At 34.3% G+C, this 71598-nt stretch overlaps 9 protein-coding genes and 2 pseudogenes across 9 annotated transcripts; 6 read left to right on the forward strand and 5 right to left on the reverse strand.

Moving 5' to 3' along the window:
* Window positions 1–3815: 3815 nt before the first annotated feature.
* On the forward strand, window positions 3816–5148 carry LOC139882969 (putative pectinesterase 63; annotated as a pseudogene).
* Window positions 5149–5874: 726 nt separating this feature from the next.
* On the reverse strand, window positions 5875–9437 carry LOC139882970 (sucrose synthase-like; annotated as a pseudogene).
* A 4192-nt stretch (window positions 9438–13629) lies between these two features.
* LOC139882971 (protein SMALL AUXIN UP-REGULATED RNA 12-like) lies at window positions 13630–14133 on the reverse strand. The gene has a single exon (XM_071867213.1). It carries the CDS (start codon window positions 14131–14133, stop codon window positions 13630–13632), a length of 504 nt encoding a protein of 167 aa, XP_071723314.1.
* A 7315-nt stretch (window positions 14134–21448) lies between these two features.
* On the forward strand, window positions 21449–23449 carry LOC139882972 (uncharacterized). The gene is made up of 7 exons (XM_071867214.1): window positions 21449–21503; window positions 21723–21790; window positions 22579–22685; window positions 22810–22916; window positions 23018–23067; window positions 23170–23252; window positions 23335–23449. The coding sequence occupies exons 1-7, from the start codon at window positions 21449–21451 to the stop codon at window positions 23447–23449; spliced, it is 585 nt and encodes a 194-aa protein (XP_071723315.1).
* A 1993-nt stretch (window positions 23450–25442) lies between these two features.
* Window positions 25443–27036, forward strand: LOC139882973 (uncharacterized). The gene is made up of 4 exons (XM_071867215.1): window positions 25443–25451; window positions 25547–25644; window positions 25991–26307; window positions 26624–27036. Exons 1-4 carry the CDS (start codon window positions 25443–25445, stop codon window positions 27034–27036), a joined length of 837 nt encoding a protein of 278 aa, XP_071723316.1.
* A 2856-nt stretch (window positions 27037–29892) lies between these two features.
* LOC139882974 (uncharacterized mitochondrial protein AtMg00810-like) lies at window positions 29893–30768 on the reverse strand. Its single transcript, XM_071867216.1, has one exon. The coding sequence runs from the start codon at window positions 30766–30768 to the stop codon at window positions 29893–29895; it is 876 nt and encodes a 291-aa protein (XP_071723317.1).
* A 179-nt stretch (window positions 30769–30947) lies between these two features.
* On the reverse strand, window positions 30948–31748 carry LOC139882975 (uncharacterized). The gene is made up of 2 exons (XM_071867217.1): window positions 31279–31748; window positions 30948–31170 (listed from the first exon to the last, which is right to left on the reverse strand). Exons 1-2 carry the CDS (start codon window positions 31746–31748, stop codon window positions 30948–30950), a joined length of 693 nt encoding a protein of 230 aa, XP_071723318.1.
* Window positions 31749–32269: 521 nt separating this feature from the next.
* LOC139882976 (uncharacterized) lies at window positions 32270–34108 on the reverse strand. The gene is made up of 4 exons (XM_071867218.1): window positions 33488–34108; window positions 33199–33436; window positions 32664–33112; window positions 32270–32347 (listed from the first exon to the last, which is right to left on the reverse strand). Exons 1-4 carry the CDS (start codon window positions 34106–34108, stop codon window positions 32270–32272), a joined length of 1386 nt encoding a protein of 461 aa, XP_071723319.1.
* Window positions 34109–36688: 2580 nt separating this feature from the next.
* On the forward strand, window positions 36689–37600 carry LOC139882977 (uncharacterized). Its single transcript, XM_071867219.1, has 2 exons — window positions 36689–37225; window positions 37310–37600. The coding sequence occupies exons 1-2, from the start codon at window positions 36689–36691 to the stop codon at window positions 37598–37600; spliced, it is 828 nt and encodes a 275-aa protein (XP_071723320.1).
* An 11549-nt stretch (window positions 37601–49149) lies between these two features.
* Window positions 49150–54550, forward strand: LOC139882978 (respiratory burst oxidase homolog protein E-like). Its single transcript, XM_071867220.1, is given in 15 exon segments — window positions 49150–49867; window positions 50320–50479; window positions 50679–50727; window positions 51141–51254; window positions 51797–52040; window positions 52043–52221; window positions 52301–52680; window positions 52766–52865; window positions 52950–53065; window positions 53255–53407; window positions 53498–53665; window positions 53760–53958; window positions 54036–54164; window positions 54256–54334; window positions 54441–54550. Coding segments are annotated over 15 exon segments (2898 nt in total).
* Window positions 54551–56522: 1972 nt separating this feature from the next.
* On the forward strand, window positions 56523–57191 carry LOC139882979 (uncharacterized). Its single transcript, XM_071867221.1, has one exon. It carries the CDS (start codon window positions 56523–56525, stop codon window positions 57189–57191), a length of 669 nt encoding a protein of 222 aa, XP_071723322.1.
* Window positions 57192–71598: the final 14407 nt, after the last annotated feature.

A 71598-nucleotide genomic window follows, 5' to 3' on the forward strand; every position in this document is an offset into this window, starting at 1 on the left:
AGGACAGAATTGCAGATGAGGTAATTTCGGTACAAACAAACTGGTGGTGTCCTATCGACTGATGCTGTAAATGGAAAGAGTGGAATAAAAACTGTTAAATTCATGGGAAAGCCTTTGACATATCACTCACGGTACTAATCGATTCAGGCGGCTCACACAATTTTATCTCCTCTAAAACAGTAGAAGCTCCAAAGCTAATTACTACAGAACAAGAAATCCCTCTCTTGATGAGTGTAGCTGGGTTAGAGAGGACCACAACACAGTAAAGAAAAGGTCAAGAACCTTGTATGGATCACTCAAGGTTACCAAATCAGCATAGATTTTTGAGTTTTTGAAATTGGCACTTTCGACCTAGTCATTGGCGTTGAATTTATGGGAGGTTTAAAGTCTGGTCACTATGAATTTCAAAACTCAAGAGTTTTTCTTTTCCGTGGAAAGGCAACGTGATCACGCTGAAGGGAGATGAAGACAAAGGAAAAATAAAGAAACAAGGAGCTTTATAAATGAATGGCAGCCTAGACATAATGGTGGTTCGATGGTCAATACGGCAGTAACTGTTCCTACTTGGCTGGGAGAGCTTACTAATAGCTATGAGGGAGACTCGATTTGTGAATAGTCATTCCAACTAGGGTATCATTTGGTTAATGTTTTGATGCAGTACAAAAGATCGCTTGTACGTGGGTAATCATACAGATTTACAAGATAGAATTATGCTAGCTATGCATGACTCTCCTACTGGAGGGGGCATTATGGTATTAAGGCGACCTATCAACGTGCTAAAGAGGTCGCCTGTTTTAGTTTATCTAATTGAATCTTACTTAGCTAGAAAATTCATAGTTATTCTACTAGCCAAGATGAAGAAAATAGTTGCATTTTGGATTTCTAAATGCCTCACTTGCCAGAAATGCAAAGGTGAGCATGTTTGTTATCTTGGTCTTTTATAGCAAATCCCTATTCCTAATCATGCATGGGAAGATATTGGTTTAGACTTTATTGATGGGCTGCCTAAGTCTAATGCCAAAATAGTATTTTAGTTGTGGTAGATCGTTTTACCAAATACGCTCATTTTATTGCTCTCAGTCACCCCTTTACTGCCTCACATGTGGCTAAGGCTTTCATGGATGAGATTTTTCAATTACATGGGTTACCAAAGTCTTGGATGGACACTGTTTTCTTGAGCAAATTTGGCAGGAATTGTTTAATCAATTTTAGACCAAGCTAAACATGTCTACAGCTACCACCCCCAATCGGATGGCCAAAGCGAGAGGGTTAATCAATGTTTGGAGGCTTATCTTAGAGCATTCTGTCATGAGCAGTCAAACCAGTGGCTGAAATGGTAATATCTCGCAGAACGGTGGTACAATTCTAGCTACCACACTGCCCTGCTGATGACTTCGTTCGAAGCTTTATACGGTTATAACCGAGGGACTTTCCGACGAAATATGGTCCTACTTGGCCGTGGACACACTAAACACCTATTTTCATGGTAAGGAAGAATTGCTAGTGCAACTGAAGCAGAATTTGCACAAAACTAGAAACCATACAACTCAAATGGCGAACCGAAAAAGAACATAAAGGGAATTCAACGAGGGTGATTGGGTCTGGCTAAAACTCCAACCTTACAGATAGATGTTAGTTCAAAAGAGAGGGTCATAGAAGTTGTCTCGGAAGTTTTTTGGGCCATATCAGATCGAGAAAAAGAATAGGCACGGTGGCTTATAAACTCACTCTCTCAACTGGTAGTAAAATACACCATGTTTTTCATGGGTCGCAACTGAAAAAGTATAAGGGTTTATTCCTTCTACAATAGGTTCTACAATGCCCCTTCCTAATTTACTCGATATAAATCAGACTCAATACACCAAACCAGTGGCAATCTTAGACATTAGGTTAGTGAAGAAGAAAAAACTTACCAGTGACTTGAGTGGCTCATCTAATGGGAGAATCAAAGTGAAAATGAGACTTTGTGGGAGGAAGCAAGCTATATCTCATCGAATTGGTCGTCGCTACAGTTGGCAGAGACATTGTCGAAAAATAAAGCTTCGACTTTTGGGCCGTCGGAAGGTGATTCGATCGGAAAGTCTCACTCTTTATTAGTTGTGCACACTCATGATATCGAATAGGGCGTAGAGAATAATATCCCCAATGTGATAGTGAAATTCCTAATTTTGGTGTTAAAGCTTGAGGACAAGCATCGTTTTGAAGAGGAGCAATGTCACCAATTCTACTATTAGTTTGTAAGCCCATTTAGGGTTAGTATTGTCAAGGCTTTAGGCCCATTAGCTATCTATCATTCCTATTATAAATAGATACTTATGTTGTAATCGAGAAAGTTAAGAAAATTATGAATACAATCTCTATTTCTCCCTCAAGTTATCTCTTTCTCCTCTAATCTTCTCTTCATATTTCTTCTTTCATTTCTGGCATAATCTACCTTCGATTGTGTCAATGTGATTTGGTTTGTTTCCTGTAATTGTTCTTATCTCGTTTTGTAGTTTCTTCATTACTCCAAGTAGCCTTAAGAGTTCTATCATCACTCATTCCATAACTGTGTATGTTGTATCAGAGCCCGAAACGAACATATCTTAGGATTAAACATTTATTATATTACAGCTGATCAATAATTGATAGAAACATTTTACACTATATTTTATTTAAGTTGAATAAAATTAAATTTTTTGGCAACGAATATGTTCCACCTTCAACTATCCTATGATCAATCCAATTTTACTTGACATTAACAGCTCAAGCTCGAAGTTTTCTCTAACCACTTCAAATATTTATGCGCTACGATTCAACACTAATTTACATTCAATGAGCCGAGGACTAAATATGAGTGTTAGCAGGCCAATACACTGATATCTAGTAGTTCCCCCTTATGCAATAATAAAATCCCTTTCTATACTGCATTCTGCAATACATAAGACATTTAAAAAGTGTTTAGGATTGTACGAGCGAAAGGCTTTATACTTGTAACGAGATAGTCAAAGAAATGATCGAAACTCTTTATTTATAATCAAAATCTCATCATTTATTTTTTCCTTATTTCTATTCTTTAATTAAAACAATCACATATCTATAAATACATCATCTATTATAATTTAAATATATACTTAAAATTATTAATTAAATTATATAATTACATTTCGTCCAGCGGACAGACTATAGTATGACAAAATGGAAGAGAAAAATTACAAATGGCAACGCATATGGTGTTACACCATGTGTATCGAAAAATATCTTTGAATTCTTTATTTTCAAATATTTTCAAATATTTTCCAAATAAATTATATATTTTTCAATTATTCAATGTCTATCCTAGCTAAAAGTTCCTATATCCTCGCCAAAATTTAACTAAGCAGAAAGAAAAGTAAATTAACAAACATTGTGAATGCATTTGGACATAGACAACCTTAATTTCTTAAGAGTTTGTTTTCTAACACAAACAACCAACAACTTGACAAATACATTCTGCTCCATCCTCTATTTTCAGTCATAATTGATTTTAGCATTTATCCAAAGGAAACTGGACATTCATCTCTTTGCATAGAATAGAAATTATGATCGTTTGAAGGTTGAGATCCTCAGAGAGGCAAAAAGAAAAATGGCCTCGAAAATGAGGCATTTTTTTCTGTTGATTGCTGTACCCAATTATTTTAGCAACGACAACAATCTTAGTCATCGGAATCGACAATAATAACACCGCAATAAGCCCAAGTTCTCCCAAAAACACGACATCAAGTCCAAACTCTCCAAAAAACAATACAAATATCACACCAAGGTCAACAAAACTCGACTCATGGATAACACAAAACATGAAAGAGTACAACGACAGGAAAGGTACATTGGCTAAAGGCTTTAAGCGCTCCATCTTGGACCATGCCCTAGTAAAGGCCGAGGAAGGTGGCATCAAGTTGATAACGGTCCAGCAACTTGGTCGCAGAGATTTTAGCAAAATCAATGACGCCATCAAAAGTATTCCGGATGGGAATAAGAAAAGAACGGTGATTTGGATTGGTGGTGGTGAGTATAGGGAAAAATTGACTGTTCCTAAGAAATAAAAGTTTCGTTACTTTCTTTGGTGATCCTAAGGACATTCCAAGGATTGTGTATGATGGCACCGTAGCACAATTCGGGAGGCTCAAGAGCGCCACCGTGACCATTGAGAGTGATTATTTCGTTGCTGTCAATATTTCATTCGTGGTAAGGGTAATTTTTTTCTTTTTCTTTTTTTTTGTGAAAGACTCGAAGATAAATGTAATTATATGTCATAACATTATCTAATAAATTTTTTATTCATAACTATATTAATCTCTCTAGCTATTTGATTTTTGTAGAATTCGGCTCCGGAACCAGATAGTAAAAGAATGGGTACACTAGGAGCGGCATTGAGAATATCAGGAGACAAAGCTGCATTCCACCATTGCAAATTCATAGGCTATCAAGGACACATTATGTGATGATAGGGGCAAACATTTTTTCAAGGACTGTTACATTCAAGGCACTCTTAATTTCATCTTTGGAGAAGGAAAATCCCTCTACTTGGTAATAAATCACTTGCAATATTTTAGCACCCCTCCAGTTTGATGTATTTGAAAACTGGATTTTACTCCATAATGAATTCCTCGCCTATATAGAAATTTTGTATAAAATCTTTAATAATTGCAGAACACTACCGTAGAAACAGTGATTAGAGATGGAAAAGGAGTAATCACAACACATTCTAGGAAAAATGCATCGGAGGACAGCGGATTTGTGTTTTCTCATTCAGGAATAATTGGTGCTGGCAAAGGAAACACTTACATCAGCCACTCATGGAAACAAAACCCTAGAGTGGTCTTCGCGTACACCTTCATGGGGACGATTATAGGTGATAAATGGTGGTTACATGGCCATGACAGGTACACTATTACTTATAATCATACATTTTTCTTCAATTATTGTTAGAGTTGGTTTCAATTTTATGTTGTTATTTTGTAGGAATGTGTATTATGGAGAGTACAAGTGCAATGGGACCCGGGGCTAGCCCTTCAAGTCGGGTCAAACATGCGAGAGGTTTATCCGAGGAAGAAGTCAAACCGTTCTTGTCTACAAGTTTATATTCATGGAGGCACGTGGCTACTTCCACCACCCGATCTCAAATTATAAACAAAAAGATAAAATTAAGAAAATTATGTAATTTAATGATAGATTAGTAATTACTAATAAGATCTTGTGTTTCCTCCCCTCATATTGTAACCAAGTACTAGTCATTTTGTTGTTGGATCCTATTCTTATTGTATCTGACCAAGACCGATTCAAGAGTTTGTTGAATATTTCCATAGCCTGCTGAGAACCAAATACCTGAAAAGTACTATTCCCATTGATTTTTATTCCATTCTAAAATCCAGGTTTTGAAAAAAGCTTGGTGAATTGATTCAGACCGATATGAGGAAGCTTGATGCACAATTAATGGCATAAATGAATCGGAAATTTTGGTTAAGATAACACATGAGCATTTGATTTCGCTCATTCAAATGTAGCAAAGATTAAAAATTGGCAGAATCATGCATCTATAATAACGAAGCATATGCCAACCAGAGTGTGGCTCAATGGTTACATTTCCTCCTGCAGAAGGTCATGGGTTCGACTATTTGGGAGATGACTTTGGATGGGTAGATTTGTATTACGTTTATAAAAAAAAATATAATATAATTGGAAATTCAAAAACTTCATTGAAAATGAATCAACAGCCAAGCCGGTCAATATCTTGTGACATCAATTACAATGAAAAGACAGAAAAGGACATAGAAAAAACTCCAAAGCCTTCAACATTCTTCCAGATTAATTATTTCCACTCAAAAGTAAAAATTGCTGATGCTTTCAAAGCTCTGTTTACTCAATAGCCAGAGGACAGGTTTGAACCTGAAAAATATCATACATATCAATATTAAGATAGATTGAAGCAGTTTGAGATGCAAAAATGAACAAAAAAATGTTTATAGAGGTTTTACCTGCTTACGGTACATGAGAGCATAGAACATTTTCAAGGTAACGCTGCCTCTCACGGCTTTCAGCTTCAGAAACCTTCTTCCAGAATCCATAAACTCCGGTGAGGGTCAATAGCTTCTCAGAGTAGATTTTCCAGGTATACCTAAGATATAAGGATATATATTATCAAAATTTGTACCAATTTATAAAAATAAAAAAAAAATTGCTGTGAGAAGAATGATGAAATCTTTAATTTATTTCTAGGAATGTGACTTCTTACTTCTCTTGGATACGCTGGAGGCCTCCTTGGGAGATCTTGTCCCAATGAGTAGGGTCCACCTTGCATTTCTCAAAGAAGTTGACCAGTAAGTCAGTAGCTTCATCTCCCTTGTAAGGATCAATATGGTAACCAGATTTTCCATGACGATGATCTCAGCAGGGCCACCATTGCAAGTGGCAAATGTCGGCAATCCACAGGTCATCGACTCGACTACTGTCAATCCGAAAGCCTCATAAACAGCTGGCTGCACGAATGCTCCCTTTGTGTCACAAATGTACCTATAAAAAGAAATTTATAACTTTTCAGTATTTAGAATTTTAAACATTCCTAAATATAATAGAAATAACTGAAGGAGCAAAAATGTGTGTGTATACCTGTAAAGTTCACCATTCCTGATTCTGTTCATCTGAGAAGAAATCCATCTGAACTGACCGTTCAGATCGTATTTCTCTATCAGCTCATACATTTTCTTCATTTCAGCTTGCTCTTCTAAGTCCTTGGACTCCTTTCTCCTATCTCCTCCAACCACGACGAGGTTTACCAGTTCACGCAACTTGTTGTTCTTTCCGAACCATTCGACAAGGCCAGTCAGATTCTTGACTCGGTCCAACCTAGCCATTGTGAATAGAATTGGCTTGTTTTTGTCCTTCAACACACATCTGTTTGAAAAAGTAAATATTGGTGTTTAGATATAGTCCTCAATTTTTTTTCTAAAGAGATTTGAAGTAAGATATTTTTTAAGCTTACAGGTGTTCTGCATTTTCAACAGGGCTGTAAAGGAGTTCCTCAATATCAGGATGGAATTTGGTCAACCTACGAATTTTTCGGTATAAGGGAAGTAAATACCCATGTCAGCACCAGGGGATACAATGTTGAATTTGGGGTCAAATGAATTGATCCCATGAACAACTCGGTAAAGTCCAGGAAGGGTGAAAGCGGTGTGACTTTCATATTGTCCAACGGTGTTCTTGCTGGAGACATAGAAGAAGGAAACAAAAGTTACAAAAAAAATAGATATTATAACAAAACTCAAACTATGAGAGAAGATAAAATGTGTATTACCTTCCAGCAATCTCTTGGGAAAGTGCTGGTGATAATGAAATCTGTTTGATTCATAGCCAAAAGATCAGCTGTGAATTGGCAGGAAAAGTGATATTTGTCATCCAGTTTTTTCCAATAAGCATCTGAGTCGGGATATTTTGTTTTCTCTAGAGCATGAGCAATGGTGCACTGTGAAAGAAGAGAAAAAAATTGTATAAATTAGTTTTATGCTGAATGGAACTTATGCAGAAACCAGTTTCTAAATATTGTATCCATGTCCCAAACCTGAGTGACTCCGAATTTTTTTGCTAGCAGAGTTGCAACAATATTCCCATCACTGTAATTTCCAATGATGAGATCAGGCTTGCCACCTTGAAGCTCTTTTGAAAGTTCGGCTGCAACGTCATCGAGTAAGTTTCTAGGTATGGCCATACTTCAAATCTGGAGATCCACTTACGAACAATTCCTTCCTCTGTTCTAAAGGGAACTCTAAGAATATCTGAATATTCTGATTCATAAACTCTCTCAAGTGGCTGACCACAGGTTGTTCCAACTGCATCAGGGAGGAGTCGAGTCACCTGGACGAAGCAACATATAGTATTTTAGCATCTCGGACGAAAAAGTTGTGAAATGGGAAAAACTAGCCCATCACTTGGCGACAAACTTACAATAAGAATGCGAGGTTTGATATCCAATCCTTGTCGCTTGATCCGATAAAGCATCTCTTCTTCCAATGCACGGACTTGATCCAAAATGTAAACAACCTGAAAGAAAAATAAATTGTATCAATGTGTGTCTTAATTTCTTCAAAATTCAGTTAAAAATGTAGAAAGGATAAAATTGTACCTGGCCTCCAGTATCAGGATAACCCAAAACATTGTCTTGAGCAAAGTATCCATGAGGAGACATGATGACAACATTAAAGACCAACGGTATCATCCCGATAAATTTCTCAAGATTGCTTGGCTCGGGTGCCTCTAGCAGATCTGAAAGAAGATGAACCATTTCAAATACATGCTCTGCGTTATCACCCCATCCTCTCTCAAAACCAGATTCCAGGAACTTGTTCTCGAATTCTGAATAAGGCGTTTCCGGTGCAAGTGCAGACAAGTACTCCTCTGCTTTCCTCAGAGCATATTTCAGATCACATAGGTTCTGGATTTTTACTATTCAGCATCAATTTCTACAAACAAATGAAGACCATTCAAACCACTAGTGTATTAGTTTCTCGTTTACCTCAAATGCAAACTATTTTCATTATATGGAAAGTAAAAGGTAAATCTGGAAAGTGTCCGGTAACTTACTTTGCCTTGGCGGGTGTGAGATTGGAGGAACTGAAAAAGAGGCAGCATGCCGTCTTTGTCGTTAAAGAGTTTTGCCGAAAGCTGGCGGTTGAGGAACTCCATTCCATTACCAATGGACTTAGGATGAGTTGGCAGAGAAGAGATCCAGTAGATGGCTTGAAGTCCAAACTCAAGCACAAAGTCACCATTGCTGCATTCACAGGAGGAAATTATCAACTACATCCTAAGTCCATATTATCCACTCAATACTATCCAGTAGTTCTTTAAAAAATAAAAATACTAATGAAAATTGTAGGATATTTGATTACCTTCCATCAACCAGTTCTTCTTTGAGGCGTAGGTAATCGGGGACACTCATATCCTCAATGTCAAGTGAAGTAATGTTCAAACGAAGGTATTCCCAAACGCCAGGGCTTGGACGAACAGCAAGAGCTACCCAAGGAGGTGAAACTAATGCTTCCTGAAAAGGGGGAAAAAAAAAAACAAACAAACAAAATATATCAGCACAAAATTATTTTATCAAGACTTAAACAGAGAAAAGAAAACTTGTTTTACCTGAGAGGCACTGAGGACGAGCCAAGTACCTGGCTGGATTGTTCATATCCAGTCCCTAGCACAGATTGAAGATTCTTGGCATTGTAGATTCCTTTTCCTAAATTCGCAATCCTACAAAGATCGAAAAAATCGATTATCTATTCTGGACGAATTCGGATGATTGAGATCATAGACACAATAAAACAAATACCTTGAGAGCAGATCAGAGGATGCCTCTGATAACTCGAAACGTGTTCGGTCAGAAGTACTTGGAGGCTTGGATTGAGAGTTGCAGCAGATGCGGCCATTGCCTTCTTAGCCTAGAGTGGTTCGTTCAGGAAATAATCAGCATTTTGGATGACTTTATAAAATCATAATAAAAACTCATAAACTAAACTAGAGAGAGTTGCAAGATTTATTTTTTATGTCTAAAATTTCTAGTTAGTATGATCAAGAATTCCCTTTAATCAGTGTAACTAAACTCTATTAGAGTGATTAATCCACTCTTAAAATGCATAAAACTCAGTCACTACTACTAAAAAACTTGACTTTCAAGTAATCAAAATGCAAACAACATGAAGATTAAAAGACTTACCTTAGAAAACTTAATAGGGTTTTTGAAACAGAGGAGAACAAAATGAGATGAAGAAAAACAGACGAGTTGCAGAGAATTTATAGCCGGAAATAATTCTAACCTACTACTAGAATTTCCACTTGCATGAGTAAAATACCAAAAAGGTAAAAACTTTAATTAAAGAAAAAAAATAAAAAGATTACTTTTAGAACAAGAAAAAATAAAAAATATATATCCATTGATTGAGATATTGCGTAGCAATGTCGCTGCAATAATTGCAAGAGACCACACAAACAGCTTGATTTTATTTTATTATTGTTCTGAACGCAAAGGAAGAAAAATATATTATTCAGTCAATAAATGAAAGAACTAGTACTATGTTATAATCGTACAATGTTAATGGATATTGGATAAGAACAAACTTTAATTTTCTACGTTAGGTATACAAACCAATTTTTATTTTATTTTTTTCCCTTTTAGTTAGTGGTATATCGGTGAAACATCGTTTGAAAAAATATTACGATTTTTATTGTGACGAGTAGTGGGTGACGCACATTTCATAGAATATTCTTTTGTGAAATTTAAAATATTACTCCGTATAGTTTCCGTGGAGTAAAACTTTCTCAAACATAGGTTTGACAAAATCAGTTTTGTAATAATTAGGTGATAAGGTACTTTTATTTTTTCGTTTATAAACCCTGATCACAAGATAAACTCGAACCGAATTTGACATATAAAAAGATCAAAATTGATTCGACCAAAACATAGCTAATTCTACTTATATAAAAAAAAAAGATCGAAAGGAACAGTTTTGCTCGAAGAGAAGATAAAATTTTAGAATTTAAAGTGAAGATAATTGTTAAAATAAAACGAAATATGTTGATCCCTCTCCTCTGGTAGGGAAGGAGGAGTTAAACGGCCGATGGGTGAGGTAGGGCCGTAGGGCTTAGGGTGGAATAAATAATGGGCCCCTAATTATACTTATCCACCGACACTTCCTATCAAGTTCATTTCTTTTTTCTTTTCTTTTTTTCCTTTGAGATATACGAGAACGAGGGTGTATGTGCATTACAACACTTGAATTCTTCACTTTTGAAATTAAGTTGTTTAACCCGGAGCTGTTAGCAAAAAAAATATAGTGATTATCGAGTGGACTTTCATCCTCAAATATCGAGAGATCGACTTTTCGTGGACGCAATTCTTAAAATTGTATGGGTCGGGAAGAACTATCCATTTTGTGTTATCCAAATTGATTGTGGCTTAAATCGTACTTAAGAGAATGGGTTAATGCCATGTCTTAATGATTTGAAAATTTAAGAAACCAATAGCTCAAGAAAAAAGCCAAATATTTTGCTAGTTAAAGTTTATACTACAGCATTTCTTTTCTTGAAACATATATCATATCAATGTCTATATGTATGTTGAACACTCAAAAAATATGTCTATATGTTGATAAAATTAATTACCACGTAATTACATTTGCTAATTAGGATGACTTTTCAATCTTCCAAGGGTTGGGTTCCCCATCACTTTTTATTTTTATAATTTGAATCACTTTTTTATATACGATGGTTGAATGATGAATTGATGATGAACTTTTGGTGATTGGGGAGGAAAAACTTAATTTGTAGTTGACACTCTAATATGTCAGTTGCCATTGGCTTGATTTCATTTTCAAGGCCAATAAATAAAGACCTAGCTCAATGAACTTTAGGCCAAAGTAAAATCCAATTAATGAGTCATCTATAAGTATGTTTAGTTAAGTATAAGATCTAGTTGAACCCAGCCAGGGTGTAAGGTGATCGAAGATATATATATATACACTACATTACTACTGGATGCATTTATTTCATCCGGAATTAATTAATTCAGAGCTGCTGCAACGCAAGGAAGGATGATGTTGACAGAGCAGAACGATCTTGAAGCCATGTACCCAAGGGCGGAGCCGGGGGAAGGCTCGACCGGGCCACGGCACCGATGGAGATCGGAAAAAATTTTCCGGTAGTGTCAAAATTTGTAGAAGCGTACATATAATATAAATAAATTGTTTTGATCCAATGATAGCTAAATATACAGCAGAGTGGTTATTGCTTTTGACTCAATTCATGATTCCTGTGGGTTCGAATCCCAGCTTATCCTTTATACATTTTGTTACTCTCTCTGTAACAAACTTACAATGCCTTTTTTCTTTTCCTAAACCTTCTCAATTTAACTTTCATATTTAATCCTCGTCCTTAATTGTCGTTTTTATACGTTCAACCTTTCAATAACATAATTTTTTATTTCAAATTCTTATAAATAGTTCATTTCTACTATAAAGGTCAAACATAGAATGAATGGAGCCTTAGAATAATTAGTGGAATAATTTACTTGGTATGGCAATTTGGATGTGCATAGTAGCCAACATTGGCCAGATTGGTTGTTTAGAAAACAGATCTTTTTGCTATTTACATCTAATCGGTGGTCCTAATCAGTGGTGGATGTAGAAAAACAGAAGCTCTCACGTGTTTTTAAAGGAAACTCGTCAGTTTCATACTTGTGCTTGTTTGTGGTCGCTCTATTCTATCTATCTATGTCTCCATTTCATTCTATCAATTAGTAGCTACTCTACCATTGTTACTTACTGTCTCTTACTGGGAGAGTGTTGAAAATGAATTACAACCTATTTCAAATGGAGTATATACATACAAACAGTGACATTTATGTTATCTACTTTATTAATATTATATATCATTACAAATTATCAAAACAATTCAATATGATCATGTAGTGTATAGTGAGTCTACATCAGCATATGTATTAGTTTGTTTGGTAGACATAATTATAAATTTCAGCATATCCTCATTATTGAATGAGGCGTACAAGTGTCAAGTTACCTTAGAAATAATTTTCATGATTATTGATCGATATCCCCCATCTAATTCGGTTTTTAGATCAGATTATCTTAGTAGTGTACAAAATACATAATTTAGTATGCTACTAAAAAATGCTTTGTAATGTGTGGTTAGAGGATATTCTAAAAAAAATAAAAAATGTTTGGTTAGAAGAAAGATGGGTCCACAAGTGAATAGTGTCTCACTTTATTTGTTATCTTTAAAAAATCAAGTTTAGCTTTTTTTTTTTCTTTTCTTTTGGAATCATGGTAAGCTATGATTTCTTGTTCCACCAAAGATTGATGGCTACACACACCCCACAAATAGATTTTTCTTTTTCATTTTACTCCACTACCAAACTTTCAATTTTTGGAACAGAGAAATGTTGTCAACACACACTCACATGTATATATGAGATGAACCATATGAAGAAATGTTACTCCATTGAACAAGAACCTCACTTCATATATTCATTTAATAAGTCATTTTCTTGTCACAAGACATTCACTTGTGTTGTAACATACAATATCTGAATGGATTAGCGTAATACTGAGGTTAATTAGGAGTCACATTCAAAGTGAAAAATAGGAATTAAACAACACACTTAACAACATCAACTTGCATAAAAAATTCTGCAGTGACATAATAACTGAATCTTTTTTCTAACTAGAGTTTCCCTATTCCTTGTCCTGTTAGACAAAAAGAAAAGAAAATGAGAAAATATTTCTGCAAACAAGAACCCCTTGCTTTACAACACAAATATATATCAAATCAACCCTGTATTACCAGAGAAGCTCACAACCTTCAAACGCTCAGGATTCACGAATCTTCACCTGTAAGAATCACCACAAAATTTATTACTACTACGATCTGTAGAGCTCACGTTTCGATCGATTTAAGTCAATTTCTAATGATTTCTCTTAAAAGATATTGGCCAATCGATTTTACCATTTCTAAATTACCGAGACTAATTCAGTTAATATTTTCTGGACCCGAAACCGATCATCAAACCATTTCATTCGATACAGTCTAGTCGGTTTGGGCCCAATGAGACTACAACACATTACTTGCAACGCAAGAAAGAACAGAAATCTTACCCTCGCTTTCAAGGGGTTGATCCTTGGGCTGGTTCTCGATGCATTTGAGTAGATACTTAAAAGTCTCGATCTCGCAAGGGATGGTAAGGGCCCCACCTTGTTCGAAACCGTACTCTTCCTCAGTCTTTTCTAGCAAAACCTTGAACACTGAGTGTCCAAGATAAGTGGTAGGAATTATAAACCTCCGAAGTTCTGGTCCCACGTAAACCGCCAAATACCCCTTAGGAACATCCGGCGGTGGTTCCGGGCTGTGACAGCTGCTGTCCTCATCCGAATCACAGCTGCTCTTGATATCGGCGATCCTCCTGTTTGTTGCCGGCGGAATGCCACCTGGAACTTCGCCGGATCGAGGAGTGATTAGTTTGGGGCCCGGTGTGACGTTCTGCCATTTGTTTAACAGTTCTTTCAGTTTGACGACTTGCCAGATTCCGCTAAATTTGGCACCACTATTGTCTTCCATTGCTGCTGATGTCGTCTAGCATCTTACAATAGTGAAAATATGACTGGGATTGGATTCAGTGTGTTGTTTTACATCAGATTTTCTACCTCTGAACATATATAAAGGAAATGAATTAAGAAAAGTAGTCCCTAGAGATATAACAGAATCAAATCCAAAACCATCATCAGAAAAAACGAAATGCGATCTATATGCCATGTGCAAGATAATTAGTCCAGATTTTCATGTTGGAAATATATATTACTAGTAAAAAAAGATACTCCTAAATATAGTGGACGCATATCATTTCGATTTTTGACTAAGCATATGCAGGGATAAACAAGATCTCTGACAAAATACATTGACAGCCTGCTAGCTGCTTCTATATATTAAATTAAGATTAATTTTATTTTTCACGGTAAATTTCAAACCTACACAGGAAATTGTTAACCCTCTTCATAAATTTCACCTCTTTTAACTAACCCATGTCGCGTAATCATTCGTCATCGACATCCCAAAAATCCAATTACTCGGACCTCGTGGAGAAAAAAAGGATCAAATTATTACACCCCAAAAATATTTATTAATTGGACGAAAAATTTTAACGTGTTAGCACACATACATTCATTGTATCATATAGTAAGACGCATGATTAGAAATAAAAGAATTTTTATGACATATTATAATTTTATATTAGAAATTAAATAGATGTAAGGAATAAATTGATATTTTGTTGAACCCGAAAGTATGTGAGATTAATTTGAAAAGTATGAGGATATAATTGTAATTTTTAAAATCTTAAGATTCTAAAAGCTTCCACCACTTTCGGTGGAAGCCGTAAAATATTTTTTTTAAAAAAATAACAGAAGAAGAACGAGAGAGAAAGAGAGAGAAAGAGAGAGAAGAAGGAAAAAACGTTCTAGTGTGCATAGTTATCGTAGAACGAACGAACGGAATATCAATCAAAGTCTGATCGTCCAGATTTTTGATATAGTGTTCTCAACACGTCTTTGTTTATTCTGGCCAAAGGAATTTCGATTCTAGTGAATGGTTTATTAGATATCTAGTTCAAAATGTACTGTTGTTGCAAGATGTTTTGATGCTGTAAATTCGGTAGTTCGAGTTGGAAAATGCGAGTAAGCGATCGAGTATTAGTGTGCGAGCGGGGTATTTTTCGACATAGGAGTTGCGTCGCGGAGAAGGTAAGTACCCAATACACTATATGCTAATATAACGGTTTTCTAATAAACCATATGTCTGTGGTTTGTATATATTTATATGTATATATATTATATATAAACATGCTTGGAAAGTATGTTTGAGGAATTTGGTTGTGAAAATTAATTATTGCATATCGATTTGAGAATCGAAACGATATTTCCTAGTTGGTTGGGTGAAATATAATTATTGAATCGAGGCTTCAAGTTTTCACTAATTGATTGACTTTAAAGCCATTTTTATCCACGAATTTCATCATAATTAATGAAAACTGAGTTCTAAATAATTTGAGAAATGCTTGAGAAATAATTCGTGGAAATAAATTCGATTTTATTGGTGTAAGCGACTTTAATATAAACTTTTGAAAACCAATTTTTGATTCTGATTTTTGAGATTGTATTCGGGATGATTTATCCAAGGGAAGTATAAATATTCCTATTGGTACACGTGTAGGTTATGGCCATAGACCGATTATATGAGATTATCTATTATTGAGTCTCGTCACTGTCTATCATTAAGGGTAAAGTGACATTGGTAATGAACGGGCCCACGGTGAGGCCAAGGTATGCTTTCTACTAACCTAAACCAAAAGACGTGGTATGGCGTATCGTTACTGTACCTAGACAGGATCTTGATACCACGGGCCAACCGACCGATTTGGTTAAGTTTTGGAGCTTTATTGAATTAATAAACCATTTCGATTTTACTCAATTCTGACTTGATAAAAATCACTTTAACTAGTTTGGATTTTAAATCGATAAATTATGTGTTTTAAAGCGGATTTGGATTTGTGAAGTATGAACTATGATGAGATTTGATAAAAATATAAATATATTCACTCCGTATTCGAGATAAATAAAGTTTTCAAAATCTTTTAATTGGTTTTGAAACTTCTTATGGATGTACTGAATATTGATCTATCTTTATATTATTATATTTTGTATTTGGTACTTACTGAGTGCGTTGTCACTCATCCAAATATTATACTATTATTCTTACATGTCATAGAGTAAACATTTCAGGGAAAGCGTATGAGGATTTCGAGATCATCTTCCTTGAAGGATGTATATTCTTTTATTCATTTTTTTTTTTAGTAGAATATGCTCTTTGTGGGTACAATCAGATATAAATATAAATTAATTGTAATAACATAAATAAATTATTACTTGTTAATTGAGAAATTATATTAGACTGGTCTTAATCTTTTGTCGAGAAGGTTAAGACGCCGGTCACGGCTAGGAAATGATGCACATGATGGAATTGTGACGAGATGATGCCAATGGACTGAATTTCTTATAAAAAGTCTTGGGCCCAAGCAAATTATTTTTCCGGAGATCAACCCGTGAGTCGATTTGGAATCCCAAAAATCATTTCATAATTTTTTTTTTTTTAAAAAAATGGTTTGATAATGTGACTTTTGTTTTCAAACTATGGGTTGAAGTAGTTTCATTGGTCGGTACTCGAAGTCTCAATTTGACTTATATGGTGGTTAAGGATTATGGAGAAGAATATGACGCGACTTCTTTTTCATCGATTGAAGAGCTGAAAGTCTTCGTCGCTTGTTTTTCAACATCTATCGAGTAGTAATTAGAATTTAAACTTCCATTAAAAGGTTAAAATGAAACGAAATCGTCTTATCTCTAGGTTTTTAATTAAATCACTAGGAGGTAACAACTTTACTTCTAATCCTATTATAAAACTTGAATTAACCATACACTCATTATTGAGATTTATTTCCTGAATTAAAAGTTAAATTAAATTTAGTTTGGAATGAAGTTGTCTCACGGTAATATTTTCTAAGGAGTTGAAACTAATAATTTATTTGTTAATGTTCTCGATTATTTTTATTAAGATTGAATTCAAGTACTTTGTATTTCTGGTAGTGTTATTGTCAAAAAGAGACCAATTGCTTTGTATCTTTTATTTGGAAATTTGAGATGGAAGAGATTGCATAATTAAGATTATGTGCTCGACTTTGTTAATTGATCGTTCTATAATTTCATTGGAAATTGAATTGCGTTTTGTTGATAATCTTGTTAAGAATTAGGTGTCTAGCTATAATGTCGGGCTTATATTGTATTGGTAATCAGTTTAAAAATTTCTATATGCAGTTTGAGATTAGTGGACAGTTGATAAAAACTGTATAAAGTATAACGTTTAGCATTATTGTATTTTTTCCAACTTTTGAAATGGAAAATAATGGATCTAATGCTAAAATGAAAATTATATGAATTGTGTTTTTGATTTAATAGCTCAATTAAAATAAAAAATAAAAAATTGAGTTCTCGCTCCATATTTCAAGTAAGGACATAAATAATTTTTAATAGAGGTAATTAAATGTCAATTTAACTGACTTCAGAGGTGTGTGGCGGTCTGTGCAAATTTTGCGTTGTGGATTCATATGCTAGTGTCTTATATGAATGATTGCAACTTCTATATTTAATATAGTGGTCAATTAGATAGTCACTTTGTTATAACTTAAATATATTGACCTAACTAATCAATCGGAGAACTGTAGCTTTATTTTGTACAAGTTAACCGATGCATGGTGTGAAAAATGGATCGGAATATAAAAGTTTCCTTAGAATGTTTGTGTTAAGAAAGCTTGAAAGTATCAAGTGGTGTTGAACTAGAAAAATTTACTAGCTAAATTATGTGCTTAAATTGAATTTATGAGGTACAAAATATTTAGTATGTTAAAGTGAATATATCAAATTAGAACTTGGGTTCTAAATATTAGTTGTCTTGAAAGAAGATGATAATGTGAATGTCTATAGTTTGTGCTATTTTATAGATTGAATTTTGTATTGAAGATCATTTAATTGAAATCATAACTGAATTGTTGTGTGTCTGTTGTTAAGTACACTAATTAAGACAGTGATAGCTGATTGTGCAAGTGTTTAGCTTAATGACGTCATAATAATTTTTAAAAATTTCTTTTAATGTTAAAGATGAGGGTAAAATGATGAAAATTGCTAAATTTACAATTTGAATGTTGGGATTAAGGGTAATAAAGATAATTACTATAGGGAGTAAATGAAAAGGACATGAAAAAGTTCATAAATTTCAAATCTTTGCATAAATTGCAAAACATATTAGTAAATTTGAAGTGTGGTCTGAATTAATGATTATTTATAATTCTTGGAAGAATTAAATGAGGCACCTATAATATTTTCTTTTATAGAGAATTGTTGGAATTTTTTATTTTTTTTAATTTTGAACTGAAATAGATGAATTGAGTTAGATGAATTTTGATAAGAAAATTGAGATGGTATAAATTCATATTGTATTTTAATGTGTCATGACCTTAAGTGTCATAATGAGTCTAAATATTGTGCATCGCATGAATCATACTTTGTGAATAAATGACATTGTTTTAATGTAAATTGATTATTTGAATTGTTCTGTGTTTGTGGGTTTCGATTATTTAATTAATGAGATTTGATTCAAATGAAGATGATTTCAAATTTAAGTTAACAAATTTCGATAAGTGAGATTTAATTGTTGTGTGACAATACATTTAAATTGGTCTATTTATATTTAAATACTTTCAAACAGAACTTTGCAATTAAGATGCTATTCAATAAGTAAATTGTATAGTCGATTTTGAATTCGACGGAACCATGGTTAGAGATTGGAATTGTTCAACATTATTGATTGGACTGTCAGAAAGAAAAATAAAATTGAATGGCTTGATTCTTTAAATAATTATTAATTTTGATGTTATTACATGTGAAACGTTGGTTAGTAAGAGGAAATGACTTTTGTTTGAGAAACGTAATTCCTGAAATTGCTCCCAAGCTTGTATAACTTGATGATATCTCCTTTTCTTTTAGATTGAAAAAGATTCAAGACCTTTTGAATTTATTATCTTCGAAACACTATCAAGTGGAGTAGTTATCAGATTTGGTGTTCTAATGACATTTTTACTAGGTCTTATTATTGATGAGAAAGTAGACAAAAACTTGATTTTCAATTGAAAATGATCATAATTTGGACTTAGATGTTATAAACTAGTAGAGTTAAGTATGTTGAAAAAGTATGAGTGCATTTGAGTTCACTTGTTCAGCAAGTTTATGAGTATATATCTGTTAATAAAGGTCATGTTCATACTTTTTTTTGTTTGTTGGTAAAGTTATTATGGGTTATGCTCTTCAGATTGGTTAAAGTTTTGTCTCAAATGAATTCATGTAATGTATAAATGTGGGATGATTAACTCTATGTGGTGTCATATCAAATAGTAACTAAAACTTGTATCTAATTATTATGACGATAGCATAAGTTGATAAGATGTGTGGAAACATAATTTCATACTTGGTTTGAAATTATTTGCTTAAGAAATTTCATTAGAATGTTTGCTAGATTAGAATGTAGGATGCAAAGAAACTTGTCAAGTTCAAGTTCATGTTGCGTCTCGTTCAATTTTGAGGACAAAATTTCTTTTAGGAGGGAAGAATTATTACACCCCAAATATTTATTAATTGAACGTAGAATCTTAACGTGGTAGCACACATGCATTCATCGTATCATATAGTAAGACCCATGATTAGAAATAAAATAATTTTTATGACATGTTATAACGTTATATTAGAAGTTAAATAGATATAAGGAGTAAATTGATATTTTGTTGAACCCGAAAATATGTAGGATTAATTGTGGAAAGTGTGAGGATGTAATTGTAATTTATAAAATCTTAAGATTCTAAAAACTTCCACAAAAAATGGTGGAAGCCATAAAATGTTTTTTAAAAAAAAGAACAGAAGAAGAAGAACGGGAGAGAAAGAAAAGAAAGAGAGAGAAGAGGGGAAAAAACGTTCTGGTGTACACAGTTATCGTAGAGCGGACGAACGGAGTAGCAATCAAAGTCCGATCATTCTGATTTTTGGATATAGTGTTCCCAACACGTCCTTGTTTATTCTGGCCAAAGGAATCTCGATTTCAATGAATGGTCTATGAGATATCTAGTTCAAAATTTACTGTTATTGCAAGATGTTTTGATGATGTACATTCGGTATTTTGGCTTCTCAGGTGATGTAGTTCGAGTTGGAAAATACGAGTAAACGATCGAGTAGTAGCGTGCGAGTAGGGTGTTTTTCGACATAAGAATTGCGTCGCGGAGAAGGTAAGTACCCAATACACTATATGCTAATATAACGGTTTTCTAATAAACCATGTATGTGGTTGTATATATTTATATGTATATATATTATATATAAACGTGTTTGGAAAGTATGTTTGAGAAATTTGGTTGTGAAAATTAATTATTGCGTATCGATTTGAGAATCGAAACGATATTTCCTAGTTGGTTTGGTGAAATATAATTATTGAATCGAGACTTCAAGATTTCACTAATTGATTGACTTTAAAGCCATTTTTATCCATGAATTTCATAAAAATTAATGAAAACTGAATTCTAAATGATTTGAGAAATGCTTGAGAAATAATTCGTGGAAATAAATTCGAGTTTATTGGTGTAAGCGACTTCTATATAAACTTCCGAAAACCAATTTTTGATTTTGGTTTTTGAAATTGGATTCGGGATGATTTATCGAAAGGAAGTATAAATACTTTCTATTGGCACACGTGTAGGTTACGGCCATAAACCGAATTTTATTAAAATTATTATATTTTTATTGTTTTTTAATTTTTCAATTAAAATAAAAAAATTATAATATTATTAATTTAAAATTATAATTTGATTTTTAATTAAATTTAAAAATTTTATATATGTGTATTAAATTATTATTTGTTAATAAAATATTATATTTCGTTTTTTTCTGACACAGATTTTTCTGTTGGTGTTCTTTCTTTAGAAGGTCAACGGATGGGGAAATAATCGACACGTTACAAAAGTCAAAACACTTTAACGTAAGCGGCGGGATCACTCCAATGTTGACACGTGTCTCTATCAGCCCACAGCCCATGTCTAAGTTACAATTTTACTAGCCCAAACCAAACTAGGCCTAATAAACGATTCGATTTAATGTTTATGAACCGAAACGAACCGCGTCAGTCGATGTAACTAATGAGCCCTGGTTATCGTCGTTGCGGGCATTGTTGTGTATAAACCTTTGGCCGAAAGGACAGCATAAAATTTGCAGGAATCAAACGGGTTGAAGCAATGTCTAGAATTTCAAGAGCTGGATTTCGGTTCCTCAAACAGCTATCTACAAGAGGTATCTATCTATCTATAGCTAAAACCCCCCACTAAATACTAATTACTGGATTTTTTTTTTTTTTTTGGAATTAAATCAGCAGAAGCTCCTTTAATGTAGTAGTTATGTTTGAATAATCTGCTGTATTTGGGTTTCAAGAAACTATCTATGCCTATGTTGATTGATTTTTACGGTATTTTCAGCTATAATTTGATCGTAATATTTGGTTCTTTCTATCAGGAGAGAGTGTATGCATCTCTAGACACCTACTATGTAGGTCTTCCAATCAATTTCATCATCAACCTCTGGTTAGTTCGGTCTTCACTTCGCTCGACCTAAAACAATCTTATTCTTCTTTTCTTTTGGCATCTTTTCTCGATTTTGTTTTTGCATGTTGATTGGCAATGAAAAGTTTTGTATCTGAACCAATCTACTGCTTGGAAGTGTTATTAATTCGCACATCTAGAATTGGGCAACTAAGCTTCAATAACTCAGTGTTAAAGTGTCGGTTTTTTATCTCGAGCTCTGTAGTTTGATCATGGACGTATAAATTTCTTTTGCAAACTATATCTATTGTGGGATTGAGGCTTGGTAGTTGGCTAGTTGTCCGTTTGATTGTTTTTCTAAGATGTGAATGCATTTGCAAAGTACAAGGATTGTCTAACTCGGATAAAACTACATCTTACATCCCTAACACTGTTAGTAGTGTTCTGTTCTTATTGCCTGTTAGCATCTTTGCTGTCTAAAATTATGTTTTTATCGTCCAAGAGGCACTTTCGTATGATCAGTCCTCAAGGAGATGAGCTGCTTGCTTATAAGCAGAGGTAGAGAGTTGGACCTTCTCGAATAATGATAATGTCTTGACACAATGGCAAAAGTGTTTAGCTTAAATGAAATATAAACACCAGTGAGGGAGAGTTGGTCAAATAATTCAGGAAAGAATGACAGTCTTTGTCACGTGATAAATACATCTGGTCAAGAATACATTTTTAGCCCATGCTTTTGGAAGGCCTGCTTTTGTTGCCATTCATTCCACGCTCTACACTTGTATTTACCATGTCCTTAGTGTCTATTTGTTTCTCTTTATCTTTTGCAGTTTCAAGCACATACAGAAATGGAGGTTTTGCATGGTGGCATGTTTCAGAAACATCATCGTTTTTGTACAGCAGCAACAAGTGAGGAAGCTGGTGAACAGAAACAAATGTAAGTTCCTTTTGTTTTGCAGTTATGGCTAGCCATTTATTTACTAGTTAGTTTTGACCAGAAAGCGTAACTTAATCTCGGGATTCTCTGAATGCCAAAAACTGAGATGTTTGATTGCTTGCAGGATATCAGTGACATTTGTCGAAAAAGATGGAGAAGAACAGCAGATTAAGGTTCCGATTGGAATGTCAATCTTAGAAGCTGCCCACTATAATGATATAGAACTTGAAGGCAAGAATCATACTTTATGATCTTCTTGTTATGTTTGTTTTGTGATCTTATACTTGATTTGGATTGAAAAACCTGATATTCTGGTTTTGATATTATTTCAGGAGCTTGTGAAGCCTCACTTGCATGCTCTACTTGCCATGTCATAGTGATGGTATGATATTGGCACTAGGTTTCCCAAATAAACATGCTTTTCAAAATTTTTTTGTGAGAAGGAGTTAAATTATCGATCTTTAATTATAAAATATTATTGCAGGATACAGAATACTACAACAAATTAGATGACCCGACTGATGAGGAGAATGATATGTTGGATCTGGCATTTGGGCTTACAGAAACGTGAGTTATATTTCTATGTGTACCTGAAATATCTCTTTCTTTCTCATGTCCAGTGTAGGGTTTAATGTGGTAACGATTTCAGGTCTCGTCTTGGTTGTCAAGTTATTGCCTCGCCTGAACTAGATGGAATTCGCTTAGCACTTCCTGGTGCTACTCGAAACTTCGCTGTGGATGGCTTTATTCCAAAACCACATTAGACTAGGAGATGTCATATGGTGAAATCCAAAGGACAAGAACTTTTTTTTTTGAAGATAAAGGACAAGAACTTGCCAGTTTTGTTCTCTCTGTATCGTATCTGAAACAGAATTTGTTATTTACATCCATCATTGGTTGTTGGATAATGTCGGAATAGAAAAATTTTCGCCTCGGCCATTTATTGTATTCAATTTAAATTCAACTTATTTCAATAAATTCATAAATATATTATTATAATCAAAGTTGAGCTTCATATCTGGTTAAACTATTTTTGTCTAGCCTTTATGAAGCTCGAACCAAACTAAGAAAAAGAATAAGCAAAAGGACTTGGGATCGAGCCGGTCCCATCGTCTACTATGTACCCAGTCCAGTTGGCCGGTCATAAATCGTTAAAGGTCCTCTCGAGATAATCTTTGAACAGTCAAAATCGATTGATCTGAAAGGGGATGGTGGCGGAAAGAATTTATTCAAATTTACCCGAAGAGCTCCAAGGCAACACTGACTTCCAATCAAAGCTGTTGCTGTTTGCATGCGAGTGAACATGCTTTGGCTCTCCCTCTCTCATAAAAACCCCATCTTTCAACTCCGTTCCCTCACACGCCACCAACAACAACAATCCTTCCTTGATCTTGTCGAGAAATCTCTATCAGCTCTAACACCGTATTGACAATGAAAGTTTCGATCTCTATTAGCGTTTCAAACTCGCTGTCCGACTCAGCCAGCTCAACGTATCATATCCATATGATCGATTCCAATGCCAATGCGGCAGTGCCAATGCCGAGAGAATCACCAAGCTGTGCGCCAGTGATGATACCGAACTCTTTTGTATATCTACTTACTTCGTGCACAATCCTGAGCTTCATATCTTCTCCATGAAGTTTTTGCTATTTGTAGTCTTCTGAAATTAATTAAGACATTCTTTTTCTAGTTGTTCTTTTGGAATTAAGATTATCGTACTTTTATTTTGATCGGTAACTTATCATAGATAATCTGCTGCTTTCGAGAGATTCAGTTGTCCCTTAGAAAAGCAAAAGTATGGATTATGAAAGAGTAGTGTATTTTCGAGTCGTGGACCAAGATATGGGAACCTGATAAAGCGTGTACCATTTTTTGTTACGGGCTACCGTAGATGTAATGGGGATTGAACATGATGATGTACAACTGTTATGGAAAGTGAAATATGACCATTCTCGTCGTCAAACGTACTAGGCGACTAATCTGGAGACTGGACAAGAGTGTAGGAACTTGAAGGCCCTGGCTTTATCTTTATGAGTAGGATTTATCGTCATGAGAGAGTGAAAGAGAGTCCTCTGAGTCTGACTTTGGCATTACTAGACAATGCAAATGCGTAGACCGAATGTGACGATGTTTGTAAAACCCTACAATGGAAATTTTTCTTTGTGCATGCGGAATATTCATCATAAATAAATAGAGTAAGTAGGTATTATTATAAAAATAAAAAAACTAGGTATGAAAATTTTGGTGTGGTATATTTTTCAATACTAGAACTTTCTTGTTCGTTCAATAGTCAAAGGTCAATCATACTCGAAACAGTAACGACGTGTCACATAATGGTTGGTTGATGCTAGTATTTTGAAGTCCAAAAGTTTTATTTTTCTAGAAACTTCTTGTTGCGTCCTCGATGAATCTTGACCCCACCGGACCGCAACCGCGTATTAAGCACAATTAAATTCTCCCGCAACCTGTTCACAAAAAAAGTACTAACTCAGACTTCTTCTTCTTCACAGGTGCGATTGACTCTGTTTTTCCTTTTGATCTGAATGTATGTTTATTGTTATTATCTACTTACTTTTCAAGATCTGTTTTATATTCTGAGGTTAGAGTTCAAATTTCAAGTTTAATTGTCATCTATTCGGTTCAATTAGCGATGCGTAATCGCTGATTTTGGATTCTGATTGCTTATAATGTTTCTTATATTTTTAGGCAATCTGATCTGTTCTATTAGAGGGAGTTTTTGTATTCTACTGCGTGGTTATGGCTGAGGTAAGAGTTTTTTGTTCCTCCTTGCTTGTGTATTTGTAGCTGCTAGTTGTTGACATACGGATTTTCTGATGGTAGATATGTTGATTTGTTGTCAGGAGGCTTCTAAGGTCACGTTGAATGTGTACGATCTAAGTAATGGACTTGCTCGGCAGCTCTCTACGACCTTCTTGGGGAAGGCTATCGAGGGAATATGGTTAGTTCTATCCTTTTTTTATATTCCTTTTCCATCCTAGCATGATAAAAAAAAAAAAAAACAGACTTTGCAAGTATTAGTATCATGTAGAAGAGTAATGCGGTGGGGATGAAAGACTAAATCTGCAAAGGAATGGATATATGTGTTCGGAGAAGCTTGGATTTCGCTACATTTGTTAGTTGATAATGTAGTTTCGCTGCTCTATTGTGATAACTCTGGATTCTTTCTATTTGATATTTTGATGTCAAACTGAAATCTTTCTGGCTTAATTTCTCATGTCGAAGTTTTGCATTCTGTATGTAGTCCATAAATTTTGTGTTAACTTTGCTAATGTATTCAATCATAGGCACACAGGAGTTGTGGTTTATGGTAATGAATACTTTTTTAGTGGGGGAATACAACACACGCCAGCTGGCAGGACACCATATGGAACACCAATTAAAGCTGTGGACTTGGGCTTTACCTATGTACCCAAGGATGTATTTGAGATGTTCCTGCAAGAGATTAGCCCACGTTATACAGCTGAATCTTATAGTCTGCTCACTCATAATTGCAACAACTTCAGCAATGAGGTTGCCAATTTTTTGGTCAGCAAAGGAATTCCAGAATACATTCTACAGCTCCCAACTGAAGTTATGAGCAGTCCAATGGGTGCTGTTATATGTAAGTCACCATACATTGCATGCTTTTTTTTCTTCGGCTTCTCTGTGTCAGCTATTGTGTTCTAGTTATTTCTTCTCATGAGGGTGGAAAATCTTACCCTTGGAACATGGTTGATAAAACAAGTTTTGGCTGGGGATATAAAAACTGAAACTGGCTATTCCAGTTGATTAAAACCGGTTTGGTCGGGTTAATTGCTGGGTTTTTTGGCTGATCGATTCGTTTTGGAAGCAAAAAAGAACTAGTTATGCGAATAGTAGAGAAAATCAAACTGAACCAAAACGTTTGTTTGTTTACGATTTTTTATGCTTGTGTGCAGTGCCGATGTTACAGAATCTCGAGACAACATTGAAGGCAGGAGCCGTCCCTCAAGCTCCACAATTTATCCCTACCTCGGCAAGTCGGCCTTCACAGCCCCTCAGTTCAGCCAGTCGTTCTATCCCTTCTCTAGCACAAGCAAAAGAAAAGGAAACCAAGTCTGAGGAAGCTAAGAAATCCGATCTACTGCCAGCTGCCAAACTGGTGGAAGCGGGTAGGGAACCTAGTTCCAATGGTACTAGTGTGGTGGACCCACTTGGAGATGCGAGGAACAAGGTCCAGGAAGAGATTGGCAGAGAGTTTGCTGCAATCATGGCTTCTGGAACACTACGTGCGAGTGAAGCTGCGGCACTCGCTACCAGGAAAGTAATGCAAAGATACGGGCGTTTGGAAGGAGCAGCACCTCAAAGCTAATATCCTTTGTTGAGGAAAGGAGCTCTCCAAATGAAGAGATGTATGTTCCATTTTAGGATTTAACTTTATCAATTTCCATTCTTAATCAACTGTTCAACAAGTGCAACGAATTGTCAAATTTGTGGAACACGAATAGTACAAACTACAATGATGTTCATACTGGTATTCGTGAACTCAAATGATTGTTTGATGGATTGAGCGTTTGTATTTCTTATATAATTCAAACTGGCCTTTTTGTTTATAATTAACATTTAGACGTTGAACTTTTAGAAAATCTCTGCGACAGAATTCCGATTGAGATACATCTATCTACCAATGTATCATTTACATATGGGTTCGGAGGGAGTCCAAAAACGATAAGTTTTGTAAATTTTAGGAATTATTTTCCACGAACTTGTACTGAACGTAGAAAACCTCAACCTTAACTCGAATCCTTTGAGAACCCATATCTTGATCTCGTCAGTTACTGTTTTCTTGATGTTGGGATTCTATGATATGAAGCATCGAAAGTACATTTTGTTTTCCGCAAAGCAAGCCATTGCAAACGGCAATCTGAGACTGAGAAAGGACGTCTACGTCAATTAGCCAAGAAGGGCTTATTATTTGTTGGCCACGACATGTGATTTATGGACCATGATCAGTGTGATGATCAGGGGATGGAAACATGAAGCCTAACATAAAATGATTTCTGTTTCTAATACTAATAGTACTCCATCAAGGTCGTACAAAGAATGATAATATTACCCAATTAACACATCCATGCAGTATCCACCATATATAGAACCCAACTTGACCAATTCACTATGGGGTTTAACTAACTTTTCTAGAACTGGGTCCGGGTTTATGAAGCGGCCCAATCTATGGTCAAGCCGACTTATGTGATCCTTTTCAAGAAACATCTTACGGTCATAAAACAATAACGATATTATTACACATCGAAAAAGGATATTCACCACTCAGGTTAGTGAAAAACACATAGTACCAAATTTAGTTGTTACTTTAATTATACTTAATATAGAATTCTGCAATGTAAGTTTGTCCATGCAACATATAGTATATTGCAGCAACTTCTAAAAGCATTACAAGGTCGCTGCCATCGTAGCTTGCTTCTGGAAATTAAATAGAGTTGTATATCATTTTGAGATTGAAACATAAAGCGCAGAAAAGTTTTATATCACGCGATTACTAATTGGCAACAATTTTGCTTGCTTATTAAGGTTTAACTTACTGCGACATGCATGTTTTTGGTCAATGTGTCTGATAATCTATGTTTGATTGGTTTGTAAGTTATAAGTTGGTATACTTAGAAACAAAATCAAAATCAAATGTTTGACATTAAGAATTGTTTGTTGTTTATACTATGAATATTGAATAATTTGTAGGCTAGGCAGACCTATATTCGCATATCAGTTGAATGAATCACACGTTTTTCTTAGTGTTAATTTGCCCTTTATCGGATGTACCCTAATTTGCCCTCTATATGTATAGTAACCGAGTTCATCATAACTATTAAATTTGTTATATATATGCATGGCCGCTTACTTGATTTCTTGTTTACAATATAACCAGCTAGATCAAATGATAGATTTGATCGATCCAGTTTCAATTATATACTATGTAACTATACAGAAATAAATCTCATTTATAGCATAGTTATTAATTACATACCAAATTGAAGTGATCAGTTAGTTGAGTTTAACCATCAATTAATTTGACTTGATAAACAAAATGACAATTGTCCGCCGGCTGTGCTTTTCGAAAACAACATGTTGGAATTTATAAGAGGAAGTTGGTATATACGTATGCTTAATTACAAACTAAATATACCAAACTCCCACTTAATTAATTATTTCATGCATGTTTTAATACTTTATATCATATGACCAGTCAAATCTCAACTCAATCACGGAACTAAATTAACAAGTTACATTGAAAGATATCAAACATAAAAATAAAAACTAATCATGGATATCCCTCATTTTAATTACTTGAATGTTCGATTCACGAAAAGAGCATATAAAATAATAATAAGTAATCATGCATGGTATGTTTACTTCTATAAAGATATATAAAAAAATGTCAAATCAATATGCCAAATACTTAACACACATTACCTTCAAAACAAAGAAATACTTAACACACATTCTTGAGGAGTGAGTACTTTTATAAACAGAATATGACAATATTACTGCTGTCATAATTCATAAGATATTGAAATATCAACATCAAATTACATGACAGAAAATCAAAACCATGAGTTATATTACACCCAAAGAATAAATGAATCGATAATTATAATCAACTTTAATTAACCAACCGGCCAAAGAAAAACAAATTGAGAGAATCGCATTTGAGAAACGTCTCATGACTAGTTTATTATAAAATACAGTAAATAATTATATGAACGTAACATGAGTTGTTAGAATTCATATTTCAAGAGGAAAGAAATGTATTTTTCATTAACTCTATCTGAAATTACACAGTGAGTACTATATATGTACATTGCTTGATTCGGTTACACAGTTAGAAAGCTTAACAACAGCTTTTCCCGCCTAAATTTACTACCTAACTAACTGAAGTAACGGGCCTGGCTCAGCTAACAGACTCTCTGCCGTCTTGGACTTCGTTTTGGCCCATTATGCAAAACGGTGAGTTTTGCATCTCCTCTTTCCTCTCGATTTCGACCGTTGGAGGCAGTTTTGAATTGCCTTCCTCAACACCCCTCCTCAATTCAATGCTTCCGAAAATGTTTTTCATCCCCAACTTATCTTTCAGGTAATGATGTTGTACTGTTCCCAAAGCCTTGGTGAACATATCTGCTGGCTGTTTTGTTATCGACAGATGTATTGCTTGAATCTACTTGTTTTGCAATTGCTCTCGAACCAGGTGACAATCTATCTCAATATGCTTCGTTCGCTCGTGATAAATTGGATTTGCTGCAATGTGAAGTGCCGCCTCATTGTCACGAAACAACTTCATTGGCTGATCAATTTTCACTCCTAATTTAACGAGAAGTCCTTTCAACCACATCAATTCAGCTATTGTATCAGCCATTACCCTGTACTCTGATTCAGAAGATGAGCGAGACACTATCTTCTGTTTTCGTGATCTCCATGAAATCAATGATTTTCCCAGCTTCACACAATATCCAGTCACTGATCTTCGATTGATGATGCAAGACGCCCAATCCGAATCACAGTAAGCTTTCATCTCTAATTCATTGTTTCGTATCATGAATAACCCTTCTCCAGGATTAGATTTTATGTATCTCACTATTCTGATAGCAGCTTGATAGTGAGATTTCTTAGGTTGCTTCATGAATTGACTCACATGATTGATTGCAAAACATATGTCTGGTCTAGTAATTGTCAAATACAGCAATCTCCCCACCAGTCTCTTGTATTTTGTTGGATCCTTCATCAATGGATCTTTCACTGTATCGACCCCTCCTGATTGCTTTGCTATAAAATCATCATACTCTTTTGTTGTGAACTTGAGATTCTGTTCAAATAGAGTAATGACTGGTCTGGCTCCACTCAAGCTCATGTCATTTATCAGCTCCAATGCATACTTTCTTTGATTTATCACTATCCCATCATCTTCTCTACTCACCTCCATTCCTAGAAAATACTTCATAACACCCAAATCTTTGAGTTTGAAATGTCTGTGCAGTGTCTGCTTCAGTTGATCAATCATGAATGCATCATTTCCTGTTATCAACAGGTCATCCATATAAATGAGCATTATTACTATCTTCCCACCATCTCGCTTAGTGAACAAAGAGTAATCATATTTACTCTGTGAGTATCCAGCTTGTGTGAGAGCATTTGTTATCTTGTGATTCCACTGCCTTGATGCCCGTTTTAAGCCATATAATGACTTGTGCAATTTTCAGATCATGTTGTCCCCTCCTAAATTGCAAGTCCTTCAGAAATAGTCATAAAAACTTCTTCCTCCAAATCCCCTTGTAGAAAAATATTGTAGACATCCATTTGATAGAGTGGCCAATTGAATGTAGCAGCCAATGTAACAACACTCCTGACTGTCACCATCTTGACAACAGGTGAAAAGATTTCCTTATAATCAACACCAGCTTTTTGCTTGAAGCCTTTGGCTACCAGTCTAACCTTATACCTGTCCACCTCACCATTAGCATGGTATTTCATCCTAAATACCCATTTATAGTCAATTGGCTTTTTAGAAGTAGGCAGTGATACTATATCCCATGTATGATTGTTCTACAATGCTAGCAACTCTGATTTCATTACATCAACCCATCTAGAATTATTTGCAGCTTCTGTATAGAAAACAGGCTCAGGAATACCGTCTATCTTAGCAATATAAGACTGATATGCTGTCATGAGCTTAGAATACTGAATAGAATCTTGAATAGGATAAGCACAAATAGTTGAATAATCCTTCATCCAAATTGGTGGTTTAACACTTTTGGCTGGCCTAACCCATACAGGAACTAAAACAGGTAAAGCAGTAGGCATTTGGACTGACTCATGCAACTCATGTGTGACAGGGATCTCCACAGAATGTGGATTTAAGGAAAGATCAAGAGATAGTGATGGATATGTAGCAGAATCATGATCAATGAGTGAAGAAATATGATAATGAGTGATTGTTTTAGAAGATGCAATAGCAAAAGGAAATACAGACGCATGAAAGGTAACATCCCTATTGATAAAAAAAACCTCTCTAGCCATGTTATACAGAATATAACCTATCTGCCTTATAGGATATCCCATAAACACACATAAATCTGATCTAGAAGCAAACTTATCAGTATCAATGGTGGTCTAGCATAGACTAAGCAACCAAAAATCCTAAAGTGTGTTAAGTCTGGCTGCTTATTATAGAGTCTGTAGTATGGTGTATGATTTTTAATGGGCTGTAAGGGAGTCCTATTAATGAGATAGACAGCAGTCAAAATACACTCACCTCAAAACCTAATAGGTATAGAAGACTGAAATCTGAGTGCTCTAGCAACCTCTAGAATATGCCTATGTTTTCTTTCAACAACACCATTCGGCTGGGGATTGTAAGGACATGATTTCTAATGCATGATGCCATTAGTAGTAAACAAATCATGGCATTGATGATTCACAAATTCAGTACTATTATCTGTTCTGACTATCTTGACTGTTTTGTGAAACTATGTTTTAACAAACTATATGAATTGTTTTATGAACCTAAAAGTGTCAATTTTAGATTGCATAGGAAACAGTCAAGTAAACCTAGAATAGTCATCTACCACTGTCGGAAAGTATCTGTGACCTTGATGAGTTGGAACTTTATAGGGACCCTAAATATCCATATGTATAATATCAAATACAAACACATATGTAGTATTATTATTTTTGAATGGTAATTTCTGTTGCGTAGCCTTCGCACAAACAAGATATTGAGAAAGATCACTTTTATTTATAGACAACTGCTGCGAAAATAAGTAGAGTAGACAAGGAATTATTATTGATATGGCCTAATCTATGATGTCACAACTGTAAATTACTATCTAGAGATATAGAACTATGATTGACAACATGAGATGATGCAATATGCTGAGTGATCTTTGATGGTAGATAGTATAAATCTTGTTTCATTTTACCAATCCCTTATACCATCCCAGTTGAGATGTCTTGCATGAGATAAAATTCGAGATAAAATGAAACAAAGCAATTTGAATTTTTTTCTAGCTTATGAACACTTAATAGATTACGTTTGAAACTAGGAACAAGCAAAATATTTTTCAGAGATAGATTTGGTGAGATACTGAGATTCTCTGTATGAGTTATTGATGCATGATTCCCATTTGGCATATGAACATGATTTGATAATGATGAGATACTATGCAAACCATTAGCACATAATGTGATATGATTTGTGGCACCAATATCAACAATCCAGGTTCTATCAGTAACAGTACCTGAATTGGAAGTGGAAGGACCTGTACTCTGAGATGAGGAACTATCAACATGTGAAGATGCAGCAAAAGGAATGGATACAACATTAGCTATGGCAGTAGAAGAGGATTCACCAGAAATCAACTTTATAAGCTGAGCATATTGTGCTGGAGTAAAAGTTGGCGCAGGAGTAAAAGAAAAAAATCAGCTTCTCTTGAATTCACATATATGTTGTTGTTGTTAGAATTTTGACTATTTTGAACAGCATTATGAGCCTGTGTCTTTGATCTAGTAAACTTGAAGTCCTTTGAAAAACCATGGAGCTTGTAACATTCTGCTTTCTTATGTCCACGTATACCACAATAATCACAATTGTCTTGAAACTTCTTCTTGGGAGTAGAAGAGGAAGAATTGGAAGTATTAGAGTAGATAGCATCAACTGAAACTTGAGGAATGCTGGACTGGGAAGAGTGATCATGCTGAGCTTCTTCCTAAATCAACAGGTTGTAACATTCAGTCAGAGATGGTGGAAGATTCATCACATTGATCTGGCCACGAATTGCAAGGTAAGAATCATTGAGTCCCATTAGGAACTCATAAAACTTGACATCCTCAAAATATGTATGGATAATAGCAAGAGAAGCTGGATCAGGAATTTTGAGATCAATGATGCTGTCAAGCTCAGCCCATAGGGAACGAAGATTGTTGAAATAGGTAGATATGGAATCACTACCCTGATTAGCACGAGAAATCTTGTGACGAAGAGCAAAAATCTGAATACGAGGAGCTCTCTGAAAGCGATATTTCAGATCAGACCAAGCTGCAGAAGCATTAGTGAAGAACCAAATCATTCGAGCCAAATCACGATAAACAGAGCGAAAAATCCAGGAAAGCACAAGAGCGTTAGCACAATCCCACTGATCATGATAATGTGGATGAAAATCCTCCTTCTTGCAGGTGCCATTCAGGAAGCCAATCTTATGTTTTGTGAGAACGAAGTTGAAGACGTTCCGGCTCCAATCACCATAGTTAGCAGCACCGGTGAGAGGCTTGTCAATCTGAATCGAAAGTGAGCTGTCAGTAGGATGAAGATAAAGCTGATGACCAAACATAATCTCAATAACGCCGTCACCAAAACTAGAACCAGAGGAAAAATTCGCCATTGGAGACGAAGCTTTTGAGCAGAGTAAAAATGGCGGAAAAATTTGCAGAAATTGTTTTAGTCTCTAATAACCATGTTAGAATTCATATTTCAAGAGGAAAGAAATGTATTTTTCATTAACTCTATTTGAAATTACACAGTGAGTATTATATATATGTACATTGCTTGATTCGGTTACACAGTTTGAAAGCTTAACAACTTTTCCCGCCAAAACTAACTACCTAACTAACTGAAGTAACGGGCCTGGCTCAGCTAACAGACTCTCTGCCGTCTTAGGCTTCGTTTTGGCCCATTACACAAAATGGTGAGTTTTGCATCTCCTCTTTCCTCTCGATTACGACCGTTGGAGGCAGTTTTGAATTGCCTTCCTCAACATGAGTCAAAAATTCGATCAATCAATAATTATTTCCTCTTTCCAGCACTGCTTCTTTGTGATTGTACTCATGTAAGCTTTTGCAGTTCAGATGTTTAAACGAGCCATTTTTTCAGGGATAATGGTGCTTTTTATTTTTATGGAAAGCTATAGTGTAAATGATTCTCATACGGATAATTTTTTTTAATTGCAAATTCACTACAATTCAATTGTAAATTGAATTGTCAAATCAATATCCGACTCATGGCGTTTTATTAACGAATAGTAATTTGACACATGTATTTAAGAATTTTGAGTTTATTTAGGAATCAAGATATAATTTTAAGTCCATGATATTTTTTTCCTATTCTAATTAGGAAATCAAAACACAATAAAAATATAATGATTTCTAATAAAATTCTACCGATTACTTTTTTCTAATATAATAATTTTACCCTAATCAATTTCCTATCTATTATTTAAAAAATTATTTCTAATGAAATTCATATATTATTTTTTCCTATTCATAATTAAAATGTGCATATCTTCTTGGTTTCTATTCAAATGGGCGTGTAATCAAAAAAAAATTATTCCTAATTAAATTATAATATATATACTTTTAATTTTTTATTAAACTATTATTCCTCATAAAAACCATCATATAATTTTTTTAATTCTTAATTAAAATGAACATATGTTATTTTACAAACAATAGGAACAACAAAATTGATTAGCTGCAATTATAAATTTTATTATGAAATCAAATCTTGATATATAACCTTTACCTTTTATTATGTTTATTATTTTTAAAAATAAAATAAATTTTAAATTTAATAGGATTGTAGAGTTTTTTCCGAGACATAGGATTGTAGATTTTGAAAACAAATCAAAACAATTATAACTTATATAAAGTTAATATAATTCTATTTTGATATAATATTTTACATAAATTTAATAATATTTAATACAAATAATTATTGTATAATTTTTTATATAATATATATTTAAATTATTAATTTTTGAATGTATGGATTTTTCGTCCAACGGACGGGCTCACTGACTTGTTAAAATAAATGGAAAGATTATCATATATATATTATATATAAATCACCAATAGTTGGGAAAATATAACAATATAACATATGTTTAAAACAATCTTGTCTAGATTTTTTTTTTTTAATCAAAAACACTTTCTTAGACAAAGCAATTTGCAAAACCCAAATCTCAAATTCATTCTCACTTCTAAAAGTTTGCAACAGCCAATTACAGTTTATGGTATTTTCAAGTTTTTTTAGATTTTAAAGCCCAACGAAACTTTTTAGTGGTTTTATTAAGTTACATTATTGAAAATTAAGGACTGAAGTAGTTAGTGAGAACTAATAAAATATGAAGATAAAATTTTGATGCATGCGTGAAAATTAATTCAAACTTATTTTCTATTTGATCCTTATTATTTTCTATTTGATCCTTATTGGATTAGTTTGTTATAATTTTATCTCTAACGTTTAAAACATTACTATACAGTTAATATAAATTAACAGTTATTTGTTACTCGGTTCAATATATGTTTTTCAAATATTCAATTTTGTAATGAAATCACTAAGAAAGGAAGATGAAATTGTAAAGGGATATAAAAGAGAAGGGAGAAGGACAAGTAAAAAATTAGTACAAATATTTTTGTATTTTATTATACGGCAAATGTGCATATTTTTATAGTGATAAAAAACATAACATGCCATGTTCATATTCAATGAAGAAATAAATGGCAAAAGAGTAACATTATTGAATGTAATTACAAGATAAATACAACAAATGATCACAAGTTAGAAATGTTATTTCTGAGATGCATTCATATAACTAATAAAGTAATTTATAACACTCTTCTTGAATGTACAATCATCAATAACATGTCTCAGAAAAAACTCTATCAAAGAAAATTCAATAAAAAAACTCTATGAAGGAAAAAATCTTAGTCGGAGGGAACAAAGAGTACTCGCCTCCCATACACATGAGAAGCTGTCTCTTTAAAACCTCACAAAAAAAAACTATTTGTTCCCTCCAAGGAGTACCCGCCTCCCATTTCGAACCATTATAAGTAATTGCTCATGTCTTCTTATGAGGAATTTTATTCTTGGAATCAAATAGCTGTCATGCTTAGACGTGGCATACTTTTAAAGACATTAATTCGAATTAGATTATTTCTACTAGTATGTGGAGAAGGTTGTAGATATGGCATCGTTTTTGAAATTTCAAGCATTCGATGTGAATCATTGGAAAGCAATTGGGTTAATCTCGGTGCATTGGATTAGGGAGAATCTATTTCTATTGAATTTTGGATTTGAGGATGGAAAGCATAATGCGTTGAATGGGGGTTCTCTGACGTTTAACAACAGACCATTGTTGTTGAAAGAATGGAAGTCGAGTATGGATTTTGGTATGGATGTTGTTAAGAAGGTTCCGGTATGGATCAAATTGCCTATATTGCCTTTGGTATTTTGGCAGCCATTGTTCTTTAGCAAGATTGGTAGTGTCTTGGGCAAACCTTTGATTGTGGATCAGGTGACGACTCAACAACAACGATTAGGGTATGCTCGTATCTCTGTAAAAATTGATATCAATGGGCCTTTTCCTCCATCTGTTAAATTAGTTGATGAAAGAAAATATGAGTATGTGCAATGGTTGGAATATGAATGGATATGTGTCAAGTGTTCTAACTTCCAGAAACATGGGCATAATGCTGATAAATGCAGAGTGGGACGCCAACAGGTTAATAAGAAAGGAAAAGCTGTTGTTTGGTAGAAGAAGAAAGAAGTGGTGGTTGTTGCTCGTTCATCAGTAATTGCAGTTCAGGAAGGTGTGAGTCCAAAGGCAGTTGAGGTTGTTCTTAAGAGGGAACAAGTTGTTACACCAGTTTATGTGCCTGTGGTGGAAAGTAATGGTATGATCACTAAAACCTCTCAAGGTGATGATGGTTGTTTTGAATCCAAGGGTGATGGATGGAGCTCTGTCATACTAAGAAGAGGGTTGAAGTCTAAGGGTTCTAAACCATCATTAGCTCCCAGAATTATAATTCCATTGGCTTCATCATGGCCTGTTTCTTTCTCTGAGATGTGTGCCAATGGAAATGAGGGGGGCTGCTAGTTCAGTAAGTGTGCTGGAAAGTAATGAAGGGACTGTTATGGATCAAAGGCTTGGAAACCTCCTGAAAAGAGATGAGAGTTGCATCATGGAATATTAGGGTGTTAAATTCCACTCTCAAGTAGTCAGAAGTCTAAAGTCTGATTGCTCAGAATAAAGTAGTGGCCTGTGGAGTTATTGAGTCAAAGGTACAAGTCCCTAACATTGAGATAGTTTGGAAAGGGATAGGTTTATCAAAATGGAAGTTTATTCATACTACAGAACATCATTATTTAGGAAGGACATGGTTACTTTTTGATGCTGAGACGGTACAACTGCAACAAGTATCCATGGAGCACAATGGATTCATTGTAATAGTATGTGGCACTTCTCGTTTCTGGTGGATTGTAGTGTATGATTCAAATCATTTTGAGGAGAGAAAGTCTTTGTGGGAGAGTCTTAGTGTGTTGGGTAGTTGTATACAAGGCCCTTGGATTGTCCAGGGAGATTTTAATATAATGATGGCTGTATTTGATAAAAAGGAGGGATTCTATTGGTTAGTGAGGATACAATCTATATTTTGAACAATGTTTATGGACTACTAGATTGTATGAAATGATGAGTCAGGGATGTAAATTTACCTGGTCAAACTATTAGGCTGTTGAAGATAGAATGTGATGCAAACTTGATAGAGCGTTAATGAATATGGATGGACAAGAAATGTATCCTGGTATCTATGTTGAGGTATTATGATGTGGATTGTTTGATCATCCTCCTATTGTTGTACAGTTAAAACATTTTGAAAGGGACAAACGTCGAGTTTTTAGATTCTACAATATGTGGCAGAACCATCATTTGTTTCAGTCAATTATTCACAAAGCATGGAGCAAGGTGCATGTTAGAGGATAAAAAATTTATATACTATGGCAAAGGCTTAAGAATGTGCATCAAGATCTCAAGGTTTTAAACCGACAAGAGTTCTCTGAAATTTCAAATCGTGTAGACCAATGTCAACAAGTGGTGAAAACAGTTCAAGCTGCTCTATAGAGGGATCCATTGAATGATGTATTATTAGATGAGGAGAGGACGATTGCATATCACTTAATAGAATTGGTTACACAAGAGAAGGCTTTTTACTGTCAAAAGGCGAAAGTTGATTGGATGGTAATGGGTGATGCTAATACCTCTTTCTTCCACAATTATGTCAAGGTACGAAATACTAGAAATTCCATTATTAGTTTGTTGTTGGCTGATGGGAGTATTTGTACTAATCAAGAGGATATTAGTAAGCACATGGTAGAATTCTATAAAGATTTGTTGAGATCTTCGAGAAGTCGATCTCGTCATGTTGATGCTAATGTTTTCTTATGGGATCTTGTAGTATCGACGGTTGAAGCAGAATGTCTAGTTATTGATGTGGAAAAAGTTGAAATTAAAAAGGCTCTTTAGGATATTGGATCAATGAAAGCCCCTGGTTTAGACGACTTTAATGCGTTATTTCTCAAGAAAAACCGGGGATTGGTAGGAGAAGATTTTACTGCAGCTATACAGTCTTTCTTTGATCAGGGTTTTTTGTCCAAGCAGTTTAGTGGTACATCTCTGACTATTAGTCCCAAATCAACATCTCCACAAGGCTTAAAAGACTACCGCTCAATTTCTTGTTGCACAGTCTTTTATAAAGTTATTTCAAAGATCCTCACATCAAGGTTAGCAAAGATCCTGTCTCATCTTATGAATCCAATACAATCTACTTTTGTAGAGGATAGGTCTATTACTGACAATATATTAATAGCTCATGATTTAATGAGAAGCTATCATGTGATTTAGGATTTTTACAATGTGCTTTGAAGATTGATATCGAAAAAGACGTATGATTCTGTAAACTGGGACACCTTAGAGGAGATTCTTCTTGGCATGAGGTTCCCTACCCAATTCATTAGCTGGATTATGCAACCTGTCATGAGTGTCCAATATTAATTGTTGATTAATGGTTGTGTTGAAGGATATTTTAAAGGAAAGAAAGGGGTTAGACAGGAAGATCCCATATTCCCGTTACTTTTTGTGCTTGTAATGAAATATCTGTCAAGAAGTCTTTCAAATCCTCCTTCATAGTTTGTGTTTGACAAAAGATGTTCAGAGATGAAGCTTACCCATCTGAACTTCGCTAATGATAACTTGGCTTAAAAGCCAATTAATGATGTTCTCTGAGGTCCCAGGTTTATATGTTAATGACGAAAAGAGATGCATATTCCTTAGTGGTGGTGATTATGTATAGAAAGTGGATATTATAGATGTAGTTTCGCAGAAGGGCTATTACCTGTAAAATATCTTGGGCGTACCTCTTATTTCCATTTAGATTGAAGAAGGAGTATTGTTCTGAATTGATGGATAAGCTCTTTGCTCGACTGAATGGATGGGCGGTAAGATTTCTTTCATATGTTGGGAGGTTATAGTTAATTAATTTTGTGTTGAGAAACATGTAGATATATTGGTGCTTAGCGTTCTTGATTCCAAAGTTGTAATTCGAAATATTGATGTTAAATGTCGAATATTTTTATGGGCTTGTAATAGTAATTCTCATAGATGTACAGTTGTGTGGAAAACTGTATGTTTGCCTAAATGTGAAGGAGGCCTAGGTGTTATTGATGTGTTATTGATTTGGAGGTGTGGAACAAGGCAGCTGTAGGAAAACAAATATGGATTTTTGAATTCCAAGTCTTCATTGTGGGTAGTGTGAGTCAACAAGACTAAATTGGATAGATTAAGTTTCTGGCGGGTTAGAAAACCACCTGATCCCTCAGATGCTTGGTCGAATTTACTAAAATTACGGCCATCTTTTAAGCCATTCTACCAGTATATATTAGGGATTAATAAAGAGGTTTCTTTTTGATATGATCCCTAGGTGCATGGAAAAGTTTTGATTGAGTTATTTCTATGTATTGATTGTCGGGAGGCTGAAATCAGGGGAGATGCAAGAATTTTTTATGTTTGGCATGAAGGCAGGTGGTTGTTACCAAATCCAATTAATAGAGAGACTTTTGATGTCTGAAATTTAATTAAAAATGTATAGTTTTTGGCATAGGAAGAGACGAAAATACAATGGATTGCTCATAAATCAAAGCATTATTCCATTGCTTCTGGTTATGCTACACTCAGAAAGAAGAGAAGGAAGGTCCAATGGTTCTTGCTGGTATGGGGAAAATGTATGATTCCAAATTTTATTTTTTGGATGGCAATACTTGATAGATTAACTGTGAAAAAGAAATTATATAGATGGAGAATTTGTAGGGATTCAGATTGTTGTTTATATGGACAGGATGTTGAAACAATTGAGCATCTATTTTTTGAGTGTGCTTTCTCTATGGCTGTCTGAGACAATATTATGCCTCATTGTGGAATCTGTAGATAATCTAGTAGGTGGAATAGAGAAGTAGCCAGCAGTTAGGAAGTCGAAATTGGTAGGTTTGAGAAGATTTGCAATTACATTTGGCTGGAACAGGATGGTATTGCTTTTGCAGGACAGTCTGTCATTTTGAGTAATGTTTGTAGGAAGATTCGAAATGCTATTATTTTAGCTAGTTGTACTAATTGTAATAATGGAGTCAGTTTTGTGCATAACTGGGTTGTGTAGATAGGAGTTGTTTTTGTTACCCATGTTATGTCTAGTTTTGAGTTGTATTAATTGGGTGTTTCCCATTTTGATTTGAAATAAAATTTACTGTTCACAAAAAAGAAGATGATTAAATTTAAATAAATTTTATAAATTACATAATTTATTAAATTATATTAAATTTCTTAAATAAAAATATTTTAATTTTCTTTTTGTAAATTAATAAAAATATACATTTTTATATGACGTGGTAATTTTTCCACGTAAGAGTGACACCAGGTCACTTGTTTATCGGTTAATTTTGACATGTAGGATGAGTGACTGCCACCTATGATGAGTTAACGGTAGAACGGTAAATCCTTTAACGTCTTCAAACAGTAGGGGTAAAAACTCAAATTTCAAAATAGCAATGGTAAATCCCTATCATTATGAAACAATGGGGGTAAAAAATAAAAAGTCAAATTTTCCATTTAAGGAAGAATGAAAGGTTATATAGTAAAAGAAAGAATTTCGAAAGTTTTCACGTGCTTCCTCAAGTCTCTTAATCTATGGTGCAAGAAAAAAATTAAGTATTGTTTGGATGAGTGACACTGCACTTAGTAAGTACCAAATACAAGTTATAATAAAATAAAGATAGACTAATAAACTATACACCCGAAGAAGTTTCGAAAACATTTAAGAATTGCCAAAACGCTCTTTATTCCCAAAACAACGTGAATATATGTATATATATTTTATAAAAAAAACCCAACCACACACTCACGAAACCAAAACTAAAGAAACTCAATGTGAATTCCCAGAACACAAACTATCAAAGTCTAAACAGACCAACACCCTTACAAAATCCACGAAAATTCCAACATTTAGCCCGGTCGGTTGGGCGGAACGTGGTCCCTAGATCAAGTCGTCTGCCCTCAATGAAAACGACGACAAACTCACTCTACCCTCAATGATACGTACAGTGAAGGGACCTAATAATAGATAGTCCCATATACTTGATCTATGGCCATAACCTTCACATGTGCCTGAAAACCAAATCACAAACACATTTCCCAAATCCATTTCACAACCCAATTCCTAAACCAATTTCTACATACCATCTCACAACTCTATATTTCAAACCAATTTATAGATAACCACTAATCAAGTAAATTGACAATAGACATTTCATCAAACCAGTTATCCGAACGCATTATTCCCAAATATATATATGTATTTATATGTACCAGTCAAGGACCTACGGTTTATTAGTAAACCGTTATATTATTATATGTTGTAGTCGATATTTACCTTCTTCACGACGCAACTCCTATGTCAAAGAACACCCCACTCGCATGCTACTACTCGATCATCTACTCGCGCTTTCCAACCCGAAATACGCCACCTTCAACATTAACATTATTATAGCAACTCCGATAATTAATATAGTCCAACAATTCTAAATGAAATGTCGTAAATTCATGAAATGCATTCTAATGTCAATTTCAATGCACGCAAATCAATATATCAATAAAAAGTCATTATAAAACCTTCCCAAATCTTCCCAGAATTAAGTTTTGAATTTCCATTTTCATTGCTTAACTTCCTAGAACCCATTATAACATTTCCAGAATTCCATATCAACCTTTAATAACATCTATCACAACTACAAAATCCAATTTAAACATATACAGACTATCTAAAATTCAATTTAACTCAATACCCGGAAAAACATACCAACCAAACCTATAATCCACAATATTCAAATTATTTAAATAATTGAACATAAATATCATTCTACTATTCATAACATATATTATAGATTCAATTTTCATGAAAAATCAAGTGTAAACCTAACAAATTAAATACTTATCAAAATTAAATATTAATTAAGGTAAAGAAATTTAATCTTACTCTTTTCATATCAACTCTCTTTCCATTTTTCTTTCACTTTTTTATTTATTTTTCTTTTCTCTCATTCTGATCGTTTTTCTTTCTTTTCTTATGTTTCTACACCTCTCTCAAATTCATTTCTTCTCATTTTATTTGTCTAATTAATTAAATTTTAATATTTTTTTATTAAGTGATGGCTTTCATCGTACGGTGGAAACATATTTTATATGTTTTAAAAATTATAAATACATCTTCATATTTTGACTAATTAATTTTATATATTTTCAGGTTTAGTAATATACAATTTAGTCCTTCAATCTATTTAATTTATAATATAAAATTATAACACGTCACCGCATCATTTTAATTCTAATCGTGTGTTTTATTTTATTATGAATGTATGCATGACAAATGACAATAATCTAAATTTTTACGTCTAATTAATTAATAATCGGGTGTAACAATTCTCCCCCCTTAAGAAATTCGTCCTCGAATTTCTCTAAGCTAAATAGTGGCTAGCATCGTCGTAGTCCTCATTACAACTTCGATTCCCACTCCAACATCTCGTTCCTTCTACTATATTTTGACCACGCATCGCGTCTTATACGCACTCTCTCGTTTTCAACTTGTCGAAGTCGAACTCACCAACTATAACCGTTCCGCCAACACCTCGACAAAATTGAGATTCAAGAATTGACTCATGGACTATACCAACCCGCATTTTCAAACCAAAATCCAATCTTTTCTTTTTTTTCCTCTTTCAAAGAATTTAAGAGAAAATTTTTGTTATTAAATCGACTCACGGGTTGATAACTATATAAAAAAAAATTTCTTGCCAAAGACTTTGTTTCATAAAATAAAAACTAGTCCATGGTCAACCTCTCATCACAACTTGGTTCATGCTATCTCACTATTCTTTCATCATCTCAGATAACTTTATCTTGAATAACTGCAGCCTTACTTGAATCTTGATAGCTATCAAACTATCGCCCTCATGATGCCTTTGACTTTCTAACAACCGTAAAATATGAAAAGTAAAGAAATATACAAATCGAGATATGAAGTGAAAGAAATTCAATGAAATATGATTTCAATGAACAATACAAATTCCTATAGTCCGGTTTTCTAAATCTTATAACCCTCAATCACAAGCTTCCTCGAACCTATGTTCTGATACCACCTTTGTCACGACCCGAAAACCACCCTCGTCGTGATCGGCGTCTTAACCTCCTCAAGCGAGATTAAGACAAACCTATTTAATATCTACAATTTCACAAGTATTAAATTATCGAATAATTATTAAATAACTTTAAAAGTCATTCAATTTTTTACAATTAAAAGCTCTACCAACACGGAATAATATCTATTTAAGAAAGAATGAATGTTTATACAGTAAAAGAAAGAATTTCGAAAGTCTTCACGCGCTTCCTCAAGTCGTTTAATCTATGCTGCAAGAAAAATTAAGTAGTATTTGGATGAGTGAAAACACACTCAATAAATATCAAATACAAAATATAATAAGATAAAGATAGATTGATAAACAATACACTCGAAAAAGTTTCGAAAATAATTAAGGATTGCCAAAACACTCTTTCTTCCCAAAACAACGTGAATATATGTATATATATTTTACAAAAACCCAGCCATGCACTCATCAAACCAAAACCAACACCAAAACACAAACCATCAAAGTCTAAACAGACCAACACCCTTACAAAATTCCACGAAAACTGCGACATTTAGTCCAGTCGTTCGGGCGGCACGTGGTCCTTAGATCAAGTATAAGAATAAGTCGTATGCCCTTAATGAAAATGACGACAAATTTACTCTACCCTCAATGAAAGATAGTGACGGGACTCAATAATTGATGGTCCCATATACTCGGTCTATGGTAATAACCCTCTCATGTGCCTGAAAACCAAATCACAAACACATTTCTCCAATCCATCTCACATCCCAATTTCTAAACTAATTTCCACATACCAACTCACAACTCTATAACCAATTTATATATGACCACTAATCAAGCCAATTGACAATAGACATTTTATCAAACCAGTTTTCCGAACGCAGTATTCCCAAAAATATATATACTTATAAGTACCAACCAAAAACCTACGGTTTATTAGTAAATCGTTATATCATTATATGTTGTAGTCGATACTTACCTTATCCACGACGCAACTCCTATGTCAAAGAACACCCCACTCGCATGCTATTACTCGATCGCCTACTCGCTCTTTCCAACTCGAACTACGCTATCTTTAACATTAATATTATTATAACAATTCCGATAATTAATTTTGTCTAACAACTCTATATGAAATGCATCATAATGTCAATTTCAATGCATGCAAATCAATATATCAATAAAAAGTCATAATAAAACCTTTCGATAATTAAGTTTTTGATTTCCAGTTTTATAGTTTAACTTCTAGAACCCATTAGAACCTTTCCAGAATTCCATATTAACCTTTAATAACACCTATCACAGCTACAAAATCTAATTTAAACATATACAAACTACCCAAGACTCAATTTAACTCAATACATGGAGAAACATGTCAATCAAACCCATAATCCACAATATTCAAATTATTTAGATAATTGAACATAAACATCATTGTTCAATTCATAACATATATGAAAGATTCAATTTTCATAAAAAATTAAGTGTACACCCAACAAATTAAGATACTTATCAAGATTAAATATTAATTAAGTTAAAGAAATTTAATCTTACTCTTTTTATATCGACCCTTTTTCAATTTTCCTTTATCTTTTCGCCTTTTCATTTTTCATTTTTATTTCTCCTCACTCTGATCTCTTTTCTTCATTTTCTCATGTTTCTACATCTCTCTCGAACTCATCACTTTTCACTCTATTTGTCTAATTAATTAAGTTTCAATATTTTTTTTATTAAGTGAATGACTTCCACCGCATATCTTATATGTTTCAAAAATTATAATTACACCTCATACTTTCACCAATTAACTCTATATATTTTGAGGTTTAATAAAATAAAATTTAGTCCTCCAATCTATTTAATTTATAATAGAAAGTTATAAAACGTCACGGCATCGTTTTAATTCTAATCGTACGTCTTATTATATGATGAATATATATATGACAATAATCTAAATTCTACGTCTAATTAATTAATAATCGGGGTGTAACTGTAGTGATGAAAACTATGATTCAGGATGGTGGACTCAAATCACATATATTTAAATTGGTGATTGCCTTAAATTGTGTTGCCTTGAGAAGCAAATCAAGCAAATAATCTTCAGGTTCTTTCGCATATTCTGTTGCACTAGTATTTGACTCGGGATGGTCTCACCGGTCATGCCAACTAATAAAGTTGTTATAATTAAATTAAACTTCTAGTTTATTACTACATGTACTTTGGTTGCACATATGTTAGTGGTTATGATAGCATGAGAAATCAGCGTGTGCTTCACTACGTTTACCCAAAATTACAAATGCATGCGATATATATAATAAAATGTTTCAACATACTATTAGTAGATGACCGACATTTTATGTGGCGTATGGCAGGTATGCAGTCAACACCCAACCATATCACTAGAATGCCATGTATTAACATGTTATTCATGTCCACTCACTTGTGTGATATGGAATTTGGGGATAATAATATTTTTGGTACCTCAACATTTTCAAAATTAACAAATTGCTATCTCGCAATTTTTCGCTAACATTTTGGTACGTCTCCGTTAGTCTTCCTAAAAAAACCATACCTTCCGTCAAATATTATCTACGGGTCACACTCTTCCGGTCAATTCGGTCCAATCAGATCCACATAAACATGCCGTCCAACATTGATTTAGTTAATGTTACACGTAAGCATGGGACCAAAAAATATTTTTACTATCCTCATCCAAACCTAAACGACGTCGTTTTACTCCTATATATAAAACGACATCGTTCAAGCTTTCTTCTCCATGAAATTTACAATCAAAATATTGATGAATAAAAATTAAATTTGCCAAACAAAAAGAAGAAAACGATGATTAAAATACTTGAATAACGTTGGGTTTTAGAAAGGCTCTGTCGGTTCAAATAAAAGAGATTCTTGATTTTCAATAGAAAGCTAGTAATAGTGTTTTGTTTGGCCATTTGGGGCAAAGCGAGTAGTAAAGGAAATTGAACTGTATTTGAACTTCCTGAAATTGGATGGTAGAGAGCTTCTAGAATATCTTGCCAGCTTTTCATGCCCATTGATTACTAGTACAAGTTTTCAGCACCTTTTGAACTCTGTACTTCCCGTATTATGTACTTATTGTTTCAGCAATACACATATGATTTTCACTTTTTCAATTGTTATAATATTTCTTCCCGTATACTTCAAATTTCTCACAATAAAAAATAAAAATTTTTAAAAAATAATTAATTATACGAAAAATTATTTATCTGTCTATTATTTATTATTTAAAAATTATTAATATTTATTCAAAATAAAATATTTATTGAAATAAATACAAAAATAAAATTAAAAAATAGCTGAAATATAGATTTCTCAAAACGATAAATAGACCAAAATAAATTTTATTACAAAACATTTAAAGTGGATTGGAGAGAATATAAAGTATGAACAAACATATATTAATATTATTATTATTTCTGAATTAACTATGCTAAAATAAGGATATTAATTCTTTAAAACAAAAATAGTAAATGCTATCAAAATAACTAAACCTTTAACCAATGAAAGTGTATTGCTTTCCGATTGGAATGATCAAGAGCTGGTGTTTATATCTTATTTCGATACATTTCAAGTGTCATATCTTAAAAAAATAATTAATGGCAAAAGAAATTATTTGTCAATCCATTATTTATTATTAAAAATCAAATATTTATTCAAAATAGAATATTTATTGAAATAAATACAAGAATAAGATTGAAAAAAATAATTAAAATATGTATAAATTTCATAAAATTGTATTTGAGGTGTATCAAAATAAATTTTATTACGAGAAATAAATTTTATTACAAGACACTTTAAGTGGGAGCGGAAGGAGTATTATAGTAATTTTTTCCGAGCTCAATTTTTTACTTGTAGCTAGGTAAGTCACACCAAACATTCCACCCCCAGATCAAGTACTAGATGTTTTCAGTTTTTTATCATGAAAAAAAAAAAAAAAAAAAAAAAAAAAAAAAAAAAAAAGGAAGGAAGATGTTTTCAGTTTCAGCCTGCAGTGCACTACTTATATATCATATTGCCCAGCCACCAACAACTATCACCTCACTTTTTTTTTTTCCTTAGAAATTAATCATAAACTAAACGTATATGTAAATTGATTTCATTTTTTTTTTACTAAATTATTTTTATACATCTTCAAGGCAAGGCTAATTTAATTGCTGGATATTGCATAATTAATTGCATAATATCCATTTTTTTTTCCTTTTTGAAGAGGGCATGACATCCATTAAGAGGCATGACATCCATTAAGAGAAATTTTTTCTTAGAAGTTCAATTATTGAAAGGAGTAGGTGTAATGCTGTACAAAACAGTGAATATTAAGCAAATCTTGTACAGTACTGAAAGGGAATTAAATCAATGTACTAGTACTGTGGAGAGTGTTTGCCGTGCATTTCAAGAAAGACGCTAACCCGGCCCATATATAGGTTTGATTAACTCTGATCGAACCGAATCAATTGAGTTGCTCAACAATCCAATAGTAGCTTTGACTATATGTATAGATAGATATAGATAGATAGATATACTTTTCCGTGTGAGAAGAGAATAATAGAAACTATATTTAATGAAGCCTTCCAGGTTTCTAAAAGCTGCCAAATGAAGAATGTCAATAAAGAAATAAGGAACTCTCTTAAATGCTTCTTCAAATTATTAGAAATTCCGAGCTGATGAGTCATACAAGCGTCGAACTTGTGAGCTTGAATCGGTTGAGAGGTGTCTCTCTTGTTGAGCTTTACTAATTTCACTCTCTCATCTCATCTCATCTCATCTCACTCACACATTAAACTCTACTCTTTTCTATATATATATAACCAACATACATTAACATACGTGCCAAATAAACTCTACTCTTATATATTATAAACTCCATTGATGACATCATCATCATCAATGGAGAGAGATGATCAAACCGCCATCGTCGACCCCAAGACAAAGAGGTTAAGAGATTACCTGATCAAGTCGCCGAGGTCATCTGCAACAAGCCGGAATTTCGAAATTCCGATCGACGACCGCGAAGATGATCTAGAGAGTAATCATTCTGCTGATCAGTTTAGTGGAAGCGGCGGCGCAATGTTGCCGATTTTCTTGAATGATTTAAGAATTAATGGTACTTTCGACTCCCAAGGAAGCTCCGACGAGTTAGTTGAGGTGATGTTAGAGCTGGAGAATGACGCCATTGTTTTCTGTAGTGTTAATCGGCCGGAATCGAACGGGAATTACGTTGATCATGATCCGCCGGCGCCGGCGAGGAGTTTGCGGCGGAGTCTGTCGAATAGTTCACGGAGCATTTGCCAGAAATTCGGTTGGTTGAGGTCAACCACGCTGTCACGGAGCAATTCTTCCACCGCGACGAGTGATCACGAGCGGCGGCGGACGGCGATGATGATGACGGCGCGCGAAGAGAGGAGAGTGCGAGCGAAGCTCCAACGGTCGACGTCGAGCGCGCAGAGAGCGCTTAAAGGTCTCCGATTCATCAGCAAGTCGACGACGACGAGCGATGAGTTGGAGCTGTGGAGGATAGTGGAAAACCGATTTGACTCGCTCGCTATGGACGGGTTACTTGCTAAAGAAGATTTTGGTGAATGCATAGGTAAAATTTCTTAACTAGAACTTACTTAACTTGGACTATTATCTTTAATTTCGTAACTAAATATTAATCACTAGCTCATTTATTTTATATTTAATTAACTTTTGGTGCAAGAATGAGCTTCTATATGAAACTGTTTATAAAAAAAAAAATTGCTTATTACTGTAATAACTAATTGTATATTTCTGAAATTTTAAGCTGTTTTTTTCTCTCTCTATAAAATCCATTGATTTGAAATCTGTTAACTGATTTTAAGTTCAAATATTCTCTAATATAGAAATAGACAGTAATACTAATGTTCATAATTATTTTAGTAGAATTAATATTATAAGCCGTAATTATTCTTTCCGATTCTCGATATATATTTTTTAGAGTTTTTATTTTGTCTTAAAAAAAATACATACGTATAATTTAAAATTAAAGATATTGTATTTTCTTTTCTTAATACTGTGTAGGGATGATTGATTCAAAGGAATTTGCGGTGGGAATATTTGATGCATTGGCAAGGAGAAAGAGACAAAACATTACAAAGATAACTAAGGATGAGCTTCAAGATTTTTGGCAACAAATTTCGGACAATAGTTTTGACGCTCGCCTTCAAATTTTCTTTGACATGTATTTGCTTGTCTATCTATCTATTACCTATACTAGTATAGTCGTTGATGTTGTACACGTGTTTGTCCCTAATCAAACGGTGGTTGATGGTGTTCAAATATTGACACGTGGCTTCGTGATTTTCATGCAAAATTGAAAGTTACTATCTGTTAAATTATTAATTACCTCAGTCACTCATACTCAAGTACTATTTTTGCAGGGCAGATAGCAATGAAGATGGCAGGATAACAAGAGAAGAAGTGCAAGAGGTATTTAATTACTTAATTAGCTGCCTCTAATATGAACCAATAACGAAATTGAAGTGATATGTCAAGTTGACTTTTGGGAGTGTGTTTGGTGAAATGTACAATTAATAAATCTATTGAGTTATTAATTAATTGTTCTTGTTATTTTCATGCATGCCATTTGATTCTTAGATTAGTATATAGGTCTCCCATTTACTCTCTAGGAATGGTATAGTATTAGCGTAGTAGCTCAAAGTGTTATTATAATTTAAATCACCATCATCAATTGTTTTTTTTTTTTTTTTTTTTTTTTTTTGGTTTCAGTGGAATTTTTTTTTTTTTTTGACTAACACTGTAACCAATTGTTGCATTTTTGTTCCTAATTTAATTAATATATTTATTTTTTTGCTTATCTTGTATTGCAAATTAATTAACAGCTGATAATGCTAAGTGCGTCTGCAAATAAACTATCGAAGCTAAAAGAACAAGCTGAAGAATATGCTTCATTGATAATGGAAGAATTAGATCCCGAAAATTTCGGTTACATTGAGGTAATATTAAATCCAAACTTTTTTTTTTTTCTTTTTTTTCCAATTGTGAAATATGTTTATGTTTCTGGTAGAAATCTTGGGGTCACATACATACATCGAAGATTATTAGGAGTTGTACTTTTAATATTGTCACACTTTTCATCTACTTCCCATGTGCCCTTCACTATATGTATTATGTTTATCCTCTACTTTTAATATTCGGTGAAATCTTTGTCATGCCGGATTCTCGAATAACATGACAAACGTAAAATTGGACACCAGCTACCTCTTGCTTTTGGATATTCCTGTTCAGGGGAATGTTGAATTACAATCATTGATCTCAAATGATTACATGTTCTCGGAATATGTTTGTGTTTACAATCATTATTATGTCAAAATATGGATATCATTTGTTTTAGTAACGGTGCCTATATTATCAGTAAAACTAACAACCAGAATAGGTGCCTTGAGTAATAAGTTACCTACTTCCCTACTCATAAAGAGTGAAATTTAACTGATGTACGTTCTAACAAAGCCTTATTATCTGTTTTCGCTTCATCCAGTTATGGCAGCTGGAAACACTTCTTCTCCAAAGAGACGCCTACATGAACTATAGCAGGCCACTAAGCACAGCAAGTGTTGGTTGGAGTCAAACCCTAAGAAGCACTTACACTCCAATGAACATATTCAGTACCTTGACCAGGAAGTTTTGCTGTCTGATCCTTGAGAACTGGCAAAGAGGTTGGATTCTTTCGCTATGGTTCACGACAATGGCCTTACTCTTTGCCTGGAAATTCATCCAATACAGAACAGAACAGTATATCTTGTCGCTGGCGATTGTGTAGCCATTGCTAAAGGGGCTGCAGAGACACTAAAGCTCAACATGGCTCTCATTCTCTTGCCAGTTTGTCGAAACATGCTTACATGGATTAGATCTACAAGGGCCAGATCTTTTATTCCCTTTGATGACAATATTAATTTCCATAAGGTAGGAAGAGTTGTTGCCAACCCTAGTTTCAAGTTCTTGATTTTTTCTTTTTATTTGATCTCATTTCTATGTATTGCAGATGATTGCCTCTGCTATAGCAATCGGAGTTGCCATACATGCTGGGAATCACCTGGCATTTGATTTTCCACGCATAGTTAAGGCCTCTCCTGAGAAATTTGCCCTTATCGCCTCTGACTTTGGGTATAAGAGACCCGGATACAAGGATCTAGTAACCAGTATTGAAGGCGTGACAGGGATTGCAATGGTGATTTTGATGTTGATTGCATTCCCACTCGCGACAAGTCACTTTCGAAGAAATGTGGTGAGGCTACCTCCACCTTTCAACAGATTGACAGGATTCAATGCATTCTGGTATTCTCATCACCTGCTCGGTCTGGTCTACCTTTTGCTTCTTGCTCATGGAACATTCCTGTACTTAGCCCACGAGTGGTATGAAAAACGGTATGACAATTTAATTCAATTCAATTCAGAAAAGTTGGATGACATTGACTTTGAACCTGTGCTTAACACTGATGTTAATCTTGCAGACATGGATGTACATCTGCGCTCCATTGATCCTATATATTGTAGAACGAAGTATTCGGACTTGCAGATCAGAATTTTATGCAGTAAAGATATTGAAGGTATTATAATGACTTCCAACATTATTATAATTAAAATCGAAAGGAATGCAGGTGATTATCAATAAAGCAAGGTTTTTTTAGCAGGTTTCAATTTTACCAGGAGATGTATTCAGCTTAATCATGTCCAAGCCGCCAGGATTTAAGTACAAAAGTGGGCAGTACATATTTCTGCAATGCCCAGCGATCTCATCTTTCGAATGGTGAGCACTAAAATCAGTTCGATCAATTTATGACACTCCTAACTCCCAAGTATTACCTCCGTTCCGAAATACTATTTTAGTTTATATGTAAAAATTGACAAGCATTTTGGGACAGAGGTAGTACTAAGATCATGCACATGTATACTATTGAATATTGAAATGACATATATCTATCTAAATTTTTGACAGGCACCCATTTTCTATTACATCTGCACCGGGCGATAACTACCTTAGCGTTCATATCCGGATTGTTGGAGACTGGACGCAAGAATTGAAGCGAGTTTTCACTAACGTTATTGGAGGAGACAGATGTGGAAATCCTGGATATTTAGACTATGCAGAGTAAGTTATTATTCCGAATGCAATCTAATTGCTTTCTTTTCATATTGAGAATATTTTATAAATGTTGTGATTTATACTTTGACGATCCAGGCAGCCTAGACTTCTTGTGGATGGTCCATACGGAGCTCCAGCACAGGACTACAGGAGTTATGATGTTCTGCTCCTTGTAGGATTAGGAATTGGTGCATCCCCTTTTATAAGCATTATCAGAGATCTAATAAACAATACACGAGCAGAGGAACAACAAACGGTAGTTAAATGTCTATACTATATATAATAACACCATTTCTAAGTTAATTTTTTATAAACCTTTGACGGATAATGTGGTATTGGTATGTAGGATTCAAAAAACCGAGACGAATAATGGATCAGATGATAGCACACATAGATTTACATATTCAAATGTGACGCCAGCTTCATGTTCAACCGGAAGCGCTAGAAAAAGACCTCATAGGACAACAAATGCTCATTTTTGTTGGGTTACAAGGGAGCCTGGATCTTTTGAATGGTTTAAAGGTGTAATGGATGAAGTTGCAGAAATTGATCACAAGGTAATGAATGTTAAAATGCTTTTATTCTATGATTCACTAAAGTTTTCAGTTAACTCACTTTATTTCCATGGTAACAGGGTCAGATTGAGCTGCACAATTACCTTACAAGTGTTTATGAAGAGGGAGATGCAAGATCAACCTTGATTACCATGGTCCAAGCTCTCAATCATGCCAAACATGGTGTCGATATCGTTTCTGGAACCAGAGTATGATCTTAATTTATATAAAGCCATCATAATTTTGTTGAGTTTCAAGAATGTAGTTTCTTTCTGCTAATACATTCATTCAATTTTCCAGGTACAGACACACTTCGCAAGGCCTAATTGGAATGACGTGTTCAGGAAAATTGCTTCAAAGCATCCAGGTGCCACAGTAGGTAAAAGCAGAAAAAAGCTAACAATACATTAAAGTTTGAAATGCAGCAAACTTGGAGATCAAGGCAGTATGCATACATTAATTAACATTTTTGTTGCGTGTCGCAGGAGTTTTCTATTGTGGGATGCCAGTGTTAGCCAAGAAGCTGAAGAAGTTATCACTAGAACTTAGTCACAAGACAACAACTCGATTTGAGTTCCACAAGGAATATTTCTGAAACAGAGTAGAATATGCTTTGGTGGATGGAGGGTTATTCTTTTTGTAAGTACTTGACTGATTCAAAGGAGGAAAAAGAAATGTATCTACATTATATATATTACTACGTAGAAGTAATAATTTTGTCAGTGTAGTCAGTGTAATCTTACCATTCATATTGTAAACATGAATACATGATCACCACAGCATAGAAAAGTACCAGTCCATGTTCTGGGCTGTCTAGAAAGATATTTTCCTTTGTGATGTATATTTATCATGACTTAAACTGAGGTTGCAATAAGAAATGTATAGTTTAAAGCTGCAGCTGTTTGTTTTTTATTGTCAAGAGAAAATATAGAAGCAATTAAGGGATATATATATGGCCTTCGTGGAAAGTCACATTTTCTATACATTTTATATAAAAAAATATGGCAGTTAAATGTATAAAAAAATATGACAGTTAATTAGGGATGGAGGGAGTTGGGAGTATATGCTGGAGAAGGTTTATCAAAAATCCCTAAATCTCTTGAGAAGTTTGTAGACACAACGCCTGACACGCTGCTTAAGCGTGTAACCCACGATTAGTCCAGCAGCGAAGCAAATTCCCCAGAGTTTCGAACAAGTCCATAGTGATACCATTTGTCTGGAATATCATGAATTAGAAAGAACAAATTAAAAGTTATATTAAGTATCCACTCTCCAATAAGGATTTCCATAATAATGGACATTTGTTCCGAATAGAAAAGGTTGAATAGGAAATTTAAATTCATATTGTGTGTGTGTACACATATTCATATTGTGAGATCAAGTCTTTCAAACATATATACCCTAGACAACTAAAATCAATTACCAATTAAATCATACAAAATCACATCTACAAAATATCCATTCCTAGACTTATTAAGTACCTGGAAGACCTCGTGACCAATGTCCCATGCTCACTGAAATGGGTGTGATTACCAATGGTGGAAGAAGAGTATGATCGTTGCCCGTTTAAAACTTTACGGACGACACTTTGCAATCCTTCCATTTCTTCTATTTTTTTAGATTATGATGTTTGGATTAGGTGTAAATCAAAGATCCAGGGTGGATGGTAAGATTGGTGGTTAAGATCGATGACAATGGTGGTCTGAAATTGAAGCTGCCGTTCAGGGGGATTTCTAATTTCCTTATGGTTGTCAGGAAATTAATTTGGGCCTTGAAAATTGTAGGGACTGGTAATGGTTCATTCTATTGAACCGCTCTTTTTGATCGGTTTCAAAAATTTCAAAAGATCGACGTCGGTCGTGTTTAGAGTCTGTTCGATCGAATTGCTTGGTCGACTTTGTGTTTTTTAGAGAGAATGGCTACTAATTAATGATCAATCCCAACATACCGTATTGTGTTTTTTTCCCTGATACATCAATGACGATATTGTTATTATTATAAATAGGAATATGAACCCATGTTTGTTTAGCATGAAGATTCGGATTATACATACTACATACACATCTCTAACATAATTCGTGAGGCCATAAAATTTCGAAAGCTGGAGAAGACGACTCGTATAATAATTAATGTCCTCTAACAAAACTCCTCCTGATGTAAACAATATGAATACGAAAGCTCCAAGTCGAAGACGACTCGTATAAAAATCTCGACCCCAATATTTTATTTTATTGGTGGTCATCATGCTCATGCATAGACATAGAGAAGAAAGATACTGTCCAGAGTTAGTCAGCCACATAGAAAATTACACGTGTCAGTTAAATTTCCATAAGATAAATAAAAAAATCCCAATGGCATATAATTTTGGATCTACCTTTGGGTATTAGCATCTACGTGATCGATTCTAAGCATCTTTGATCAAGATCCTAGTATACCCACTCTCTCTTAATCCAACGGCTAACATTCTTTACAACTTCCCCATAAATGACCTTCCCCACTCACTCCAACACAAAATTAAAACAGCTAACCAACCTCAAAGAAACAGAGCAGCCGTCTTTTGGTAAAAAATGAATGTGATGGATTCTTCTCCATTTCAAGCTTTAGCTTTAGATTACCCCAATTTCGGGATGTTCACGGTCGTCAATAATCTATGGGCCTGGGTCGCCGTCATAACGGCAGCCGTTAGCTTCTGGCGGATCAAAACAATCTCCGGCGCCACCGTCACATTTCCTGTCAAAGCTGAGCCGGAACAAACGCAGAAAAACCAACGAGCATCTATTGATAATCAGGAATCAACGACGACGTCGACGGAATCAGGGGTCGCCGCCGCCGCCCCGACATTTCCCGCCGATGAAGGTGAGCAGCAGCTGGTTGCATCGGTTTTGGAAAGTCCGTTAAGTTACGCTGTTAAAGAGATGACTAAAGGGATGAAGTTTTCGGTGTATTATGAGGAAGACGTCAGAGAGAATGAGGAAGAGAATGATGAGACGGTGGTCAGAAAATGGGGGTATACTGACGGTGTAGTTGTTAATGGCGGTGGTGAGAGTGATTTGGAGAGAGTGATGAGAATGAGAATGGGAGACTTTGGGTGGTACAGGTGTCAAGAATTAACGGCGATTAACGGCAACGTCGTCAGGTTTTGGGGTGAGAGTGGAAGAAGTAATGGAAGCTCTGTAATGCTGTGTGGCGGTGGTCCGGTAGGAGCGAGCCTTTGGAAGTTCCGTCAAGTTAATTAATTAGTATTCAAATATTTAATTTTAGTTGTTAATAATATTGGTAAATTATCATGAAAGAAATTGTAAATATAGTTGATTAATTTGGTGCGACTTTTGAAACTCAATTGAGCAAGAAAACTAAATCAAATTTTGGTTTACCTGCATTGCATGCAAGTTTTGCATATTCGTCAAGTAATTACTTCATTAAGTCTTTTGATAGCAATTCTTATTTTGAAAAATTTCCTTTCAAGAAGTCTAATACTCATAATGATTGATTATACTAGTAAATAACAAAGTTTAACATTAGCCTTAATACAAAAAATATATATTAAGACAGTAATCGATGTATGAATGAATGCGGCCTTGCTGATTAAAAAAACATGAAAAAAAGAATATGGATGATGTAATATTCTGTAGTTATTCTTGGCTATTCCCGCTCTCAAATAGACGATGGATCATCTTCTAAGTGGAATATATTCGCCTTAAAATGGAACCAAAAAGATTCCTCTAAAAAAAATGGAACCAAATAATGCAGTGCGTTGCTTAACAATATTTTGTTTGAAGTTAAAAAAATTACTATTTTTTTTTCTTTTTAAGTAATTATTCTATATTATTTTGGTACATGTTGCATTACACTATATATATGATAATAATAATATATATATATGAAACATACATATCAACGATTTATTATTATTTATAACCATGATGATCAGCTCCACCAAATCCATAAATTAAACCATATAGTAATTAACAACATACAACAACGTACTGAATGCACTAATTACGTCTCGACCTTAATTCACATGTCTATCCTGGCATTGGAACAATCACAAGTGCAGGAAAGATGCATGTACGTATTTTCTGACTGAGATAATAACAGTTTATAATAATAATATATATTGTCCACATATTAATTTAGATATATGTTGGTCTTCCAGATTTTCTTTTTCTTTGTCATTTGAGTTTCCAATTAACCTTCAATCTAACAACGATCAGGTCCACCTAAATTCTAATCCATGAGACGAGACAGCTCAACCAATATTTATTAACACTAACATTTTTTTTTTTTTAAGTTAATTGTGCTTATTTGAGATACATATTCTATTTTTACTTTGTTCATGGAAATTTCTGTACGAATTTAGTGATATATATTGTAGCTTCCGTGAATATCTTTGGTGTTGTATTGCGTAAACACAAAATTTTGTGGTCAAATGTTTTAAAGAAAATGGGTTTTCTTCTTGCTTTTGTAGGCTCTTAAGATGTCTTAGAATGTCTAAAATTATTTGACGACTCTTGTAGTCTTGAAGAAATTGAGAAGACAGAATACATACATACGTAATTAAGAAAATAAAGATCAACAATTTTTTAGGGTGATGTGATTAGATTCTGTAGTGTATAAATAATTTTATACTATGTCTTGCATTTTTCGTCAATAATCACTATATATTCTATGATCTATGTAATTTAATTGTGACGATTGTTTAACTTGTTAAGAACACATATTCTCTTACGGATATTTCTAGAAATCTATTTAGATTGATTCAATACAAGTTTTGTCTCCGAGGCAAGTTTAGAAATGAGAAGTCGGAGCCTGTGGGTCAAGACCTGGATTTCTGTTAATATCCCAAACTTTAAAGCATTTGGGTTCCCACTGCACAATCTGCCTGAATACTAAACCTATTATTGTTGGCTTGGTGGAGAAATTTTTTGTCGAGCCTATCTAAAATGTCGTTGTTTTTCTAAAACTTGCCTGCGAATGCAACGTTGCTTCCAATCATTTTGTATGTGTCGTTAATGTTGAAGGCGTGCATGCATGTGCTGGTTCAGGGAATTGTCCCAGGAAATGTAGTGCAAGTCTTGGTTGGCAAGGACCTAAGCATACTCAGGCTCATTACAGATGGCATGCTGAAAGTAGTCCTCCAGGGAGAACATGTAGTTTGTGTTGTACATTAATGTCCTAGAAAGATTAGAGAAGATTGTGATCTTTCTCCATTCACATAAAAAGGCATAAACAGACGCGTCACATAGCCACACATAAGAAAAAAAGGGAGAGTATATGATTAGGAAGGATAAGCCCCACCTAGTACTATGCTATCTTCAAATAGGGAAGCCTTGGACGCGCCTTTAGCGACCTTGGTCTTAGGAACCCCACTAATCATAGGAACAATTATAATTAGTTGACCACCCCCTCGATATTTTTCTTCAAAGCCAATCGGACCTTACTCAAAACACTTAAAAGACAAGAGTACATGATAGATACAAGCAAATACACCCCAAAAGCAAGGAAAAACTAAGAAAAGAAGGAGGTGAAGGCTACTCGCTAAATCCACCACGACCACATCTTTCTCAGTGCCTTAACAGTTCAAACCGACTTCCCTTTTCTTTTAAGCTGACTCAACCCCAACCTTTACTGTCTCCACCCTCTTGCACTTTACTTGAACGTAAAATCCCTCCTTGATCTTCACCTTTCCCACCTTGGCCTAGCTCTTCAACCTAGCACTTGACTCGCCATTAACTTTTCCCTTTGACTTGTCGGATTTCACATCCTTCTGGGGAATTTTGTCTTCATCAGCCTCTCAAATCGCTGCTGTTTAGGAATCTAAGTGACCCTCATCCATTCCAAAACGTCACTCGAGGAGATGAAACACTGGCAAATTAAGAAAGAATAAAAAGGAAGGGGGGAGGGAGAGAAGACAAATGCCATTTACTTTGCTCGGTCACCTTGTTATTCGGCACTACAAAATGAACCTCGAAGGAAAATGTCACATTTGTCTTTCCTCCAATACCCTAAATGTCTCGATCGAATATCCTGCCCTCAACCAACTTGAGAGAGACAGAATAACAATTAGTGTCTGCTGGTTTCTCAAGATCAGAAAAGATCGGCCCACCAGTTGAATATCTCAATGATATTCCAGCTTGTGTTGAACCTTCCATTGAGGTTTCAACTCCTCCATAGATAAATGTACTTTTAGAGTCATCAATGCCTCCTCCCACAAATACATAGGATTCTGAGTCCAACTCCTGTATTAAGGCGAAGTAGTCATCAAATACTAGCCCCTAGGAAATTCTCGAATTATGTTACTAATGTTCTTAGATAGGAAATTCAAGTTCTGTAAGTATTGAAGTTTTGGCCGAGAGGCAATATCGTAGAGAAAGCAATCTCAGTTTTTTTGATTAACTTGAATTAATTTGTTTACATCCTATGCGTTTCTACTTATACTAAGCTTTACAATGTGATGACATTTATTAAAGAAAAATAAGTACAAAGAGTCTAATCTAAACCATACTTGTACATTGTAATTGTAATCAAACCCATGCTAAGAATGGTGAAGCCATACTTAGTTGTTGTAGTGGTTTGTAGTATGATGGATTAGATGGCTAGGCCATACTTGGAGTGGTAGATTATAAGAGAAGGAAGAAGACTTTAACTTGTGTTGCAAGCAACTAATGGGACAGAAGGAGCTGACTTGGGCTGAAAGAAATGAACGGCCTTGGGCCGAGAAGAAGGACGAAGCCCATTCGCACAAAATGATCAAAACACATCGTTTGGCTAGCAATGGTAATGTCTCCCAAAACACAAGACGTCGTCGTTTCTTCTTCTTCTTCCTCCAACGGTTAGAAATCAATTCAAAACAAAATCCCTAATTCCCAAATTGAACTTCATCTTCTTCCTTCTTCCGTTCTCCCTTCTGTACCCAAATTTCAACAGCCCCCCCACAAGCGAGACTTGTCGAAGTTCGATTAGGCCAAGCTTGGAGAGAAAAATATGAAATTGGGGTGCTCTTTATGATTTCGTAAACAAATCTGCTAGTTGCGGAGAGGATGGAATTTGCAGAAGATTAATCAACCCTGCTTTCAGCTGGTTTCTTATGATGTGACAATCAATCTCAATGTGTTTCATCCGTTCATGGAAAACATCATTGCGAGCTATATGAATAGCTAATTGATTGTCACAATATAAGAGGACAGCTTGAGAATGACTGACCTGAAGATCTTGAAGGACGTAATGTATCCACTGCAATTCACAAGTCACCATAACAAGTTCCCTATATTCCGCTTCTACAGAAGAATGCGAAACAGTGAACTGTTTCTTGGATTTCCAGGAAATCACAGCATCTCCAAGGAATACACAAAATCTTATAACTGACTTCCTTGTCAAATGACATCTTGCCAAATCAGAGTCAGAACAGGATCGAAGTTGCAAGGTATTATTTGAAGGGAAAAACAAGCCTTGTCCTGGAGAAGATTTCAGGTATCTTAAAATTCGATGAGCTCCTTTCATATGTTCTTCTGTAGGATTACATAAGAATTGTGATAAATGTTGGGTGCTATGTGCAATATCAGGACACATATGAGTGAGGTACAGCAGCTTCCCTATCAAGGTTCTGTAGATAGAAGAGTCCATCAGCTTGGGAGATTGATCAGAGAATTCCATAAAGTGCAGCATGGGAGTAGATGCAGGTTTACAGCTTAGGAATTCAGACTCAGCAAGTAATTCTAAGGTATATTTCCTCTGACATATATGGATGCCATGTTGTGAACTGGCAATTTCAAAGTCAAGAAAGAATATTAACTTTTCCAAGTCTTTTATGCTGAATCTATCATTTAGATAGGATTTTATTATTTCAATCTGTTTGAGATCATTTCCTGTAATGACTAGATCATCAACATAAACTAGGATAGCTGTAAAAGATTCATTTTCATGCTTGATGAATAATGAATAATCACATTGAGATTGTGAATATCTAATTTTGTGTCAAGGCTTTAGTCAACTTGAAATTCCATTGCCTGCTTGCTTGTTTTAGACCATAGAGAGATTTTGTTAATCTACAAACCTTATTAGGAGGTATGTCTGAGCCAGGAGGTGGCTTCATGTATACTTCCTCATCTAGATGCCCATGTAGAAATGCATTGTTGATGTCTAGTTTCACAGCATGCCATCCCTTCACAGCCACAACTGAAAGCAAAATTCTGATAGTTGTAAATTTGATAACTGGAGAAAAGGTTTTAGAGTAATCTATTCCTTCCTTTTGTGTGTAATCCTTAGCCATAAGCCTTGCCTTGTATCTTTCTATACTCTCATTTGCCTTATGTTTGAGTTTGAATATCCATTTGCAACCTATTGCCTTCTTGCCTTTAGGTAAGTTTGAAATTTCCCAAATTTTGTTCTCTGAAAGAGCTCTCAGTTCATTCTGTATGGTTGTATGCCAATTCTCACTTTCAATAGGTTGCTCAAAAGAATTAGATTCTTTTTGACAATATATTTTCAGAGAAAAAACTAGATGATTAGCAGATGGATTAGGAAAGGCAAAAAGATTTTTAACTGTGTGAGGAGTATCTGGAATTTGAATGTTGCTTGAATCTTTGAGGAATGATGTATGGTCTTGCTGTGATAGAGATATGACTAGATTACAGTGATAGTCCTCTAGATGTTTAGGTATAAACCTATGTCTAGTTGATCTTCTAATCACAGGTTGTTCATTCATTTCAGGTTCTAATGGCTTAGCTGATTCATTCAAGTCATCTATTGGACTATCTAGTGACACAGAATTATCATTCTCTATGTCCTCGGGATTTTTTTTAGAAGAAGTGATCCTCTCATCAAGCAATGCATCAGAATTAGGTGCATATTTTCTTCCATTAGGCAGAATCAAGCATAAATTGTCTAAGTCAGTCTTAGGACCATTGTAGGAAAATATGTTTTCATGAAAGACAACATGATATCCTACCTGAATACTATGATTGTTGAGATATAAGACCTTATATCCTTTTGTTCCATATTCATAACCAAGTATAATGCATTTAGATGATTTAGGCATGAATTTAGTCTTATTTCTATCTAAAATTGATATGAAACATAGTTAACCAAATACTCTTAGATGTGATAAATCTAGAACTTTATTGTACAATAATTCATAAGGAATTTTGTTATTTAGGAGAGGTGTTGGAATTTTATTGATCAAGTAGACAGCATGTGAAATGGAATAGCTCTAGAATTTCAAAGGAAGCTTACTTTGAAATTGTAGAGTTTTCCCAACATTCAATTTGTGTAAGTGCTTTCTTTCCACTCTTCCATTCTATTCAGGACATTCTACACAGGAAGTTTGATGCAGAATGCCATGAGATGCATAAAACTATGAGTCCATGAACTCTTGCCCATTATCACTTCTAACAGTCTTAATTCTTTTACCAAATTGTGTTTCAATCAACTTATAGAACTGTGAAATCAAATGCCTAGTTTCAGACTTATATTTCATCAGATATATCCATGCATGCCTAGAATGATCATCAACAATGGTTGGAAAATCTGTGTCCATGCATTGATGGTAAAATTGGTCCCCAAATGTCCATATAAATTAAATCAAATGCTTCTTTAGCAATAGAGTTACTAGATGAGAAAGACAATTTTCTTTGCTTAGAGTAGTGATAGATATCACAGACATGATCTTGAGTGAAAGAAACATTTTGATTAATGGTCTTAAAAGCTGATAATCTAGCATTAGACGGATGACCAAGTCTAAAATTCCATAAATCAAAAGTTTTCCTAGGTATGTCTATTACATTGGCGAAGACATTTCAATACTACATAAATTCCTAGGAAGCATAGAATTTTCTGCCAAATTCACAAAATATAGCCATTTTCTCTGTCTAGCTGATCCAATCATACTCATTGATCTCAAGTCCTGCATAAGACACTTTGAAGAGTAGATCATAAGAACACAATTAGAGTCAGCTGTCAACTTATTTGCAGAAATAAGGTCGAAAGCAAACTCAGGAGTGCACAACACATATAGCAATATAATTTTTTTTGTCAATTCTATTGTCCCTATATGTGTTGCAGCTATGAGATGTTTGTTAGGCAGTTGTATTTTGTGATTAGAGATTGATTTTAGTGTTTTAAAAAGGGACATTGAACAACAGATGTGATATATGGCACCTGTGTCTAGTAACCAAGGAAAAACTGAATTTTGAGCATTTTTTGTTAAAAGCTTACCATTGAAAGCTTGTGAGGTTGAGGCCATGTTGCTTACAGAAAGTTGAGTCTGAGAGTATGCATGTGCATGTCTTTTCAGTGTCTCATATTCATCATTAGAGATGGAAATTGTTGATTCATTTTGCTTTGTCTTCTCTGTAGGCTCAACAGCAGACATGTTGGTTGAGGCATTTTTGGTGAATTTGAAGTTGGGACAGAATCCAATATTTCTGTAGTACTTTGCAGCAATGTGGCCTATCTTACCACAGTGACTGTATATTGGCTTTCCCTCAGTAGTCTTCTTATATGGGGGAAAAGCTTGCTTTGCTAGCTTTGCTGCGATAGTAGCTGGAAGGTTTGATTCCTCTGTATCTGCAGGTATGAGATTTTGTCTTTCAAAGTGTGAAACTGTTGCATATACCTTCTCTAGAGATGGAATAGGGTCTAGCATCATAATTGTGGATCTCGTCTAAGCATAGAAATTATTTAATCCTTTGAGAAACCTGATGATTTTGTCATTTTCATAGTAATTAGCCATGATCTTTAGAGCCTTGCACTCACATTTTATTACACATTCACACTCAGGGATTGGCCTAAGATTATCAAATTCATCCCACAGGATCCTTAATTTGGTGTAGTAGTCTGAGATGTCCATATCTCCTTGCTTCAACAGGTAGATTTCTTCTTGTATGTCTGAAATTTTTGAAAAATCTGTCTTAGAGAATCTTGCCTGCAGATCTTTCCACATTTAAAAAGTAGTATTGAACCTGGAGATGGAAGGTTGGACATAATTCATGATCTAGCAGGAAATAGTGATGTTGCATCTATCCCAATCTGAAAACGTAGAGTCTTCCTCTTGAGGTTTTTTGATTCTGCCATTTACAAAGTTGAATTTTACTTTGGGCCTAAGTACCATTGTCATAGCTCTAGACCATGTGTGATAATTGGAATTGTTTAGCAGAGGTGATACTAATGCTTGTGTTGGATTTTCATTTGGGTGAAGGTAAAAGTCAGAAGAAGGTGTTATGTTTAAATTCTGGTTTATACCAGAGAAGGTTGAAGTCTCGGTTTCAAGCATATTGTTGAATTGAAGGTGAGTTTTTTTAAAGTGAGGTCTTTTTGATTTTGAGTTCAAGTTATCTTTAAGAAACTAAGATCTTTCAATTGGCTCTAGATACCATATTGAAGCTTTAGCAGAGAGGTAATATTGTAGAGAAAGCAATCTCAGTTTTTTTGATTAACTTGAATTAATTAGTTTACATCCTATGTATTTCTATTTATACTATGCTTTACAATGTGATGACATTTATTCAAGAAAAATAAATACAAAGAGTCTAATTTAAACCATATTTGTACATTGTAATTGTAATCAAATCATGCTAAGAATGGTGAAGCCATACTTAGTTGTTGTAGTGGTTTGTGGTGTGCTGGATTAGATGGCTAGGTCATACTTGGAGTGGTAGATTGTAAGAGAAGGAAGAAGACTTTAGCTTGTGTTGCAATCAACTGATGGGACGGAAGGAGTTGACATGGGCCGGAAGAAATGAACGGTCTTGGACCGAGAAGAAAGACGAAGCCCATTCGCACAAAATGATCAAAACGCACCGTTTGGCTAGCAACGGTAACGTCTCCCAAAACACAAGACGACGTCGTTTCTTCTTCTTCTTCCAACGGTTAGAAACCAATTCAAAACAAAATCCCTAATTCCCAAATTGAACCTCATCTTCTTCCTTCTTCCGTTCTCCTTTCTATACCCAAATTTCAACAGTAAACTTTGCTAGACTCTCTTCGTTAATACCTAGGTTTGCATATTCTACTAAATACATTAGATTTATGCACATATGTCGGTCATGCATGAGCCACACTCTTTTGCACATGTTAAGTTAAATGAAAATTGGGTTAAAGCAGTGGATAATGAGTTGAATGCTTTAATTGAAAATGAAACATGGAAGTTGACTGCTTCGCGTCCCTTTCAAAATGGGTTTGTAAGCTAAAGTTTAACTTGATGGTAGCATTGATCGCTATGAGGCCCAACTAAGGTTGAAGGAATCAATTATCTTGAGTGTTTTCCTCATGTTGTAAAAAGTGTTACCATTCTCATTTCAATTGCTTTAGTTGCGGCTGTTTCATGGCCATTACTTTAATTGGACATAAATAATGCTTTTTTGCATGGGTTTCTTGATGACGGTGTTTACATTTTTCCGCTTCGTGGTTTTCTATTGCCTTAACTGAATTTGGTTTGCAAACTGAGGCATTATTTGTATGGTTTAAAACTAGCTTCTTGTTGATGGAACATAAATTTGTCTACTCAATTACTTGTCTATGGCTTTCTTCAAAGTACAAATGATGCATATCTATTTCTCTATACTTGGGATTCTGTTTTACTTATGCTCATTGCGAATGTGTACCATGTTTGAGTTACAAGGAGTTCTGAAGCTGAGATCATTGTTGTGAAAAATTTTCTCCATTGGAAGTTTACCATAAAAGATTGAGGTAATGCAAAGTGCTTTCTTGGCATTGAGATTGCTCGATATGATAGTAGCATTTATCTAAGTATAGAGAAAGATTTTCTTTATATTATACAAGATTGTTTTGTTTATCTGATTGTAAAGCTGTCGCCACACCACTGCCTCCATGTTTCATATTTCCTGCCATTGATACACCAGATTAGTTATTGAAGGCATCTTTTCTCAATATACATCATGCATGTCTTGTATCGATTAAAGAGATTTTACCAATATGAGAGATCCCAAATGCTACTTTTTCAATCCAACCACGTTTTATACCATTCGCATTCCATGACACATGATTAAGTTTGGTGACTTTCCTCATACACAAATTATTAATCCATGCCAAAGTATCCTCCCCAGTAAAAACTTCTGGCGGTCCATCATTCAACACAACTAGATTTTTTCTGAAAGCCGTTTTACTCTTTCGAAATTGATGATCTTATTCTGTTAACATCGCTACTTTGGAGCATTTAGAGGTTCACCGCTACACCATCCGTCTGGGGTGAAGCTGTCAATGCCTCACTAGAGAAAATCTCTGTCCAGCGTATGTAGAATGGCATCGTTCTTTTCCAGCATTGATTTTGATCATCAAATCCATGTCAGCGATGAGGGAATGTAGGTGCTATTTCGGGGGATTGTCGTAGAAAATATATTGTAGGTCATGGTCGGCAACCGTCTTAGAAAGCTGTGGCTCGTTATAGATGACGGTTTGAAAGTAGCCCTCTGGGACACACGAAGTTTGTGTAGTACATGAGTAATGTCCTAGAAAGATTCTTGTAACCCCAAACAATGTACTGTACGAATGAACGGGATAGAACCATCCATGCTAAGCACATGGACGAGCAACAGTGTAATCTGGTAAGGCGCGAAGTTTTGAAAAAAATTAATCACTCTATTATTTTATATATATAATATCGTTTAGATAACACATATTGTGCAAGTGGCAGAATGGTTTTTCACTTTGACTCTCTTTTTAGTGAAACGTACGGGGTTCAAATCCCAATTCTCTACTAGATCAATTATCCTTTTTTTTTCCTTTTCCAATATTCTCTCCCTTATTTTTAATATTATATATTGTCATCTTATAAATTAATAATGTCAAAATTATAAAATTTTATTAATTTAACAAGTATTAATTTATCTCGTAAATTGATATTCTTTTAATAAAATAAATTAATAATAATTGTTTTATTGAATATATATACATCTTATATCTTTCCAATATGAATATGAATATTGACATAGATATATTTGAACATTATATATATTATATATTAATCATTCATTTTAATCAAATTCATCTATTTCTATTGATAAAGTTCTAGTATCCTATAGTTATATGTACTAAAATTAACTAAGTATATAAATTTACTCAACAATTAATGTAACTACATGTACTAATATATTAACCAAGTTATTATAACCAATTTCGATTGAGAGATGGTGAATCTTCGGAAAATAAAAAATAAATGGACAATGACGGCTTACAACAATTACATTATATAATCAATCGATTGAACTATCGTATTTCAATGAATGTTAAAAATGTTTTGAACTATCCGGGAGAAAATGAAACGAGATTCGAGTTGCCTACGAATGAACAAATAATTGAGAGTGTTATGGAAACCAACAAAGACGATGATATGGAGAATGATAGTGTGGAATTAGAACGAATTTCGCGTAAAGATGCTCTTAAAGCAACAATCACTTTACATCACTTCCTTTTACAATACGAGAACTCTACACTGGATTTTCTTAATGCACTAAGAAATATTAGTGATGAGATTCAAGGTGACATTAATTTTAAAATGAAACAAGTAACAATAGATTCATATTTTTAGAAACAATTTTATTTTAATTACTACCTCTATCTCAAAATACATGATGTTTTAATTTTTGGATCAAAGTGTATTTTGAGACGGAAGTAATATGAATTATGTACAAAATATAGTGATGGATATAATGAATTATTAAATTATATATCAAATGAGACCCATATGAATTTAAATTTTTTATTATCTTATAAATTTAGCTAATTATTAATTTATCATATTGGTCCCGACTCGAGACGGAGAAAAATATTATTTTTTGGTGAGATTATTAATTTATTGAGTATTAATTTATTGAGGTTATACTGTAATTAAAATAATATTTGTATGTACATATTTTGTTAGATAATAATTATATTTAGTTCTACTTTTATCATTTATTTAGATAATATAAAAATTATTAAATAGATTTAATTATAAAAGTAGATACTTAATTTTATGAATATAATTAGTTACTAGATGGTGTTAAACTATTTGTTAAACTATTTTATTACTTATAATGAATTAACATCAATATGTTAGACTCTGTAGAATTGTTTTATATATAAAAAAAACTTAAACTCCTTATAAAACAGTACATTTTGGGGAAAGTTTTTTCTAAAAAATAAAAATTATTCAATATTAGGTTAATAATTGCTTTATTATAAAACCTTAAAAGTTTATACTTTATTAATTGTTGACTATGAGATTTTAAAAAAAAAAGTAATTTTTTTTAAAAAATGGGTCAGCCCTACCCTCCTTATAATCCTAACTTCGTCCTGACTGGGTGTGTATATATATAAATGACAATTGTTATTTTAATTTTTGACATGACAAATTAAATTAAAAGATCCATATAATTAACCAAAATCATGAACAACAATAATAATAAAAGTGAACAAAACAAACAAAAACTAACTTAGTAACTAACCAGTGAACAAGTTGAATGTTTGTAGGCAAACTTCTCTTGGGCTGAACCCAAAATATATCTTGCCTTTTCGTCTCATCAGACAGTCCTGGATCTACAATAAGAGGCATAGCCCACTTATCCCTAAAGAACAGACAAAAAATTAAACAAATAGTCATACTTGACGAACAACAAATTTGCGGTTAACAAAATAAAAATACAATAAAAAAAATTTATTCTAAATATATTTCGTTGAATTTTATTAATCACATGAATAATATAAAGAAATCGACAAGTAGTTAAAGCGATATGAACATACATACATGAGCATCGAATTAAACAAAGTAAACATACATAAACGTAAATCGAATAATAAGAAAGTTTTCAGAAAAGAGAGATGCAAATTTTCGGAGGCACGATTGGATCGCTTTCCTTAAAGCGTAATACGCCCCATACTGTACTTCGGTTTGACGGCGTTGAGCTTCCCAGGATACAACCCGAACGAACGACGATAACCAGCACGAGATTTAATCGTAGTTCAAGCGAAACTTACGATATCTAGACTCTCCAGACTTTATGAAGACACGACACATACAGAATGGATGAAGCGGCTTATTGATATAAAACCCTAATTTTCGGTATAGAAAATTATGAAGGGTTTGTCCAGTCTTTATAGCCAAAAGGGTAAAGGGATATTGTTAAAAAGATTCTCTGACTTGGAGTGCACACAAAGAAAAGCACTCATAGATAATCGGTTCGAACAAGTCGAATTTGACAGTCTTAGTATGCCTGGCCGAAATTATGGCTGGGCTAGAGCCCAAACATGTCCGAATTGGAACATAAGCAGAGTCGACCTAGGTCAATACACGATCTAGCGGCCTTATGTACGCATATGGACACTTAAAGACTTCATCTCTACATGCAAGTCAAGTGACCCATTATATTGAGAATCTATATATAAACACAATTATTGTTGTGTAAATGAGCAATGTGGGATAATAAACAAAGTGCTTATTATCTTAACAAAATGCTCCAACTTCTCAACATAATCTTCATCTACAAACGAAAAATTACGCATCAACACCTAATTTCAAAATATTCGAATACCAAAATCCATAAAAAATCTGATCAAACTATAATTGACCGGACCAATATATCAATTTCTCCAACAAAATTAAGAAGAATGCTTGCGCTAGGGACGGAGTTAGGGGCTACTCAAGTTTTTAAAAACCAATATATATGTGCGACAGAGGCATTAAAAGATGTAGTGGCGTAGTGGTAATCCTATTCAAAGTTTAATTAAGCAGGTCTTGAGGTTGAATTCTGTGTTATACGCTTCTCTTTTTTTTTTTAATTAAATAAATTTTAATAATTAATTATATTATATATTTTATGTGATGAATATTTGTCGGCCCTATCCATAGGCTTTTCCTAGTTTCGTTCCTGGCTTGCGCCTTCCGATCTAGGTTGCTAGTGTGCTCGATGAAATTCAGGTCTCGATTTAACGTTGAGAATGTGTGGAGAAGATCTGCAATTTCAAACTTGATGAAAATTTTTCATGCATGATCAGTTAATTCAGAAATTTGAAGTATATATGTACACTTATCGTCTTGAGTAACTAGTGGATAATCCGAAGCACTGAGATTAATAAACCAATACCAATCTGCTTTCTTCGTGAGAAGAATGGCACATTCTCGAAGAGTATTAGCCACCATTCTGGGACCTCGATATGTTACAATATTTGCCTTGATGAGTCCGGCTTGACCCTTAGCCCAAAAACGAGATCGTCTTGAGGCTCAAAAAATAAAAGTAACAGGGATGGCCATGAAAATCATTCCGTCAAAGATGAATAGTTGGATTTTCTCTCAAAAGATCACTTACTTTCATAGAAGCTCTTGCTTCATGCAAGCAAGGGGGAAATGATAGGAAAACTCTCTAGCTGCCCGGAAGAATGTTTCTCACGAGGGACGCTTGTTCGTAACATTCGCAGAATCCCCAAATTAAAGCATGTTAGCTCCGTTTTATGGGCCACACACATGAAAGCTATTCTTAATAGATGACTAGAGATAATATTCTTCCTATTATTACAGGACACTCTCATATGTAAACAAATATAGTAAACCATAATCACAACATAAACTCAAAAGCTATCTCTCAAATGCATATATGCACAAAAACCATATTCTCTTCGGGATCTTACATCAGAGCAACGCGCCCTATCTACGAT

The sequence above is a fragment of the Rutidosis leptorrhynchoides genome, unplaced genomic scaffold (genome assembly GCF_046630445.1).
Source record: "Rutidosis leptorrhynchoides isolate AG116_Rl617_1_P2 unplaced genomic scaffold, CSIRO_AGI_Rlap_v1 contig331, whole genome shotgun sequence".
NCBI lineage: Eukaryota > Viridiplantae > Streptophyta > Magnoliopsida > Asterales > Asteraceae > Rutidosis > Rutidosis leptorrhynchoides.

What these genes read in the sequence shown, in the direction of transcription:
- LOC139882971 (XM_071867213.1), bottom strand. Translation starts at nt 14,133, where the DNA reads ATGGAAGACAATAGTGGTGCCAAATTTAGCGGAATCTGGCAAGTCGTC.
- LOC139882972 (XM_071867214.1), top strand. Translation starts at nt 21,449, where the DNA reads ATGTCTAGAATTTCAAGAGCTGGATTTCGGTTCCTCAAACAGCTATCT. An exon ending in TAATGATATAGAACTTGAAG is followed by an intron (nt 22,917 to 23,017) that starts GCAAGAATCATA and finishes ATATTATTTCAG; the next exon opens with GAGCTTGTGAAGCCTCACTT. An exon ending in CTTGCCATGTCATAGTGATG is followed by an intron (nt 23,068 to 23,169) that starts GTATGATATTGG and finishes ATATTATTGCAG; the next exon opens with GATACAGAATACTACAACAA.
- LOC139882973 (XM_071867215.1), top strand. An exon ending in AAGGCTATCGAGGGAATATG is followed by an intron (nt 25,645 to 25,990) that starts GTTAGTTCTATC and finishes ATTCAATCATAG; the next exon opens with GCACACAGGAGTTGTGGTTT. An exon ending in TCCAATGGGTGCTGTTATAT is followed by an intron (nt 26,308 to 26,623) that starts GTAAGTCACCAT and finishes GCTTGTGTGCAG; the next exon opens with TGCCGATGTTACAGAATCTC.
- LOC139882974 (XM_071867216.1), bottom strand. Translation starts at nt 30,768, where the DNA reads ATGGATGACCTGTTGATAACAGGAAATGATGCATTCATGATTGATCAA.
- LOC139882975 (XM_071867217.1), bottom strand. Translation starts at nt 31,748, where the DNA reads ATGGCTAGAGAGGTTTTTTTTATCAATAGGGATGTTACCTTTCATGCG. An exon ending in AAATCAGAGTTGCTAGCATT is followed by an intron (nt 31,171 to 31,278) that starts GTAGAACAATCA and finishes TGAGGTGGACAG; the next exon opens with GTATAAGGTTAGACTGGTAG.
- LOC139882976 (XM_071867218.1), bottom strand. Translation starts at nt 34,108, where the DNA reads ATGGCGAATTTTTCCTCTGGTTCTAGTTTTGGTGACGGCGTTATTGAG. An exon ending in CAATTCGTGGCCAGATCAAT is followed by an intron (nt 33,437 to 33,487) that starts GTGATGAATCTT and finishes CTGTTGATTTAG; the next exon opens with GAAGAAGCTCAGCATGATCA. An exon ending in TCATAATGCTGTTCAAAATA is followed by an intron (nt 33,113 to 33,198) that starts GTCAAAATTCTA and finishes CTTTTACTCCAG; the next exon opens with CACAATATGCTCAGCTTATA.
- LOC139882977 (XM_071867219.1), top strand. Translation starts at nt 36,689, where the DNA reads ATGGCATCGTTTTTGAAATTTCAAGCATTCGATGTGAATCATTGGAAA. An exon ending in GCAGAGTGGGACGCCAACAG is followed by an intron (nt 37,226 to 37,309) that starts GTTAATAAGAAA and finishes ATTGCAGTTCAG; the next exon opens with GAAGGTGTGAGTCCAAAGGC.
- LOC139882979 (XM_071867221.1), top strand. Translation starts at nt 56,523, where the DNA reads ATGAATGTGATGGATTCTTCTCCATTTCAAGCTTTAGCTTTAGATTAC.